Source organism: Panthera pardus, unplaced genomic scaffold (assembly GCF_024362965.1).
Source record: "Panthera pardus isolate Hobbes unplaced genomic scaffold, ASM2436296v1 HiC_scaffold_12, whole genome shotgun sequence".
NCBI lineage: Eukaryota > Metazoa > Chordata > Mammalia > Carnivora > Felidae > Panthera > Panthera pardus.
Genome location: NW_026526677.1, coordinates 12,320,029 through 12,392,117, shown reverse-complemented (window position 1 = coordinate 12,392,117; position 72,089 = coordinate 12,320,029). Strand labels below are relative to the sequence as shown.

At 38.8% G+C, this 72,089-nt stretch overlaps 4 protein-coding genes and 3 pseudogenes across 4 annotated transcripts; 5 read left to right on the top strand and 2 right to left on the bottom strand.

Moving 5' to 3' along the window:
- Positions 1–5,612: 5,612 nt before the first annotated feature.
- On the top strand, positions 5,613–6,563 carry LOC109246954 (olfactory receptor 5B2-like). Its single transcript, XM_019415318.2, has one exon. It carries the CDS (start codon positions 5,613–5,615, stop codon positions 6,561–6,563), a length of 951 nt encoding a protein of 316 aa, XP_019270863.2.
- Positions 6,564–13,137: 6,574 nt separating this feature from the next.
- LOC109246955 (olfactory receptor 5B3-like) lies at positions 13,138–13,939 on the bottom strand (annotated as a pseudogene).
- Positions 13,940–16,064: 2,125 nt separating this feature from the next.
- On the top strand, positions 16,065–20,145 carry LOC109246956 (olfactory receptor 5B3-like). The gene is made up of 2 exons (XM_019415319.2): positions 16,065–16,086; positions 19,205–20,145. Exons 1-2 carry the CDS (start codon positions 16,083–16,085, stop codon positions 20,143–20,145), a joined length of 945 nt encoding a protein of 314 aa, XP_019270864.2. The 5' UTR covers positions 16,065–16,082.
- Positions 20,146–32,075: 11,930 nt separating this feature from the next.
- On the top strand, positions 32,076–33,021 carry LOC109247012 (olfactory receptor 5B3-like). The gene is given in 3 exon segments (XM_053899198.1): positions 32,076–32,145; positions 32,148–32,963; positions 32,966–33,021. Coding segments are annotated over 3 exon segments (939 nt in total). The 5' UTR covers positions 32,076–32,078.
- An 11,380-nt stretch (positions 33,022–44,401) lies between these two features.
- LOC109246937 (olfactory receptor 5B2-like) lies at positions 44,402–44,984 on the top strand (annotated as a pseudogene).
- Positions 44,985–48,530: 3,546 nt separating this feature from the next.
- Positions 48,531–49,472, bottom strand: LOC109246957 (olfactory receptor 5B2-like). The gene has a single exon (XM_019415320.2). The coding sequence runs from the start codon at positions 49,467–49,469 to the stop codon at positions 48,531–48,533; it is 939 nt and encodes a 312-aa protein (XP_019270865.2). The 5' UTR covers positions 49,470–49,472.
- A 19,576-nt stretch (positions 49,473–69,048) lies between these two features.
- On the top strand, positions 69,049–69,938 carry LOC109246958 (olfactory receptor 5B2-like; annotated as a pseudogene).
- Positions 69,939–72,089: the final 2,151 nt, after the last annotated feature.

The following is a 72,089-nucleotide window of genomic DNA, read 5'->3' as shown; positions in this document are numbered from 1 at the left end:
GGGGATGTAAATTAGTGCACCCACTTCCAGGAACTGTAGCACTTCCTCAAAAAAATGTTTGCTGTGGCATTGCTTATAATAGCCAAGATCTGGAAGCAATCCAGGTGTCCACTGATAGAGTAATGGATAAAGATGAAGTGATATATATATATATATGTATATATATATACATATATATATATATATTATTTATCCATAAAAAAAGATGGGATCTCGCCATTGTGACAACATGGATTGACCTAGAGGGTATTACACTCAGTGAAATAAGTTAGTCAAAGAAAGACAAATACCATACAATTTCACTTATATGTGAAATCTAAAGAAACAAATGAACGAACAAACAAAAAAAGAAGCAGACCCATAAATACAAGAAACAAATAGACGGTTTCCAGAGGGAAGGGGTAGGCAGGGATGGGAAAAAGGGGTGAGGGGGAGTGGGAGATACAGGCTTCCAGTTATGGAATGTATAAAAGGTACAGCATAAGGAATAAAGTTACAGCATAGGGAATACAGTCAAAGGTGTTGTGATAGCATTGTATGGGGTCAGATGGTAGCTACACTGGTGGTGAGCACATAACATACAGACTTTTCTAGTCACTTGGTTGCATGCCTGAAACTAGTGTAACATCGTGTGTCAACTATTGTTCGGTGTAAAAAAGTATACTACAGTAAAACCTTGGATTGCAAGTAACTTGTTCTCCAAGTGTTCTGCAAGACGAACAAACCTTTCTAATAAATTTTAACTTGGTAAATGAACGACGTCTTGCAATATGAGTAGTACATGATGCCGAACATCACACACAACTGAGCCAATGATTCTTCTCTCTCTCTCTCTCTCTCTCTCTCTCTCTCGCCCGCCGCTGTGAGATTGTGGGTGATCGTCTCTCATGCTTGGATGCTGGGTCCCATGCTGTGGTGTTTGGCAAAAATTATTTATTTTTCAGAACTTTGGAAGGTGCCCCAAACTGGTGTAATTTTTGTCGCTTCAAAGCACCTATAGACAGTTCTTTGATTTTCCATACAAGAGTAAGCTTAGGAATGCTTTGCTTGGTTTTGGTCAGGCTGCTTGAAGGTATAGACCCTTTCCTCTGCTGTCTTATTGCCAGTTATATTAAATACAGTATATGACAAGAGTTTATTAATACTGTACTGTAGTCAACATCAGTTAATGATCGTGAAAGTCGTCCTATACAATAATCCTCCTCTCTCATGTCTCCCTCAGCCACGAAGGTTTTCAAAGGTAAGCACAGGTTAATTTCTTTATTTATCCTTATATTTTGTATTTTTAAAAATTATTTTGTATTATATTATGGTATTGCAATCAGTTTTATGTGAATATTTTTGGGTTGTAGAACTAATCATCTGAGTTTCCATTATTTCTTATGGGGAAATTTGCTTTGACAGACAACTGCTTTGGATTACAAGCATGTTTCTGGAACGAATTATGCTCACAAACCAAGGATTTACTGTATTTATGAACAAAATACAAAAAATAAATGAGCAGAGTAAGATTAGCAGGAAGAAGGAATAGAAAGTCCAAATCTACATCCCCTGATAGAAACACAGGTTTAGCAATTTAAGTAACAAAATACCCTTCTGAGAAGTCCCAAGTCCAGTTCAGTGTCTCATTTGTTGAATTCCTAACCTTCAGTAGTCTGAAATGTGATCTTGTATGGAAATAGGATTGTTGCAGATTTACTTACTTAAGATGAGGTCCCACTGGGGTAGAGTAGGCCCCAAATGTAATAGGACTCGTGCCCCTTTAAAAAATGGAATATTTAGACAGATGCAGGCACAAGGGGGGAACATCAAGTGAAGAGGAAGACAGAGGTCAGAATGGTCAGCAGACCAAGGAATGAAAACGAACACCAGCACATCACCCTGATGCTCGGGGACAGATATGAGACAAATTCTCCCTTACAGAATTCACAAGCAACCAACAGAACCAACCCCATCGACACATGGACCTCAGATTTCTAGTATCCAGAAATGTGAAACGATAGATTTCTGTTGTTAATGCCACCTTCTTTGTGGTACTTTTTTTTTTTTAAACGTTTATTTATTTTTGAGACAGAGAGAGAGAGACAGAGCATGAATGGGGGAGGGGCAGAGAAAGAGGGAGACACAGAATCTGAAACAGGCTCCAGGCTCTCAGCCATCAGCCCAGAGCCCGACACGGGGCTCGAACTCACGGACCGCGAGATCATGACCTGAGCTGAAGTCGGACGCTCAACCGACTGAGCCACCCAGGCGCCCCCTTTGTGGTACTTTTTAAAAGCAGTCTTAGGAAATTAATATAGGCAACAATATGGATGAATCTCAGATACATCTTACGTGAAGGAATCCAGACACAAGGGCTACACACACTAGGACTCAACTTACAGGACATTATTGCAAAGGCAAAATTACATGGACAAGCCGTTACGTGGTTTCCAGGGACAGCAGGTGGGACAAGGGGTGAAATATAAGAACATGTGACACAAAACCAGGTGTGCACCCTGATCAGATCCAGTTAGGTCCCCACAGGCTGTTTAATTGCTTCTCCCTAAGAAGGCGGATGAGAGCTACAGACGCCCTCCTGGGGGACATGCACGGAGAACTCCGTGTCTATCTCACTCCCTCCTGATTCCGTGAGATAGCCCCTGAAATCCCAGTAGGACTCAACATGACATCATTTCAGAGGGACCAGGCCATGTGCCACGCCCCTCTGGCCATCATTTATTCAGCTGACTGCTATCCTTGCTGGTACATGCAGACCTTCCTCCCTGACCTTGGACCTGAGAATTTGTTTCCAGCCTGCGATCATGGCCAGGGAAAACATCTCCACATGGAAATGATATTGATTGAGTTCCAGGTGAGAACCCCTCAGCAAGGTGTTTTCTAGAGCTTCCCTCCTTTGCTCATCACGACACAATTCTGTGAATTATGTAGGAGAGGTGATTTTATCCTTTATTTTACAAATAGGGAGAAAACAAGCAGCTGCTCCAAAAGCATAGTCAGAAGTAAGTGTGGATTTAGGACTTGGATCATGTTTGTGACTTCATGTTGGGATCTTTCCTCCAATTTTACCTGTCTTAGAAGTCTTGGAATTTTCACTAGTACCTGATAGAGAACATCTCCAACAGTATATATGCATTATTTCATAGCAAAAAGTCTGATTTCAGACTCACTATTCAGGATTGCCTGTCCCTTCTTTTCCGCCAGCGAGGTAAGCTTCTATGTTGCGTGTATTTTTTTTTTTTAGTAAGAAGTATAATTCATGCAAAATCCATGGGGCGCTCTACCTACTATGAGTTATTTGAGCACCAAAATAGATGATTTGAACATTATTCCTAAAGCAGTGAGCTGAGGCTGGGATTTTAGTATCAAAATTTCCATCAATGGGGAGTTTAGTGATATCTATGGAATAACATCAACTCCTTTCTTTAAAAAGATCAGCCAAACAAAAAAGTTAAGTGATGCCCTGATTCAGTAACTTTTAAATTCATCTTATTTACTATCTCTGTCCTGTCACTCAGAAGACAGTGAAATAACCTCTCTATAAACTACAAAGTGTTATAATTCAATTAACAAGATTAGTACTCCGCTGTAATCTCTCCAGCATTATCTGGTCCTTATTAATATTGCTAGCACATCTACAGAGGCCAATGATAAGGTCACTAAAGGCACAGGCTTTTGACTTGGTCACAGGGTCATTTGAATCTTGAATCTTCCTCATTCAAGCTATGTAATTGTAGAGCTTTACATAACCTCTCAAAAGATAAAGGGGGAATAACAATTACACTGACCTCACAACATCTCAGTGAATTTAAATGAAATGATACATTTTTACACATATATACAAACACATGCATAAATATATGTCCACATGCACGAATAGAAATATATATGCATATAGCTCTTACTGTTTGTAGAACATGTCCTATTCTGAGATGTTATGATTGTCAAAGCTTGACAGACACAACGACCTCAGGGTCTAGGTTTGGTGAGTAAGGATGTGACAGAATCAGGAGGGCATGGTAGAGAGTGATTAGTTGAGGACAGATGTCTTTCTAAAGGCTTCAAATTCAAAGTTAAAAGATTTAAGACACTGTTCCTACACAAGAACATATCACATAAATTAAAAACCAGGAGCGTCCCACCAAAACAGACCTGCAGGCTCAAGGCAGTCAAAAACTGGGACCTTTCAACCCTTGACCTTGGTGATCCAACTATGAGATAATAGTAATGGGAGGAAGAGTGAGTTTAAGAAAAGACACTCTTTTGACTCTTGCTAAAATATGGATTTTAAGAAAGAAATTAAGCAAAAGAATGGCTCATTTGGAATGACTAGAACAGAACTTGAGCTGGCAGAGGACAGACTGAGGAACACTGGAAGGAACAAAATAATCAGTGGACCAAGTGTGTGAGAAAAAGGAAACCAAGGAGAGGCTACAAGGCCTCAGAACTCATCCACACCTGAATCCCTCATATCACCACCCGCCTTTCCCAAACAGAAAGGTTATCATTCCATCCTAGAAATAATACTACAGTAACATTGGTCAGACCATGCTAAACATCCAACATTTTACCCCTTGTTTATAATGCATTATCTCATTTGTATCACTCAACAATATCTTGGAGTAGATCTCGTTACAATCTGCACTGTGTGTATGGAAGAAATCAGGTCCTGGTACTGAGGTTGGAATCAATGTTTCTTGGGTGGTAAATGATAGGGTTGATAGGCACCACTTCCTAGAGCCTCAGCTCTACACCTGACGTTGTGCCTTGCCCTCAGAATTGCTTCTTCTGGCTATACATTCCCTACTGCTCAAGTTACCCCACTACATCCATTATGCTTGTATATCTCGGTTACTTAAGTAGAAAGCCCCGAACACTGAGTTTGGAATAATGAAGTCAATGAGTATGTGTAAATTGAATTAAGTTCAATTTTACTTAAATTAAGACCAGTGGACTGAAGAACCAGTCGTGGGTGCAAAACTTGGCTTTGGCAGTAATAATTTTGTAAACTTAAATACATGATTTAATCTCTGTGCTTCACAAGTTAAATGGGGGTAATAAAGAACTAGCCAATCCCATAGGGTTGTTGAAAAACATGAATGAATACACACAAAGTGTCTAGAGTAGTTTCTGTCTAGAGCAACATACAGGTATAAACATTCAATGATCCATGGAACTGAAATGACAGATATATTTGATTCCAGACTTGCCATCTTGATCAAGACATTACTCTTCACATCTCAGTTTACAAATTTACAAAATTTAGAAAGTGAGACTTGATCCATGAAGATCCTTCAGTTTTAGCAATGTGTGACTGTATAGAGAATTCATGCACTACATTTCATTGTCAAGCTCACACTTGAGATCTGAATAATATGAAGAATTACTGCTGTAAAGAAATAATGCACATCTATCTATCATCTATCTACCTACCAATCTCTCATTGAGATATCTATCTAGATTATCTATCTATCTATCATCTATCATCTATCTTTCTGTGTATCTATCTTTCTATGTATCTGTTTCAATTTCACTTCACTTGCTTTTTTGTTTATGACTCTCTTCCTTTATTTTCATCACTACAGGGCATATTGTGGTTCCCAAACAACATTATGAAGAACAACACAGAAGGGGCTGAATTCATCCTGCTGGGACTAACCAATGATCCAAAGCTACAGATCCTTCTATTTATCATGTTCACCCTCATTTACCTCATCACGCTGTTTGGAAACATGGGGATGATTGTTTTGATTCTCTTAGACTCTCATCTCCACACTCCCATGTACTTTTTCCTCAGTAACCTGTCTCTGGTGGACTTCGGTTACTCTACAGCTGTCACTCCCAAAGTTATGGCTGGGCTCCTTAAGGGAGACAAAGTCATCTCCTACAATGCATGTGCTGCCCAGATGTTCTTTTTTGCAGCCTTTGCCACTGTGGAGAGTTACCTGTTGGCTTCAATGGCCTATGACCGCTATGCAGCAGTGTGCAAACCCCTCCATTACACCACCACCATGACGACAAGGGTGTGTGCATGTCTGGCGATAGGTTCCTACATCTATGGTTTCTTGAATGCCTCCATCCACATTCGGGACACGTTCAGTCTCTCATTTTGCAAGTCCAATCTGATCCATCACTTTTTCTGTGATGTTCCAGCTGTCATGGCTCTATCTTGCTCTGATAGACATGTCAGTGAACTGATTCTTATTGTGGTAGTAAGCTTCAACATCTTTTTTGCTGTCTTTGTTATCTTGACTTCCTACCTGCTCATATTTATCACCATCCTGAAGATGCACTCAACTCAGGGTTATCAGAAGGCTTTATCCACGTGCACTTCCCACCTCACTACAGTCTCCATCTTCTATGGGACAGCCATCTTTATGTACGCCCAGCCCACCTCCAGCCATTCCATGGACTCAGACAAAATCGCATCCATGTTCTACACTATGGTTATTCCCATGCTGAACCCCCTGGTCTATAGCTTAAGAAACAAGGAGGTTAAAACCGCTTTCAAGAAGGTGGGTGAGAAGGCAAAACTGTCTCTAGGCTTTCTACTAAAGTCATAGCATGCACAATGATCTGTGTAAATCCTCTCAGATTTCCAACATGCAGTTAGTCACATTTTAATGCCCCCCGCTCCACCTAAATTACTGAGGCAATACGATCTCTTGTTCAAAAGTCTATCATCTGGAAAAAGAAGTATATGTCCAAATACATGATATCCAAATGAGGATGGCCAATGGGAAACTTAAAATTTGGGGGCCCTGCTTGTAGTAAAACTTATTAATTCTATGTTCATTATTTTCCTTACCATATAACAATGCATCTCTATATGTAAACCATGGCACACAAAAATCCATGAATAGAAGCATATGGAAGAATCCCATATGTGCAGATGCACACAGGAGTGGGGAATTAGTTAAAGGAGTTAAATGTAGTGTGGCTAGTTTTTAATAGAAAAGTTAAAATAGTCAATTTAAATATTAGAATATGAATTTATGTCTGACGTTATTTATTTCTGTAGTTGAAATTTTTTCAGGAGTCCAAAATGGGGATTAAGAGTACACTTACCTTGAGGAGCACTGAGAAATGTATAAAATTGTCAAATCATTACATTGTACACTTGAAACTAATATAACACTGTATGTTAATTATACTTGAATAAGAAGAAAAATGACTGAAGGTGGCAAAACAAAGGTCCCAAGTGAAGTAAGACATGACATAAATTTTTAAATAAAAATATATACGTTTGTGGCACATTTTATTCAGAGCTACATGCATACGATATTTTAAAGGAATCAATACTTCTGTCTTTAGTGTTTGTTAGAAACAGATTTGTCACAGGGCAATTTTCAAAAGGAAAAAGGCCAGAAAAAGAAAAGTCGGTCTGTATATTACAAGAGATTTTTCCAATTTTTCTGTTTATCTCTTCTTATGTTTTGTAAAACAATAAAGGCACTGAGTAAGGATAATGTTATCTATCTTCCTGCTGAAAATACTACGAGATGGCTAATGACACTCAGGCAGGGATACTTTAGTTTCAGATGAGCTACGTCATGTCTTGCCCCTCTCCTATACCCTGCCTCCTCTCCCCTCACACTGAGTTCCCTGCTGTTCCTGGACAATCCAACCTCCCTCCTGCCTCAGGGCCTTTGTACTTGCTATACTTGCTGATGTTCAAAAAGCTTCCTCACTTCCCTCAGGTCTTTGTTTAAATATTAGCATACCACAGCCCTCCCACCTCCTATGGACACTGTTCTCAACTTGCTCTATTCTTCATAGTCCTGATCAGTACTCAACAATTTCTTTTTTTTTTTTGAAATATATGAAATTTATTGTCAAATTGGTTTCCATGCAACAATTTCTATTTATTTGTTTGTTAGCTTGTTTACTTGTTTACTGGTCCAGCTAGGACATACACCACACAAGACAGCGAATCTTCTTTATTAACAACGTTATCCCCAATACTTAAATTGTTCATAATAATTTCTCAATAAACATTTGTTAAATTAATGAATAAATTAATTAAGCTTTGAGCCCAGAAGTCAATGTATTTGAGCCACTGATAATTATAGATAATAATTCATTATGTAATTCTTTTTTAAATATAATTTATTGTCAAGTTGGCTAAAATACAGTGTATACAGTGTGCTCTTGGTTTTGGAGGGTAGATTCCCATGATATATCACTTACATACAACACCCAGTGCTCATTCCAAGCGCCCTCAGTGTCCATCATCCTTTTTCCCCTTTCCTCCTCCCACCCCATCAACCCTCAGTTTATTCTCTGTATTTAAGAGTCTCTTATAGTTTGCCTCACTCCCTCTCTGTTTGTAACTATTTTTTTCCCTTTCCCTTCCCCCATGGTCTTCTGTTAAGTTTCTCAAGTTCCACATATGAGTGAAAACATATGTTATCTGTCTTTCTCTGACTGACTTATTTCACTTAGCATAATACCTTCCAGTTCCATCCACGTTGCTACAAATGGCCAGATTTCATTCTTTCTCATTGCCAAGTAGTATTCCATTGTATATACGTCCCACATCTTCTTTATCCATTCATTAGTTGATGGACGTTTAGGTTCTTTCCATAATTTGGCTATTGTTGAAAGTGCTGCTATAAACATTGGGGTACAAGTGCCTCTATGAATCAGCACTCCTATATCCTTTGGATAATTTCTTAGTTGTACAATTGCTGGGTCATAGGGTAGTTCTATTTTTAATTTTTTGAGGAAACTCCACACTGTTTTCCAGAGGGCTGCACCAGTTTGCATTCCCACCAGCAGTGCAAGAGGGTTCCCGTTTCTCCACACCCTTGCCAGCATCTGTTGTTTCCTGAATTGTTAATTTAAGCTTGGTAATGCATTATGTAATTCTTTAAAAAAGAATTTGAGAGCATTTTAGGATATGTGCTTGCTTTTTTTTCTATATTCTCTCACTCACTATTTGCATTTCACTCTTTTGCACAAATAACATTTTGAAAACCACATTATCAAGTAGATCATATAAAACTATTTTAATTCTTTTTTATTAGGAATTTCTCATTAAATGAAAATGCATGAAATAAATTGTTTTTAATAAATTATAATAACACAAAATATGAGTCTGCAAAGTTTCCTAACTGTTCAATTTGCAAAATTCCTTCATAAATAATGATTATTCAATCAACTCCAATGATTCTAAACATCCATAGAAAATGTAAGCATGACAATATTTTACAATTAACATAACCTACCTCAATATGCTAATATAATCTATGGTCAGTGCATATTTTATTTTAATTAGAAGTGAGCTGAATTTTATAACAAAGCCTTCCAAAGGAATTTTTACCCATCTTCCTTTCCCATCTCTATAATTTTAAAAGCATCCAACTTCTCAAGATTTGCAAAACGGTGCATAAATGTCCTAAGAGGGATATGTTGACATTAGTGGGGTCTGTGCGGGGCAACACAAGTATCTGCTCTGAAGTCTATGAAAATAGTTTCTCTTCTGGAACCATTTCTTTAAAAAAAATTTTTTTTAAACATTTATTTAATTTTGAGAGACAGAGAGAGACAGAGTATGAGCAGGGGAGGGGCAGAGAGAGAGGGAGACAAAGAATTTCAAGCAGGCTGCAGGCTCTGAGCTGTCAGCACAGAGCCCCACGCGGGGCCCCAACTCACAAATCGCGAGATCATGACCTGAGCCGAAGTCGGACGCTCAACCGACTGAGCCACCCAGGTGCCCCATCGGAACCATTTCTTAATAATTACTTTAAACATATCTGAAATTTGAAAACGATTTTAGATTTTCAAAATATTAGCTGGGGTATTATATAATACATGTCCTTTATACCTCTCACCCAGTTTCCCCTGTTGTTAACATCTTATTTTATCATAATACATTAGTCAAAACTAAGAAACCAACATTGATACAGTTCTGTTATCTAAACTTAAAAAATTCATTGAGATTATTATTTTTCAACTCATGTCATTTTGCTCTTACAGATTCAGAATACAGCACTGAATATATTGTCCCATTTCCTTAATCTCCTTTGATTGGTGACAGTGTCTCAGTCCTTCTTGGATTTTCACGACCTTAACAGCTCAGAAGTAGAAGGTCTTCCAATTTTTGTTTTTTAGAAGGTTTTCCAATCGGTGTTTGTCTGATTTTTTCGTGTGTGTGGTCAGGATTATAGGTTTTCAGAAAAATAAGAATTGCCATTGTCATCACACCTTATCAGGGGACACATATTACCGTGACTTGTCACTGGGGATAGTAGCCTTAATCACCAAAACAAGATATGTTTTCCAGGTTCTTCAGTATAATGCTATCGTTTTCCACCAGCAAGTTCTATACTTTAGAATCATGTCACTAAGTTCAGGCCACAATGTGGATTGTCCACCTCTTAGGGGAAGTCTCAACATGTAATTTAGAATTTTTCTACAGGAAAAAAATTTTTTTGTTTGTTTATTATTTACATCTATGTGGAGTTACATATACCTGCTTTGTGCTTTGGGGTACAATTTGTACTTTATTATTTATTTTATTGTTCAGATCGCTCCATCTTTGGTCATTGAGGGCACTTCCAGTTTTACTCTTGGTTCCTTGTGAGATGCTCAATCCTTCTGTTTTCTGAACTCCTCCTTACTTTCTGGAACTGTAAGGCACTCTGGGCTCCTGTTGTGCTATTCTGGTCCCAACCCAGTCATCAGCCCTTTCTCCAAAGAGCCCAGTTCACTCTCCATTGGAACTCAAATGACCCCAAACCCTCCAGCCTTCTTTCCTATAACTGGTAAATGAAATAACAGGAGGCTGAGGACCTTCCTAAATGGTTTTTGAAGCATCTGTGAGTAGAGACTGTGTGCACATAACTTCTCTTTTAGTCTCTCAGTTCCTGTTCCAAGTCCTTGCCCTTGTCTCACTTGTTCCTCACTTCAAGCACCACACCACTTCTTGTGCCTCCTCTCTCCCTGTCTCTACACTGTTTTTCCCAGGGTGACATAAACCACCCACTCTCCTTAATTCTTCCAGAGAACAAAATACACAGTAACCTGGTACTCGGACAAAATGGACAGGAAGTGAAGCCCAGAATGATGAATTGATGCAAAGTAAGAATTTGATATAACTTATCCTCAGGTTCATGAAGCATCATCTACTGTCAAACATCTCTTCCCAGCCAGCTCTCTCCTAAAACCCTCTGTTCCCACCATGTTGTTAGGTTCCACCCATCTTCTCTCTTCTCAAAGTTTAAAGTCTCAAGACCCTGTCTTTCTAGATGCTCTGGGAAAAGACAACATGCATTTCCTCCATCATTCAGGTTGGGAAAATACTTAGAAACTATGTAAAGCAAAGAATAATCATGGAATAGATTGTTGAGTAAACATTTATGAGATTTGTAACCCCACCATCCCACCAAAACCACTCAAAGTCATCCACCAACTTCATATCACTATGACATATTGCCAGTTCTAAGTGTTGATATTGCTTGACCTACCAACAGCTTTGACACAGCCGTTCCCTCTTGATGCTTTTCTCACCACTAGGTTCCCAGGACACCTTCACTGGCTCCTCATCTTGGTGATATTTTATTAAGAAAGTTCCAGATGCCAGTCCTTGAAAACATTTAGCTTCTCTCTACCTACATTCTCTTACCTATGTTCTCATTCTCATGCTGAAAACTCTAAATTTATACGATTCCAGTCCTAAACCTTCGCTGTGGTATCTGAGAGGCATCTCAAGTCTTGTATGCCCCAAGTGAAATTCATGCCCTCTTCTCACCCAAACTTCTTGCTTTCATGCCTGTCACACCTCACATAGTAGTCCTTCTAATGCTTAGGTAGCTAGGCTACCATTTTCCTCCCACTCCACATCCAGTACACCATCATATCATGTCATCTCATTATTTTAAACATAATAAAAACAACCCGGCCAGCTTAGATCAATATAAAATACCTTATATGATTTGGAAGAAACAAAAAAAGCCATCAAACAAATAAAATATTAATTTCATAGACTTATTTTAAATTATGAAAAAAGTAAGAGTCGATAAAAGATAAAAAGCTATCTTAGATGGTGTGGTCAAGAAAAGGGCTCTTAATAAAGCAATGTGAGGTCTAGGAAAAGACCTTACACTAAGGGCAAACACAAGCCAGAGACCCAATTTTGGAGACAAGGCTAGCCATTCAGATTCAGGTACAAGTTGTGTGGTGGGATGCTGGTTTTCCTCAAAAAACTTTCTTTTCTTCTTCAAAAGTATGGGAATTTCAGCTAAGTACATTAACTTTCAGCTAAAGATTAAATTTTGAAGTTAGCTTTCCAGGTCATTTTTGTGGCCTTATGACTGAATTCTTGCCAATGGAATGTACTCAGAAGTAGTGCATACAGCTACTATATCACTTTCTTGAAAAGAAATTGTTTTTCCTTCAATCCATCTCTTCCTCTTTTCCTGCAGATAGAATAGTTATGATGAGGAAAGACTTTCAATATTCTGGGAGATGGCAGATAGAGACTATGTGGACTGAACCTGGCCCCAGAATGAACAAGACACGTCATGTCCAGATAATTCATATATATCCTGCTGGATTCGCATCCACTAGTTGAGAATAAGTTGCTCTTGTATTTAAGCCACTGTAGTTTGGCTTTCTTTGTTACAGTACTTTAGCCTAATTTCTAATTGTGGTAGGTTAACTCTGGGCACAAATCCTTTGCAGCTGTTTTCTTCAAGAGGTGGAGTCTTTCTTCATGCTTGCATTGGGGCCAACCTTTTGATACCACTAATTAGTATATGATAGAGGAAACGTGTGTTAGGAGTCTGTGTTTTGAGAACCATTCTGTTTTATTTTTACAATGAGAATATTATGTAAGAAAGCTGGTCCATCCTCTGGAGGATGAAAGAAAGGTCCATCCTTCTGTGGAGAAGAGGTAGGGCATAACCAGAATCAACAGTTAGAAACGTAAGGCCATCTTGAACCTTTCAGCCCAGCTGACTGTGCAGAAGACGTGAATGAGCCTGTGTGGAAGCAGCAAAGGAACTGCCCTGCCAACCACAGAATTATGAGAAATAATAAACTGTTGTTTTAAGTCACTAGGCATTGTGATATTTTGCTACACAACAATAGAGAACTGGTTATCTATTCAGTTTTATAATCTCTCTAATTAATCTATGGGCTGAACGGAATCTTCATCTTCTTAGTGGATTTCCTGAAAGCATTATTCACCTCTTTATTCCTTAGACTGTAGACAGTAGGGCTCAACATGAGGACTCTAATTACATAGAACACAGGTGCCATTTGGTCATTGTCTGTAGAATCACTAGAACTGGGTTGTAAGTACACGAACGTGACAGTTCCATAGAAGAGGGTGACTGCAGTGAGGTGTGAGGCACAGGTGGAGAAGGCTTTCTTCTGTCCGTCGGCTGAGCGCATCCTCAGGAGGGCAATGAATATGAACAGATAGGAGGTCAAGATTACTATCAGGGCAAAACAAACTTAGAAATCTACTAAGATAAAAAGCACGATCTCATTTATGTAGTCCTCACAACAGGAAGGAGCCTAGATTGGGGAGATATCACAGAAAAAGTGATGGACCACATTGGAATGGCAGAAGAGGCAGAAGGTGAATCCAGGGTGGGTGACCCCAGGCATAGCAGCCTACTGCCATTTGAGCACACAAGCTGGTGGTCACAGCGGTGGTATAATGTAAGGGCTTACGTACCGCTGCAGGCCGATCGTAAGCCAAGACCGCTAGCAAGAAACAGTCTACACTGGCAAAAGCCACACAGAAGAACACATGAGCAACACAGTCACCAGAGGAGTTGACTTTATCCTCTGTGAGAAACCCAGCCTTGGTAGTAACAGTTAGGAAGTAAACGGGGTCCACCAGAGAGAGGTTACATACAAACAAAAAGCTGAAACAGGCCCATAAATCCAGAGAACACACCGGTGGTTGCCTGCGGGGACACATGGGGGGGAAGGGCAAAGTGAGCAAAGGGGAAATGGGAGATACAGACTTCCACTTAGGAAATGAATAAACCAGGAGAAGGAAGCTACAACGTAGGGAATACAGTCAGTGGTATTGTAAACAGTGTTACAAGGGTGGCGTGGTGATGGATGGGAGCTAGAGTTGTGGCAGAGCATAATGTCAAATCACAGTCAAATCACAATATTGTAGGTCTGAAACCAGTGTATCATTGGGTACCACCTATGCTTCAATAAAAAATAAAACGAGTGTTTCTTCATTGAAAGAAAAAAACGTTAGGTAAAGGTTTAGATCATGTCTCTTGTTTGTTTTTGTTTTGAGTAGTTATTTAAATTCCAGTTAGTTCACCTACAGTGTGATATTAGTTTCAGGAGTAGAATTTAGTGATTCGTCACTTGTATAGAACATCCAGGGCTCATCCCAACACGTGCCCTCCTTAATACCCATCACCCATTCAGCCCATCCCTCACCCACCTCCCTCCGGCAGCCCCCGGTTGTTCTCTATCGTTAAGAATCTGTTTTATGGTTTGCGTCTCTCTTTTTTTCCCCTATGTTCATATATTTTGTTTCTTAAGTTCCACATATAAATGAAATCATATGGTATTTGTCTTTCTCTGACTTATTTTGCTTAGCCTAATACACTCCAGCTCCATCCACATCATTGAAAATGGCAAGATTTCATTCTTTTTGACGCGGCTGAGTAATGTCCTATTGTATATATGTGCCACATCTTCTTTATCCGTTCACCAGTCGATGGACATTTGGGCTCTTTTCATAGTTTGGCTATTGTTGATAAGGCTGCTGTAAACATTGGTGTGCCTGTGGCCCTTCGAGTCCGTATTTTTGTAATCTTTGGGTAAATGGCTAGTAGTGCAATTGCTGAATCATTGGGTAGTTCTATTTTTTAACTTTTCGAGGAAACCCCCTACTGTTTTGCAGAGCGGCTGCGCCAGTTTGCCTCCCACCAACAGTGTAAGAGGGTTTCCCTTTCTCTGCATCCTCTCTAACACCTGTTGTTTTCTGTGTCGTCACTTTTAGCCATTCTGACAGGTGTGAGGTGGTAGCTCATTGTGGTTTTGATTTGCGTTTCCCTGATGAAAAGTGATGTTGAACATCTTTTCTTGTGTCTGTTGGCCATCTATGGGTCTTCTTTGGAAAAATGCCTATTCATAGATCGTCTTTATTCATAATCACCAAACACTAGAACCAACACAGATGTACCTCAGTTGAAGAGAGGGATAAACAATCGGTAATGACCATACAGTTAAATACTACTCTACAGTAAAAAATATTGCCCTTTGTCACAGGTAGCAACAGAGATGGGTCTCAAGTGCTAAGTGAAAGATTATAGACTCAAAGAGTACATAGTTTAGAATTACAGTTAGGATACTCTTAGCAAGGCAAATTTATTTAGACAAAACGGTTTATAGGTTGCCTGGGACAGTGGGTAGGAGAATGGGTTTACCAAAAGCAGTTCTTATGAATTTCTTTAGGTGCTAGTGCTCACTTGTCGTAAATTTGACAGAATCTTACAACTACCCACTGGGATTATGGATATTATTGCATGAAAAATAATACATAATTATAAACTGACAAAAATAATAAGGACTAACAAGTAATACAAAAATATGTGTGTTCAGTGAAAATTACCAGCATGGCCCCCACAGGCAGTAATTACTTCTGTCCTGGGAAAGTGGGATGAGGTGCCAGAAATGTTCTCCCAGAGGAAATTCCCAGAAGTCCCTGTGTCTCTATAATTCTTTCCATGTCCCCATGCATTAGCCAATGAAATCCCAAGATGACTCCACATGACATCATTGTAGAGGCACCAGTCTGCATGCTGAACCCATTTGGTGATCATTTATTCATGTGAATGTTAAACTTGCTAGTGCACAGAAGTCTTATCGTGGAATTCTCTATCAGCCTGCAACCACGTTCAGGGGAAACACCCCAAGAGAAAAATCACATCGATTGACTTTAAAAATGATAATTTCTTACTCAAATGCTTTACAGACCCTCCCTGCTTGTTATTTACAGACATAAGTCTGAATTATGTCAGAGGGAATCATATCATCTTTATTTTACAAATAAGGAGGAAGTCAGTGATTCTTCTAAGGACACAGAAGGAATGCATGGTAGGTTCAGAAATTAACCACGTTAATGTTCCTTCCTCCCTTTTTCCCTGCCTCGGAGACCTTGGAGCCTTATGACCATGTCCTGAGAGAGCTCCTGTAGTAGGATTTATGCATTATTCTACGGCTGAGATTCTGATTCAGACCCACTACGCAACATTGGCTCTTCCTGCTCACGGTAAGCATCCATATTCCGTAAACATTTTTAATGAGAAGTGTAATCCATGCAAAGCAGTAGGGCAGCTCTGCTTACTTCGAGTTATTCGAGAACAGAAATCGATGTTTTCAATGTTTTTCCAAACTACGGAGGTGAGACTGGCGTATACATGTCAAAATTTCCTTCAGAAGGGAGTTTATTGATACTTAAGGAACATCGTCCTGCTTTGCTAAAGATATGAACAAAAGAGCCACAGATGATTCTCTAATTGATCGAGTGGTGATTTCATCCTGGTCACTCAATGCTGGCCTCTCATTGGACACAAACAAGCAAGAGCAAGAGTGAAATAACCTTTAAACTACAAAATCCCTCCTATGAACTAACAAGATCCCCTATAATTTCCCTATAACTTTTCCCTATAATTTCAAGCTTATCGTCAGCAGTACAACCACAGATGTTGACAGCGAATGGCTAAAAGCAGAGCCTTTTGATTACACAGAAAGTGGATTTAACTCTTGAATCTTGGCTCTTTCCCATGCTAGCTGTGTATTTTAGAGCATCGCGTAACTTCTCAAATCCTCACGCTCCACAATGGTGAAGGAGGCATAATAATACTAGCTCCTGTATGGACACACATTTGACATATAAAGCCTTTATTATTGCTTATAGAATGTAGTACAGGCTCCAAGTAGGTACGTGTGTTGAGGTTGGCAAACAATGTCCACATGACACAGGCTTGTACAGGGAAATTGCCAAAGTTTAGAAGGAAGATGTTAATAGTTAGCAGAGGAGAGACGCCCTTTCAAGGCTTCAAAGTCAAGTGAACAGATTTACAGTACTGTTCTTATGGAAGAACAGATTCAAATGAAATATTTTACAACGTGGTACTTGCCACCAAAACAGAGCTGCAGGTTGAAGAGAGACCACAAACAAGGAACCACTAACCCTTGATCTCTGATTCTGCTATGAGATGGCAGGCATGAGAGACGGAGTGACAGCCACAGGGACTCTCATCCAAGGTACTGTATGGATCTCAAGGAAGAGATGAGGCACGAGAAGGTTCGCATGGAACTGTTGGGGCAGCCAATCACATGGATGAAGGAAAGACAGACAGAAACCCTGGAGATCGCAGAAAATCTTCGAGGTCCTCATGTGTGAGAAAAGGCAAATTGAAGAGACTTCTTACATCATGCGCGCCTGATTTCACTGTATTTTTAGGCATTACCTCATTTAATTCTCATAAGGATTAATGCTCCTAATTCTTATAATGTGGTCTCATTATTGTCTTATTTGTTTGCAGGTGGAAATAGGAGGCTCAGGTAAGTTGGGATTCGTGAGTCAGTAAGTGTTACAAGGGCTGATATGCACCTCATCCTAGAGCCCAAGGTCCATGCGATTCTGTGCCTTCCCCTCAGGTTGCCTCTGCTGGCTGTCCTGGCCCTTCGGGCTGCAGGTAGACCACCTCATGCACTATGCATGTGTCTCTTGATACTTCACTGGGGAACCTCAAACAATGCATTTGGACGAATGGAGACAATGAGCAATTGCACTGAGTTCAATTCAACTTGATTTAAACATGATTTAGACTATCACCTCAAGAATAGTGTGGGTTCAAAAGTTGGTTGGGGTCCAAAGCACGGCTTGTCAATTAATACTCATTTTAAATATAAAAAGTTACTCAACCTCTGTGCATCATAATTTACTTTCTTTCCACTTGTTTTAAGATTTTTTTTAAAAATAGTCTCTACACCCAGGGGCTCAAACTTACTGCCCTGAGAGAAAGAGTCACAGGCTCTACTGACTGAGCCAGCCAGACACCCCTCTGTGTGTCATAAGTCAAATGCAAGGAATAACAAATAAAACTCATAATGTTCTTGAGAAGATGTAACGAATACACAGAACTCTTGTACTTACAATGGCGTTATGTCCCAATTGCTGATATGCCAATAAACCCAGTGCACATTGAAAATATCATAAGATGAAAATTCACTGGGGCGCCTGGAAGGCTCGGTTGTAAGACCATGAGATTCCTGATCTCGGGATTGTGAGTTCCCATGTTGGGTGTGGAGATGACTTAAATAGATAAAACTAAAAAGATGGGATCACACAACACTCAGTCCTTTAAAAAAAAGAGAGAAAATTCATTTACTACATATGACCCACTGAACATTATAGCTTAGCCTTTTCTACCTTAAACATGTTCCTGGCACTTACATTAGTGCACCAATGGGCAAAAATGATCTCACACAAAGCCTATTTAATAATGAAGCATTGAATATCTCTTGTAATTTATTGAATACGGTACTGAAAGTGAAACACGGAATGCCTGTGTCGGTACAGGATGGTTGGAAATGCATCAGTTGTTGACCCTCATGATTGCCTGGCCGACCTGGAGCTTGGCTCACTGCCCCTACTCTGCGCCAGGAGAGAAGATTGTACCAGGTATCGCTAACCTGGAAAAATAACCATCTGAAGTATGGTTTCTATCGCACGTGTGTCACTGTTGCACCATTGTAAAGTGGAAAAATCATTAAATCGAATCATCGTAGGTTGGGGACCGTCTGTACCTCTACAGGGTCTGCAGCAGTTCCTGGTGGGTGAGTCATGGGCAAGTACCTGCTTTCACTAGGCTTGGGGGAAGTGAACGGCCAGACATTCCTTCTGGACGAGCCATCTTGATCAAGTTATTTAATTCTCTACGTCTCAGTTTACAGATTTCTAAAACTTCAGAATTGAAGAGATGCTCCATACTTCAGATTCAACAGTTTGCAAATCTACACATCATTAATGTGCTGACTTTTGTTGTCAAGCTAATTTTTTTTTATCTGGAGAAACTTGATATACAAGCTACTGCTCTAATGAAATAACACATACTGTATGTATACACTTTTCAATATAAGTCTCTTGGTTTATCACTCATTTCTTTCTTCTCATTGCCATAGCGTTTGTGGTTCTCAACACTGATGGATAACAGGACAGAAGTGACGCAGTTCATCTTGCTGGGACTAACCAGTGATCCAGAACTGCAGGTTCCCCTCTTTATCGTGTTCACCCTCATCTACCTCATCACTCTGGTTGGAAACCTGGGGATAATACTGTTGATTCTATTGGACTCTCGTCTCCACACTCCCATGTACTTTTTCCTCAGTAACCTGTCTCTGGTGGACCTTTGTTACTCTACAGCTGTCACTCCCAAGGTCATGGCTGGATTACTTATAAGAGACAAGGTCATCTCCTACAATGCATGTGCTGCTCAGATGTTCTTTTTTGCAGCCTTTGCCACTGTGGAGAGTTACCTGTTGGCTTCCATGGCCTATGACCGCTATGCAGCAGTGTGCAGACCCCTCCATTACACCACCACCATGACGACAGGTGTGTGTGCGCGTCTGGCCATAGGTTCCTACACCTGTGGTTTCCTGAATGCCTCTATCCACACTGGAGACACGTTCAGTCTCTCCTTTTGTATGTCCAATGTGATTCATCATTTTTTTTGTGATGTTCCTGCAGTCATGGTTCTTTCTTGCTCTGATAGACGTGTCAGTGAGCTGGTTCTTGTTTATGTAGTGAGCTTCAACAGCTTTTTTGCTCTCATGGTCATCTTGATTTCCTACATATTCATACTTATCACCATCCTAAAGATGCACTCATCTACAGGATATCAGAAGGCTTTATCTACCTGTGCTTCTCACCTCTCTGCAGTCTCCATCTTCTATGGGACAGTCATTTTTATGTACTTACAGCCCAGTTCCAGCCATTCCATGGACACAGACAAAATGGCATCTGTGTTCTACACCATGGTCATCCCCATGCTGAACCCTGTGGTCTATAGCCTGAAGAACAAAGAGGTTAAGAGTGCACTCAGGAAGGTCATTTCAGAGACAAAATTATCTTTAAGATTGTGATTTTTAACATTGTACAATGTAAATGAATCTAGTTTTGTTAAGACCACAGTAAAATTAAGAGTCTGAAATTGTATCCTTACTTATTCAATACCTCTTGTCCTGAAAAAAGAAAATATATATACAGAAATACAATACTGAACAAGAATGGTTAAGATGACTTGGGGCCTCCTTGTCAAAAACGTAGTAAAGATATCGGTTTATTCACTTACTCTACATGCATTTTTTTCCCTACCACATTAATGCAGAAACACATAAAATAGGGGCACAAATGAGACCGTGAACAGAAGTGCATGCATGTGCCCATGAGGATACACACACATTGGAGTAGGAAATTTCCCAGAATTAAATGGAATGTTGCTAGGTTTTAATAATAATGATTTAAAATTTTAATTTATGTATTAGAATAGAAATTTATGTCCAATATTTTTCACCTCTTTATTTGAATTATGCTCTAAGACTCCTAGGAAGCTTTATTATTTTGGTATTTGTAAGACTGTGCTTGAATATACTAATATTCTCATGCTACTATGTGGGGGCAGTGTAGTATAACACAAACATTCACTTCTATGTTTATGGTGAGGCTTCTCCTATTGAAAACATTTCTAATTATTATTTTGAATAATTATTTAATTTTAGAACTATTTCAGAGTTACAGAAAATTTTCAAAACAGTGTAGAATGTTCAGTATAACTCTGTGACAGTCCGGATAATGGCCTGCAAAGACATTCACAACCTAATTCCTAGAACCTTCCAAAAGTTACCTTATATGCTCTAAAAGGACTGTGCATATGTGGTTAACTGAAGGATTTTATCCCAGATTTTCTGTGTGGACCATAGAGGAAATGCCATGTATACATAGGGAGTCAGAGAGATGTGACCACAGGTAAAAGAGGAGTAGACAATGTGACCTTGAAAACAGATTGAAGTAATGTGACCACAAACCGTGGATGACAGTGGTCCCCAGAAAATGGGAGACGCAAGAAATAGATTTTGTCTTAGAGCCTATGGAGGGAGCATGGCTCTTCTAATACACTGACTTTTGTCCAGGAAAACTGGTTTTGGATTTCTGGATTCTAGACTGTGAAAGAATGAATACATATTACTTAAGCCTCCAAGTTTGCGGTCATTTGTTATAGCAACCATAGGCAACTAATACAGCTCTTGGCTGGTTTCCCCTACAATGTAATCTCATATTACCTGGCAAATTTGTAAAACTAGGAAACCAAGCGTGACACCGTATTATTTTTGAAACTTCAGACTTTAATTCAGATTTCGTTAGTAGCATCCTTTTCCTCTTCTTATATTTGGCTGTCATACCTCGTTAGTCTCTTCTGGTCTATGACAAACTCTCTGTCCCTGTTTTCGATGGTCTTGACAGCTTTGAAGAGTACTCATCAGGTATATCATAAAATGTCCTTCAGTAGTGATTTTCTGATGTTTTCTCATGATGAGATTGGGATTATAGTTTTCATAGAGTACTACCACTAAGGTGAAATGTTCTTCTCATCACATCGTATCAAGGGTGCATGCTATCAAGATGATTTATCCCTGATAACATTAACCTTGATCATATGTCATCCATGAAGATCGCAAGGTTTCTCCTTTGTGGAGTTACTTTTCCTCCCTTTTTCTAAGGTCTACTTTAAAGAAATAAGTCACAAAGTTCAGCTCACACTCCAGGTGTTGGAGCAGTAAGCTCCACATACTGGAGAGGGCAATATTTAAATAACTTATTTGAAGTTCTTCTGTTAACAATATTTGCGGGGTCCCTGGGTGGCTCAGTCGGTTGGGCATCCGACTTCAGCTCAGGTCATGATCTCATGGTCTGTGAGTTTGAGCCCCTCGTCAGGCTTTGTGCTGACAGCTCAGAGCCTGGAGCCTGTTTCGGATTCTGTGTTTCCCTCTCTCTCTGGCCCTCCCCCAATCATGCTCTGTCTCTCTCTGTCTCAAAACTGAATAAACATTTTTTAAAAATTAAAAAAAAACAATATTTGCTTCTTTTCCCTCAATTATTTACTTGCCCAATCATTTATTTATCTGAATGTGTTCTCATTTATTGGCTTTGTATGTTACATAACAACCAATACAAGGTTACTTATTTTTGTTCAAATTGTTCCACTTTCACCATCCAAGACTCTTTCAGTTAACTCCTGTGTCCCTTTGACATCGGTTCATTCTTTTGTGTTTTGAGCACGTCCTAACTTTATGGTATTACATGATGCTCTGGGCTCATCTTGTATTTTCTCTGCCCCTAACACAGAATTGACGATTTCTATTAAGACCCCTTAATTATTTTACTAGAGAATGGTATTTAAAAGCCAAGACTTGGATGCTGAGTGTGCTTGCTGATACTGGAGTTCCACTTCTTCTAGGTCTTTTTGTTGACAGAAGTAGGCAGCATATTAGTCTGTATCCATTCATAATTATACTATTTCCCCTACCTATCATTCGTATCTATATTAAACTGAACATTAGTGCATACTGATGCCTCTGATTCTAATCTGTTTATCTAACATTCCCCCTGTATTATCTATAATTTCCATTTATAATAGTGAGAAACTTGGGTCTCAACAATCTCATTCATCCATTTATTTGTGTGACAAATTAACAAGTAGAGCAGTTCCATAATTGTTAGCCCATCCCCCCCATGAGAAACATATACTTTACTAAATGCACATATACAATAGTAAGTAAAGTACAACATTTTAAAATAGTTTCCTTTATTTTTAGCCTTGCAGTTTCTGATCAACACACTGATTTCCAGCTTTACTTAAGTTAATGCATTTCTTTCCTTGTCTCCCTTCAGTGAAGTTAACTCATACATTTGTAGTACATTTAGATTTTTTTTTCACAGTCTATATTCACTTCTGGGATTCTCCTGTGCTCCTGGCTGATTCTCCTGATTTACATATATTAAATTTTACCTTTGCTATGTACAGTTCTATGGGTTTTAACAAGTACAGAGTCATGTGTTCATCAGCTCAGTACCCTAAAGAATATATTATCATCCTAAAATTTCCATTTCCATTCCTTTTATAGACAGCCACTCTTACTCCTCCAACCCTTGGAAATCACTGAGCTTTTTTGTTTTCCAACCCTATGTTATATGGATGGAATCACACAATATGGAGGCTTTGGGAAGGAAGAAATAAATATTGTCTTTGTTCACAGGTGATATGATTGTCTATGCAGAAAAATCTGAAATAATAGACAAATAAAAAACCCTCTTGGTACTAATTGATTATAGCAGGGTTGTATGCTGCCAGGTTAATACCCAAAATTCTATCACTTTCCTATATACTGACAAGGAACAAGTGGAAGTTGAAATAAAAAATACAAAACCTTTTCTATTAGCACCCCAAAAAGGATATACTTAGTTATAAATCTCAGAAAATATATGCATAATCTAATGAAGAAAACTACAAAACTCTGATGTTGTTGAGTAAATCCAAAGAATAACTAAGTAAATGGAGAGATATTCCATTTTCATGGATAAGAAGACGCAACGTTGTCAAGATGTCATTTCTCCCAATATTATCTATAGATTCATTGCAATCTCAAACAAAATCCCAGGAAGTTATTTTGTGAATATCAACAAATTGATTCTAATGTTTATAGAGAAAGGTAAGAGACCCAGAGGAGCTAACACAATATTAAAGGGAAAGAACAAAATTAGAAATTGACACTACTGAACCTCAAGACTTACTATAAAATTTTAATAATCAAGATGATGAGGTATTACAGCTTTATTTACAATAGCCAAATTATGGAAACAACCCAAATGTTCATTGACTGATGAGTGGTTAACAACAAAGTGGTATATATATTTTTTTGTTTGTTTGTTTGTTTTGTTTTGTTTTTGGTTTTGTTTTCAGCCATAGAAAAGAATGAAAACTTCCCACTTGCAACAACATGTATGGAGTTAAAAAGTATTATGCTAAGTGAAATAAATCAGTCAGAGAAAAACAAATATATGCTTTTACTCTTATGTGCAATTTAAGAAACAAAACAAATGAGCAAAGGGAAAAAAGATAGAGAAACAAACCAAGAAACAGACACTTAAGTACAGAGAACAAACTGATGGTTACCAGAGATGAGGTTGGGGGGAGAGTGGGTGAAACAGGTGTTGGGGATTAAGAGTACACTTATCATGATAAAAAAAAAAAAAAGACAGTGAGGTATAGGCAAAAGAATAGACCAATAGATCAGTGGAACAAAATAGAGAGCCCAGAAATAGACTTACATAAATATATTCAACTAATTTGTAATAAGGGAGCAAAGGCAATCCAATGAAGAGCAAAGATAACGTTTTCAACAAATGATGCTAGAATAACTGGATATCCTCATGGAAAAACGTGAATCTACACACAAATCTTACCTCCTACACAAAAATTAACTCAAAATGGATCATAGACCTGAATATAAAATACAAAATTATAAAACTCCTGAAAGGCAACAGAAGAAAGCCTAGATGACCTTGGGTTTGGCAATGACTTTTTAGAGATGACACCAAAGGCACGATCCATGAACGAAAACAATTGAGTACCTGGACTTCATAAAAATTAAAAACTTCTGCTTATGAAAGATATCTTCAAGAGAATGACAAGGCAAACCACAGACTGGAGGAAATATTGGCAAAAACCACATCTGATAAAAGATTGTTACCCACACAAAGAACTTTTAAAACTTAACAATAAGTAAAAAAAAAAACAAAAAAACAAAAAAAACACAACCTGATTAAAAGACAAAGACCGTAACAAACACCTTACCAAACAAGACATACAGAAGACAAATAAGCATATGGAAAGATGATCCACAGCATATGTCATGAGGGAATATAACTTAAAACAAGAAAAAAATCTGTAACTATGTTTAATGATGGAGGTTCACTAGATTGTTAGTGATGCTCATTTTACAATGTATGCAGAGATCGAATCATTAGGTTCTATGCCTAAAGCTAAAGTTGTATGTGAATTATGCCTCATTAAAAAAAAATCAGTGAAATACCACCACACACCTATCAGAATGGCCCGAATCTGGAACCTTGACAATACCAAATACTGGAGAGGATATAGAGCAACAGGAACTCTTATTCACTGCTGGTGGGAAAGCAAAATGGTACAGCTACTTTGGAAGACTCTTTGTCAGTTTCTTACAACACTAAACATATGAGGCACCTGGGTAGCTCAGTCGGTTAAGTGTCCGACTTCAGCTCAGGTCATTATATCACAGTTTGTGAATTCGAGCCCTGCATCGGGCTCTCTGTTGTCAGCACAGAGTCCGCTTTGGATCCTCTGTCCCCTCCCTCCCCACCCCCCACCCCCGCACCTCCCACACTCTCTCTCTTGCTCTCTGTCTCTCAAAAATAAAAAATAAATATTTTAAAAAACAGTAAACATACTTTTACCATATTATCTTGCAATTTCTCTTTGTTCTTTAGTCAAAAGAGCTGAAAACTTCCATCTACTCAAAATCTGCACATAGATACTTATAGCTGCTTTATTCATAATGGGTAAGTCTTGAAATGATGAAGATGTCCTTCATTGGATGAATGGTTATTAAACTGGTACACCCAGACAAAGAAATATTAGTCAGTGTGCCTGGGTGGCTCAGTCAGTTAAGTGTCCAGCTTTTGATTTCAGCTCATGTCGTGATCTCACAGTTTGGGAGTTCTACCCCACATCAGTCTCCTCTCTCTCTCTCTCTCTCTCTGTGCCATTCCTGTGAGGTGTCTATCTTTCTCTCCAAAATAAATAAATAAACTTAAAAATATATATATGGAAGCAAAGAAAAATGAAAGAAAAAAAGGCAGCCCAAACCCTTTGGGATGCGGCAAAGGCAATCCTAAGAGGAAAGTGCATTGCAATTCAGTCCTATCTCCAGAAGTAAGAAAGGTCTCAAATGTACAACCTAACCTAAAGGAGCTAGAAAAGGAGCAGCAAATAATAATAAGGGAAGGGAAATAATAAAGATTAGATCAGAATTAGAGCAGAAATAAATGATATAGAAACAAACAAACAAAAAACCCAGTAGAACAGATCGATGAAACTAAGTGCTGCTTCTCTGAAAGAATAAACAAAACCGATAAACCCTTTTGTCAGACTTATCAAAAAGACAAGGGAGAGGACCCAAATAGATAAAATTATGAATGAAAGAGAACATATCACAACCAACACCACAGAAATATAAACAATTGTAAGAGAGTACTATGAAAAATTATATGCTGACAAACTGGGAAATCTGAAAGAAATGGACAAATTCCTAGAAATTCATGCACTACCAAAACTGAAACAGTAAGAAATAGAAGTTTTGAATAGGCCCATAACCAGCAAAGAAATTGAATCAGTAATCTAAAATCTCCCAACAAACTAGAGACCTGGGTTAGATGGCTTCCCAGGGGAATTCAACTAGACATTTAAAGAAGTGCTAATACCTATTCTCCTCAAATTGTTCCAAAAAATAGAAATGAGAGGAAAGCTTCCAAACTCATTCTACAAAGCCAACATTACCTTGATTCCAAGACCAAAGGAGAATTACAGGCCAATATCTCTGATGAACACGGATGCAAAAATTCTCAACCAGATACTAGCAAATCAATTTCAACAGTATATTAAAAGAATTATTCTCCACAATCAAGTGGGATTTATGCCTGGGATGCAGGTCTGGTTCAATATTTGCAAATCAATCAATGTGATACGCCACATTAATAAAAGAAAGGATAAGAACCACATGATCCTCTCAATAGATGCAGAAAAAGCATTTGACAAAATACAGCATCCATTCTTGATAAAAACTCTCAACAAAGTAGGGACGAAGGTACATACCTCAACATCATAAAGGCCGTATATGAAAGGTCCACAGCTAATATCATCCTGATGGGGAAAAACTGAAAGCTTTCCCCCTAAGGTCAGGAGAATGACAAGGATGTCCACTCTCACCCCTGTTGTTCAACATAGTACTGGAAGTCCTAGCCTCAGCAATCAGACAACAAAAAGAGATAAAAGGCATATAAATTGGCAAAGAAGTCTAACTTTCACTCTTCACGGATGATATGATACTCTACATGGAAAACTGGAAAGACTCGACCAGAAAACTGCTAGAACTGATATGGGAATTCAGCAAAGTCGCAGGATGACTGACAGACGGGAGAAGATATTTGCAAGTGACATTTCAGATAAAGGGTTAGTATCCAAAATCTATAAAGACCTTATCAAACTCAACACCCAAAAAACAAATAATCCAGTGAAGAAATGGGCAAAAGACATGAATAGACACTTCTCCAAAGAAGACATCCAGATGGCTAACTGACACATGCAAAAATGCCCAACTTCACTCCTTATCAGGGAAATACAAATCAAAACCAAAATGAGATATCACCTCACACCTGTCAGAATGGCTAAAATTAACAACTCAGGCAACAATAGATGTTGGTGAGGATGCAGAAAAAGACCCTTCTGCATTGCTGGTGGGAATACAAACTGGTGCAACTACTCTGGAAAACAGTTATGGATGATCCTCAAGAAATTAAAAATAGAACTACCCTATGCCCCGGCAATTGCACTAGTAGGTTTTTATCCAAAGAATACAAAACCGCTGATTTGAAGGGGCACATGCACCCCAATGTTTTTCTCAAATATGTATTTATTTACTTATTTTGGGGCAAGTGCAAGTGGGGGGGGGCAGAGAGAGGAAGACAGAGGATCTGAAGTGGGCTCTGCACTGACAGGCTGACAGCAGTGAGCCAGATGTGGGGCTCAAACTCATGAACCACGAGATCATGACCTGAACCAAAGCAGGGTGCTCAACCAACTGAGCCACCCAGCTGCCCCCTGCACCCCAATGTTTATAGCCGAGCTATGATGATAGCTAAATTATGGAAAAAGCCCAAATGTCCATTGACTGACAAGTGAACAAAGAAGATGTGGTGTATATATACTGTGGAATGCTAGTTAGCAATCTAAAGGAATGAAATCTTACAATTGACAACAATGTGGATGGAACTAGAGTGTATTATACTAAGCAAAATAAGTCAGTCAGGGAAACACAAATATCAAATGAATTTACTCATATGTGGAATTTAAGAAATAAAACAGATGAACATGGGAGAAGGGAATGAAAAATAAGATAAAAACAGAGAGGGAGGCAAACCAGAAGAGACTCTTAAATGCAGAGAACAAACTGAGGGTTTCTGGAGGGCAGATGAGTAGGGTTACGGGCTAACTGGGTGATGGGCATTAAGGAGGGCACTTGTTGGGATGAGCACTCGGTGTTATATGTAAGTATGAATCATTGGGTTCTACTCCTCAAACCAATACTACATTGTATGTTAACTAACTTGAATTTAAATAAATAAATCTTTAAAAAGATACAAGTGTCAGATTCATTTTTTTCCCACAGTAAGTGTTGGCCTGTACAGCGGTGAGGAGCACCAAGGGTATGTGGGCAGAGCACCATCAGCACTGACTACAGAAGGGTAAATTGGAGAAGAGCAACCCATCTTCCTACAGGTTTGAACCAAACTTTCAAATTGACCACCCAGAATTAAGGCAGAATTTAATCTCCATCTCTTTGACCCATGTGCCATATTGGTTCCTTGTAAACTCAAGAAGGAAAAAACCTGGATGCTATTTATCAATATTTACAATTTCTAAGACTTAGTTGTCGCATCTCAAAAACAGAAAGGCGAAAAACATAATACAAAATGTGGCAGATAAAAAACAAAAGTAATTTTCAGAAATGGGGATAAAAGGTACATCAGAGGGAATGTAGTTGATGGTATTGTAATAGTTGTATGGTGACACATTGTAGCTACACTTGTGGTGAGCATAGTATAATGTGTAGGGTTGTTAATCATTATGTTGTATACCTGAAACTAATTAACATTGTCTATCAATTATACTTCAATAAAAAAATACATGTCAAACATCAAAAATCAAAATAATTATAAATGGATTAGACAAAGCTACTCTTGACGTGTGTAAAAGGCACTTGAATTTTTTAAATGGGGTAGAGGAAGAAAAGGCAGCAAGACTGCCAATAAACGTATATACTACTCAACATATCAAATTATGTCCCTACACACAGTTCAGTTGTTTCCTCCTTAGTAAGTACAATGAAAAGAAGTGATTGCCCTCATGGGGATTCGGTTCCCCCAAGAGTTCCATCCCTGTATAATTTTCTACTTGTTCTTGTTCATTAGATGCTGGAATCCCATCATGATTCTGCCAGCCCTTATTCAAAAGGACCAGATTCTGAGCACAGCCTACCTGGTCATAATTTATTGAACTGAAAGCTACAACTGTTGGTGATACCAGCTTCTGCCCCAACTGGGTAGTTTCAGTGAGTCTGCAATGACAGACAGGGAGAACACCCTGAAATAAAAACAAGATTGATTCATGTTGAAAAGTTAAGCCTTTACTAAGGTCTTTCATGCACCCACCCTCACTTGCTGGTCACAGATACAATTCTGTAAAGCATGTGGGAGAGATCACTTTATTATCTCTTTATCACAAAGAAGGAAACTGAGATGAGCAGAAGGTAAATAATTTCCACGTACCCAGAGAAATCCATGGTAGATGCAATTGTTAAATGCAGGCTTCCTAGGAGACTCATGTTAATGCTCCTTTCTGCATGTCTTCATGCTTCAGGAAACTTGGAATGTCTTACCAGAACATGAGACAGAATTTCTCCTACATTATTTATAACATTCTTCTAGGGCTGAATTCCTGATTGCAGACTCACAATTCAGAACTGTCTTTCCCTTCTTTTCAAGAGCAAGGTAAGCTTCTAGATTCAATATACATTTGCAGTGAAATATGTGATTGATGCAGAAACAGCAGGGTGGCTACACCTTCTGTGAGTTATTGATCTCTTATCTGGTTGCTTGGATACTATTTCTGAACATTGGCATAAGTGTAGGAGTCAAAGGCAAAACATTGTCATCAGCATTGTAATTTCTTAAGAGGATAGCAAAAAACTGTGATAGATGGTATTCTGATTGAGTAGGTGGTAATGTGTTGACTTGTCACTGAAGGGATAACTAACCAGACAAGGTGAAATGTTACTTCTTTAGACTCCAGAAAGATCATCAGGAAGCTACCAAAACCCTTACACACTCTTCACTATTATTTCCCTACAACTTACTCTGTTACTATTTGTTCATCTAGAAAATCTGACAAGGCAGTGATGAAAGCTACAGGCATTAAGATCAGTTAGACATGGGTCTGTATCTTAAATATCTCATACTAGCTGTAGAATTTTAAGAAGACACATAACTTCTCGAATCTTCCATTTTCTTAAATGTAAAGTTATAGGTATATGGTGTATGAGTATGCCTACACAATTATATCCCTTCCTCTTATTCTATTTCTATTTTCCTATCATCATCATCATCATCATCATCAGTATAATCTATTATCCATATATTTGTCTCTTGATCTATGAGATACACTACATGTAAGCAGGAAATTTAAGCTGTTACAAACCTCAGGAGAACTATTAGTCATCATAGACCACAGATATAGGTGTGATATCATGACAATCTATTATATTACTATGTGGATGAGGTATCAACAAACACAAATACTTTAAGGTGAAGATCTGTAAAAGAATATGTTTCGGAGTCACGAGGAAGATGGTAGAGAATAGTGGTTACCAAAGAATGAATGTCTTTCACAAAGCTTCAACTAAAAATACAAAGATTTGTGCTTCCTCATGAATAGATCTACAGATTAGTATTAACCCCCGTGCCACGAATTTTCACCCTTCAGTGTCTGTGATCCAGCTAAGTGTTGATAGGAATAATGGTAAGAATGAGTCTAAGTTAAAGGGGAGTACTCCACCACAAGGTAAAACGTGGATCTCAAGAAAGACATTAAGAAAAAGAAAACTTGAAGATCCCCAGGTTCTCACACAAAATGATTGACCCAGCCATGAGCACGGAGTGAGAAATGTGGGGGAAACAAAATATTTTCATAGACAGAATGTGCAAAAATGGCAAATCAAAGGTTAAGGCCACCAGATTTTAAAACCCAGCCCCGACATCTGCCACTTGACTTTCCTAAATCAACATGGAGATGATTGTTCTATGCTAATATTATAGCTAGTACTCATCAGGCTTGAGCACCCACATTGTGCTAACTCTGTTTATACATCATTTCTTTTAACTCTTACGATAATCCCTTGAGGCGGTTACCAATGCCATTTTGCTGGTGGACAGAGATTTAGAGAAGTTAAGTTAGGACAAATGTCTCCCAGTAAATGGTAGGGGTGATATGTGATTGCACACACATGCTTCTCAGAGTCGAATACTTTACATCCAATGCTATACCTTCTGTTCAGAATTGGCTTTGTTGACTGTACATGCTTCTAATGCTGTATTTAGTCCACTGTGTCTACTATGTATTTATTTGTGAATTATGCAACTTCAGCTCAGGTCATGATCTCGTGGTTTGTGAGTTCGAGCCCCAGGTCAGGTTTGCTGCTGTCAGCACAGAGCCCACTTTGGATCCTCTGTCCCCCTCTCTCTGTCCCTCCCCCACTTGCTCTTTCTCATTCTCTCTCAAAATTGAATAAACATTAAACATTTTTTTAAAAGATATGAAATAGGAGATTCCAGGCATATGAACTTTGACAACTCGTTAGCCTTTCCTGTAACTTAGTTTACTCATCTATAAAATCTAGAAGTTGGAGATGATCTGTAAGGACCCATCCTATCCAAAAGTGTATTAGTCTAGAGATAAGTTATCACTAAATTGTGTTGCCATGCCCATGCTTTAGAAATGAAGAATATTGAAGAACAAAAATATTGCTCTAATAAAAAAAATGCTTGTACATTTCGATTATTGTGCAACTGGTTTTTGTTCATCACTGTGTTCCTTTACTTTTCTTTGCCACAGAGCCACAGAGCATCTTGTGATATGCAAATCACATCCATGAAGAATAATACAGAGGTGAAAGGATTTGTCCTGCTGGGACTAACCAATAACACGGAGCTGCAAATTCTCTCTTTCTAACGTTCATCCTCATCTACCTTGTCACTCTGATTGGGAAGCTGGGGGTGATCGCGCTGATCCTGTTTGACTCTCGTCTCCACATTCCCATGTACTTCTTTCTCAGTAACCTGTCCCTGGTAGACTTTTGTTACTCCTCAACAATCACTCCTAAAGTCATGGCTGGATTACTTATAGGAGACAAGGTCATCTCCTACAATGCGTGTGCCGCCCAGATGTTCTTTTTTGTTCTCTTTGCGACGGTGGAAAGTTACCTCTTAGCTTCAATGGCCTATGACCACTATGCAGCAGTGTGCAAACCCCTGCATTACACCACCACCATGACAACGAGTGTGTGTGCTCGTCTGGCCATAGGCTCCTATGTCTTTGCTTTTCTGACTGCTGCTATTGACATTGGAGACACATTCTATCTCTCTTTCTGTATGTCCAATGTAGTCCATCACTTTTTCTGTGATATTCCAGCAGTCATGACCCTGACTTGCTCAGATAAAGACACTAATGAGATGATTCTTGTTCTTATTTCAAGCTTTAATATCTTTTTTGCAGTTCTAGTTATCTTGATTTCCTACATGTTCATATTTATTACCGTTTTGAAGATACAGTCAGGTGAGGGATACCAAAAGGCTTTATCTACCTGTGCCTCTCATCTTGTTGCAGTTTCCATATTTTATGGGACAGTCATCATCATGTATGTACAGCCAAGTTCAAGTCATTCCATGGATACAGACAAAATCGCATCTGTGTTCTATACTATGGTCATCCCCATGCTGAACCCTGTGGTCAACAGCTTGAGGAACAAAGCGGTCAAGATGCTATCAAGAAGGTTGTTGAGAGGGCAAAATATTCTCTAGGTTTAGTCTTTTAGTGATGTAGAATCCACAAAAGTTACTTTATCCCACTTAGATCTACTCTATGCCATAACTCAATGTTCATGGCCATATAGGGTATTAAAACATAAAATTTACTCTAATATTATTTATTTCTTTAATTTTGTAACAGATCCAGGTATCCAAAATACAGAAAAAATATGATAATTCTTTTTAACCAAAGCAGTTTATGAAGAAAACTTCTTTGTTAGTATTGCATTGGACATAGTTTTTTTTTTTTTTTCCTTGATGTACTTCAGAAATGGTAAGAAAAAATAATGGAAAAGAAAAAAAAAAAACATTTAAGATATTGGACCAGGTATTGAGGAAAACAGTGGATAATGGAGTTTCCTCCTGGAAAAAAAAATCAGGGTCTCACGGAGAAATAAATCCCATCACCAGGATCAGGGGCCTTGGTAATGTCAATTCCATAAGGTTTCTAAACTGAAATCCTATTTGTCTTCCATTACTGTATGTTCTGAATGGAGGCTTCTTTTCCCCCGGTTATCTTTACTCAGACCCAACATTATTTATTGGGTATGAATGTGGAACAAGCTAAGTTTTCTTTTTAGTGCATAAGTTGCTAGGCAACAAGGAGCCACACATGGACTGGATGGAGAAAATGAATGAACTTCTTGGACATTGTGTTTCTATATTGGTTGGTTGGGATTAGGTTATCTCCCTAGTGGAGGTGAATAATAAATTTCCTGTGTGGAAGGAAGTATAAGATGGATATTTGATGATCATAAGCATTACAGTGGAAAAGACTGGTTAGTTATTTTTCCAAACTATTTCCTTTTTACTCCTGGAAAAATGCATAGGCTTTATTCCTCTGCCTTCATACAATTAGTAGTGACCATGTGCTTGTGTTCTTAACTACAGAATGTGAGTACAGGTCATATATGCTAATTCCAAGTTTGGACTATGAAACTTCCCAGGTTGTGTCCTGTTCATTCTTTTTCTTTGTTACCAGTTGGATGGAGAGGATTCAGACCACAAGAATGACAAAACCACTAATGGAAAGAATCTAGGTCAATTGAATCTCTGTTCCCCCAGAACAACTAATGGAACAATATGCAAGCACGAAAGACGTCTATGGTCATGTCACTGCTGTTTGCAGTTTGCTTGCTAGGCAGCTAGTATTATTGACCCTAACAGATTCAGAGAGCTTCCCATAAGATCATCTGGACGATGTTGTGGGGGTGGGGAGGATTTATGCTGGGAAAACTATCAAATTTCTCCAGCATATCCTGATTCTACAATGATTTCTTTTGAAAACTCACCAGCCTCCAAATCATAACCAAAATGGCTAACGCCAACTTAGCACACGTTTCGGAGAGAGAACAAATCCAATGTGAATTCCGTTCCAAACCAAACTTTGTGATGTAGGGCAAGTTATGTAAGTGTTCTGAGTTTCTAATGGGGAAACTACTGCCTCTCCCACAGACTTCTATTAAACGGGCTCTGAATGAGCCAGACTGTAGCACAGTGCTTGGAACAGAGTAGCTGCTCAAAACATGTCAGCATCATTTCCCTTCTGCTCCTTTTCTTATCTCTCTTTCAATCATCTATAATGCCAACCTTCTCCATAGAACTACTAAAACAGTTACGAATTATATTGCTTTGTTTTTATAGGTTTAGTTGTAGCACTGAATTGCAAGACTTTTGAGCCCACAGATGTTATCTCACCTAGATATGTATTCTCAGAGTCTAGACTAATGTTTATTCCACAGAGCTCAAGAGTAGCTAATGAAATGTGATTCTGTATAGGAACAAATTTACATGGGAAAAAAAGGGCACCAATATTTATCTCTATCATCTTCTTCATAACAGTGGTCAAAATATTGTTTATTCATTTTTATGTGTTTACTCATTTTATTTGTTTTCTCTATTAGAATAAAAGTTCTATGCAGCCGGGAACAATTTCTGATTTGTTCACTAACAAAGACTCTTGAGAGTTCAGAGCTGAGGCTCAGTAAAAGATTTTAAGGAATGAACAACTGCATGAGAAGAGGAACTGACACCGAACAGAAAAACTCATCATCTGTTTGTAAAAACAGAACACAGACAACAAAGCATGCTAGCTCATGCTGCAGGAACACGTTAAATTGAAAACCCAGTGGTTGAACACAGCAAAGATAATAAAGATTTTATGTTAGTTTCCTATGGTTGCTGTAACAAATGACCACACTCTGGGGCCTTAAAACCACACACATTTGTTTTCTCTCAGTTCTGAAGGCCAGTTGTTGGAAATCAGTTTCACTGGGATGAAACAAAGATCTCAGTCTTGGGAGTCTCTAGGGGAGACTCCGTCCCTGGTGTATTTCATCTGCAGGTGACCGCCAGCATTCCTCAGTGGTATTTCCATCAGTTTCTGCCTTTGTGATCACATTATTTTCTCCTCCTATTGTCTGTTTAATTTCCCTCTGCCTGGCCTTTTTTAACGTATGTGAGATTAGCATAACAAAATCTAGTGTTTTAAGTTGTGCAACTCAGTAGTATTTAGCACATTAACAATATTCTGCAACCATCACCTGGATTTAATTACAAAAGAATTTTTTTTTTATTTGCAAAGAAGATCCTGTACCCATGAAGGATCCCTGTCCCCAGGAACCAATAACCTATGAATTTACCTATTATGGATATCTCATGTAAATAGAATCATATGGTAAGTGATCTTTTATGTCTGACTTCTTTTTTAAATTTTTCTTATGTTTTTACTTATTTTTGAGAGAGAGAGAGAGAGAGAGAGAGAGAGAGAGAGAGATCATGAGTGGGAGAGGGGCAGAGAGAGAGGGAAACACAGAATCTGAAGCAGGCTCCAGGCTCTGAGCTGTCAGGACAAAGGCCGTCAATACAGAGCCCGACGTGGGGCTTGAAACCAGGAACTGTGAGTTCATGACCTGAGCCAAAGTAGGCCGCTTAACTGACTGAGCCACCCAGGCACCCCAAAGAACATCAAACTGTTTTTCATAAATGTTCCATTTTTCATTCCCACCAGTAATGTACAAGGGTTCCCGTTTATCCACATTCTAGCCACAATTTGTTAGTTTTCACCATCCTAATGGGTGTGAAATGGTATCTCATGGTTTTGATTTATTTTTCCCTAATGCCTCATGATTTTGAGCATACTTCCATGTGCTTATTGATTTTGAGTAAATCGTCTTTGGAGAAATGTCTGTTCAAGTACTTTACCCATTTTTCAACGAGTCTATGGGTTTCTCTGTTGTGTGAGTTGTAAGAGTCCTTTATATAGCCTGCATATTACACCTTTATCAGAAATGTGATTTGCAAATATTTTTCTCCCATTCTTAAGCTTTTCTTTTCATTTTCTTGAAAGTGTACTTTGATATACAAAAATTTGTAATTTGGAAGAAGTTCAACTCATCTCTTTTTTCTTTTGTTGCTTGTGTTTTTGATGTAATACATAAGAAACCATTGCCCAATCCAAGGTCTGGAATTTTCTCACATTTTCTAATGGTTTTATGTTGTTAACGCTCATATTTCAGTCATCAACCATTTTGTGTTGAGTTTCATATATGCTGTGAGAAGTTGTTCAACTTCAGTCTTGCATGTGGATAACCAGCTGTCCCAGCCCATTTGTTGAAGATTTCTTTTCCCATTGAATGAACTTGACACCTTTGTTAAAAATCAATTAGCAATAGATATATGGGTTTATATCTTGTCTTTCAATTCTATTCAGTTGATCTATGTCTCCGTCCTTGAGGCAGTATCAAATTGTTTTGATTAATTTAGATTTGTATTTGTTTTGAAATCCAGAAGGGTGAGTCCTCCCACTTTGTTCTTTCTTCTCAATATTGTTTTGGCTGTTGATGGTCCCTTAAAATTCCATTTGAATTTTCATAATAGCCTTTCTCTTTGTGTTCATTAGAAGTATGACAGGGATTGCATCAAAGCTATAGATCACTTTGGAAAGCATTGCCAGTAAACTGTATCATATCACCCAATTCATGAACACAGAATGTCTTTCCATTTATTTAGGGCTCCTTGAATTTTAGCAATTCATTTCATAGTTTCAGTGTACAACAGTTTCACCCTTGGTTAAATTTCTTTTTATTTTAACATAAGGATGCTATTGTAAGTGGAATTTTGTCCTTAATTTTCTTCTGGTATTATTTATTGCTAGTGTATGTAAGCACAACTTATTCTTGTTTAGTGAATAAGTTTATTGACTAATAATTTCTTGTACATTTTTTAGGATTTTCTCTATGTGAGATCATGACATCTGAAAATTACATGGTTTTACTTCTTCCTTTCCAATTCATTTATCATGTAATTCTTTTATTCTTATGTAATTGCTTTAGATAGAACTTTCAGTACAACTTTTAATACAAGTGGTGAAAGCAGGCATACCTGTCTAGTATGTGATCTTACAGGGAAAGATTTCACTGTTTCACATTTGCACAAGATGTTAGCAGTGGGTTTTTCATTAATTCTCTTTATAATTTTGAGGACATTCACTTCTATTATTAGATTTCTGGTTGTTTTTATGGTGATGGCATTGGATATTTTTGTCAAATACTTTTTCTGAATTAATAAATCAGATAATTATGTGGTTTTTTCCCTCTGTTCTATTAAAGTGATTAACTACCTTGACTGATTTCAGTTTTTTCCAGTTTATTTAGATACAATTGACATATTATATTATATAAGTTTATAGTGTACAACATAATTATTGGGCATGATTGCCACAATAATTTTGGTTAACAACCACCACCTTAAATAGTTACAAATTTCTTTTTGTGTGATGAGAACTTTGAAGTTCTAATGTCTTAGAAACCTTCAAATCTTCAATATAGTATTGTTAATTGTAGTTATCATAGTGAAAATGACATCCCTAGTACTTATTTATCTTATAACTGGATATTTGTACCTTTGACAACCTTCATGGATTCATCTGACTTCCCCAACCTCCACCTCTGGAACCACCAATCTATTATGTTTCTATGAGTTCCGTTTTCTTGGATTCCACATATAAATCAGATATACAGTATTTGTTTTTCTCTATGTGACATATTTCACTTAACATCATGCCCTCCAGTTTCATGCATGTTGTTGCAAATGGCAGGATTTCTTTTCTTTTTTATGGCTGAATACTATTCCACTGAGTAAATATATACTACATTTTCTTTATCCATTCATCCATCATAGGACACTTAGGTTGTTTCCATGACCCCATTTTTTGGCTGTTGTAAATAATACTGAGTGAGCATGGCGATGCAGACATCTCTATGAGGCAGTGAATCCATTTCCTCTCAGTATATACCCAGAGTGGGAATTATTGGATCATGTGATAGTTTTATTTTTAATTTTTTGAGAAACTTCCACAGTGTTTTCCACTGTGGCTGTACCAATACATTACCAGCAATAGTGCACAAGTGTTCCCTTTTTGTTTAGGTCCTCATCAATATTTGTCATCTCTTTTCTTTTTCGTAATAGCCATCCTGACAGGTGTGAAGTGATATCTAATGAGTTTTTTATTTGCATTTTCTTTATATTAGTTGTGTTGACCACACTTTTGTGTACCTACTGACCATTCTAATGTTTTCTTTAGAAAAATGTTGTCTAGCTCCTTTACCATCTTTTAATTGGAAAATTATATTTTTTTCCTATTGAGTTGTATGAGTTCTTTATATATTTTGGATACCAACTCATTATCAGATATGTAGTTTGCAAATGGTTTGTCCCATTCTATAGGCTCCTTTTTCATTTTGTTGATTCTTTTATTATGCAGAAAAACAAGGACAAGAAAAACATTTCAGATGCCAGAGAGATAAACATACAAAGTAATAATAATATTGATATCAATTTTCTCATCAGAAAGAAACAAAAGTTAGCAAACAGTGGACTAATAGCTTCAAAACTCCAAGGGAAAAATATGAGTCCAGATTTTTATACCTAGATGAACTATGATTTGAGTTTAATGGCAAAATCAGACATTGGTATATATACAAAAATATATGTGCAGTTGTATAGTGAAAGCATTTCAGCAGTATTTATCTTGATTAAGGAATTTGGAAAATGGAATAGAACATATTTTGTTCTTTTTGCTTTCTCTTTTGAACTGGCTTATCTGCATGACAGATACCTTCTGTCCTCTCCTGCTCTGTTTATGTGGTAAAGACAATGCAATAGCATTCGTAAGAAATACCTATAATCTTGAGATGCATATGAGATTAACTTCCCCAGAAGAAGATCCACAATCAGTGATTTAAGTTCAAATAGTTTATTTGGGAGTTAATAGCAGAAAGCACTGATAAAGTAGTAGGAAAGTGAGTCAAGGATGGATGAAAGAAGAGACCTTCATTAGTCAATAGGTGATACCTGTGGAAGAGGCTTGATCTACTAGAAACCACTGGAAGACTGTAAACAGCTTACATCAGAGTTATACTACATGAAAGATGAGGAATCGAGTATTTATCACTCTGTTTCTGTGTCAGTTATTGATCACTGACACTAGAAAAATTAAATGTTCCCCACACAGGCTGAACATGCTTTTGCAGTAAAAGCCTTTAGTCTAAGAGATGTTGATTTTTTTCATAATAAGGATTGGCCTGAACATAGATGATGAGTGCCAAGGGGATGTGGATAGAGCACCAATAATAGTTGCCAGAAAAGAGTAATTTAGGTTAGAAAAAAGGTCTCTCTGCCTACAGATCAGAATCAAATTTTTGAATTAAGTTGTTAGTAATAAGTCCGTTTTACTCTCCATATTTCTGACCTATGTGTCATACTGTCAGTTTGTTGTAAGCACAAGAAGGAAAAACAAGGATTTTATTTATCAATCTCTAAAAATCCAGTAGCCTTAAATTAACTATCAGAAATAAAAAAACAGAAAAGAGAAAAGTGAAATGAGCATAATCATAGCAGACAGAAAAGAAAATGTTTTTAGAATATATTACAAGTATAAATAATACGAAAACATAAATGCATTGAACCCACTACTCATGTACTGAATAACAACTTAATAAAGTTGAGGGAAGAAAAAAATCACCACAAATGCACTATTTGTTACTCAACAGAAGAAACTATATGTTGTGTTTAATTGCTTCTTCCCTAGATAGAAGTGATTGCCCTCATACGGGCCTGTCCCCTAGGAATTTCACACCTACAAATTTTCTCCTGGTTCCCATTAATTAGGATCTGAAATCATATCATGACTCCACATGACAATATTGTAAAAGGAACCAGACCCTGATTTGGTCACTATTTAGCAAAATGAATGCTAATGTTTTTTAGTACACACACCAGTCTTTCCCCAAACTGAGTGTTGGCAGTGACCCTGCAACCACAGTCAGGGGAAGCACCCTAAGATAATAATTATGTTATTTTATGTTGAAAGGACAACCCTTACTAAGGTCTTTGTAGACCCATCTCCATTTACTATTTACAGACAAAATTCCGTGAAGTTGTGGGAGAAATAATTTTATCATTATCTATACACAAATAAGGAATCTGAGCTCAGGGTAAGGTAAATGACTCCTATAAACACAGAAAAATCCATGGTAGATGTAGGACTTGAACTTAGGCTTCCTAGCTCCATGTTCATGATCCTTCTTCATCTCTCCATGTACCTTGGAACATTTGACCGATACTTGAGATATGCTCCAAAATTGTTTATACATTCTTCTAGGTCTGAATTTCTGATTTCAGATTCACAGTTCAGGATCGTCGTATCTTTCCTTTCAAGAACAAGATAGGCTTCTCTATTTAATATATACTTTTACTGAAAACCGTAATTGATGCCGAAGCAGCATGGCAGCTACCTCTTCCATGAGTATCTAGTTATTTGGACAATTTTTCTGAAACATTGGCTTAAGTATAGGATTCAAATGCAAAAAGATTTTAGTCAGCAGAGAGTATAGTATGTATAAAATGTCATGCTGCTTTCCCTAAAAGGACAGCAAAAATCCATTGTTTTGTGCTGGTTGCAGGCTATTGATAACCAAATGTTGTGGCTGGATGGACCCTTGTGGTTCTTCAAATGATTGCAAGATGTGCTCAGCAGTAACCTTCAGGAAACTATAAAAAACAAGGTTTATTACTCACAAGTCCTAGAAATCACATGGCACACCTGGGGCCACACAGCAGGGTCACAGACAATGAGAGAGCAGACCTGGGTTCTGCTTTTATTGTGGTTGAGGGTAGAAACCTGGGTTTCCTGGATTCACTCACTCTTCTATAATTTTTTTAAAGTTTATTTATTTATTTTCAGAGACAGAGCATGTGAGCAGGAGAGGAGCAGGGAGAGAGGGAGGGGGAGAATCCCTCGCAGACTCTGCACTGCCAGCACAAAGCCCGATGTGGGGCTCAAACCCATGAACCTGAGATCATAACCTGAGCCAAAGTCAACAGCCGGACGCTTAACTGACTGAGGCACCTAGACACCTCTCCACGTTCACTCTTTTAAACTATGAGAGAGGGAATTTAGAGCATGGGAAGAGAAAAATACAATTATTTTTCCAATTCCAACTGGTAGCTTATCTAAATCAACCAAGATGTTTAAAACAAGGAGCCAGGGAGGTGGTGAAGGCTGGCTCTTTATCTAGTGGCTGGCAATGTGCTTATTGAGATAGCTGTCTTTGAAGTGGATGCCTCAAAGCCTAAATCAGGCCCTTGCATTACAAAAAAAGAAAGACCAACTGTCAGAGCTTACAGTACCCTGATGATAGATGATACTCTCATTGAGGAGGTGGTAAATTCCTCCTGTTTACTATGTGTTTACTTGTTCTTTAAGGGATAGCTAACCAAACAGGGTGAAATGATACTTCTTTAGATTCTAGAAGGATCTTTACGAAGCTACCAAGATTCCTAGTCCATTTTCACTATCACTTTCCCACAACCTACCCTCTCATGACTTGCTCATCTGGAAAATCTGACAAGTGCGGTGACTAAAGCCATAGATATTGGGATAAGTTAGACATGGGTTTGAATCTGAATCGATCCCATGCTAGATGTACAATAAGAGGAAAGCATACAACCTCTTGAATTCTCTATTTTCTTAACTGTAACTGGTATTTGTGTGTGTGTGTGTGTGTGTGTGTGTGTGCTCGTGAGTATACATACTCTCTCTTCCTCTACCCTCTGATATATATCTGTCTGCCTAACTATATCTATCCATCCACCCATTCATTCCTCCTTCCATTCGTTATCCATCTATCTTCTATCTTTCTGTCTGTGGTGTCTGTCTGCCTGCCTTTTTGTCTGTTGTCTTTTCTGATTTCTCTCTATGTATGAGATAAACTAGCACCTTAGCACTGTGTTATGGCTGTCGCTATACCCTGGAAATCTGATTTGGAAATGGATTTATTCCAGATATGTGACCTTGGACAAGGTAATGACTCTTTCTGCTCTTCTGCTGATCATTATACTTAATCAGAAAATTGGCCACGAGATACGTGAAGGTCCCTCAGATTCAACGATCTTTAACTTTCTAGACAATTTACCTGTTATATATTATTTTAATCCCCATTGTGGCAGTCAAAATAATGCTCCCCAGTACGTCCACATCCTCATCCTGGAATTTGGGATTATGTTCTTTTACATAGTAAAAAGTATTGTGTATGTACTAAGTTAAGGATTTTGAGATAACAATTTTATACTGGATTATCTACATGGGCCCAGTAAGAACATTCCAGTCATCACAAAACATAACAAATGCTAAACAAGAAATTATGGCTTATACTATTGTCGAGTTGTGGGTTTGCAAGCAAAAATATTATAAACTCCAGACATGGCAATGTGAGGAGGGCCCAAGAGGAAGATGGTGGATATTCCTCCAAAGACTTCAAATATAAACAAAAAGATTTAAAACACTGAGCTTCCTCAAATACAATCTACAGACTAGGGTCAACCCCGCAAGACATGGGTTTTCGATCTTCATTATTTACGACCCAGCTACAGCTGACAATAATGACAATAAGAATGAGTCTAAGATAAAATAGGAATCTTTTGACCCAAGCTAAAATGTGGATTGAAAGGAAGGAATTAAGCAAAAGAGATCTGTGTAAGTGTTCTCACACAGAATGGGTGAGAAAGCCACCTCTACGAGAGACGTAGGACAGAGTGAGAAGTACTGGAAGAAACAAAAGATCTGAGTAGACATAGCGCGTGACAAAATACAAATCAGAGTAAATCTGTCAGCTGTCAAAACCCACTTGCACGTTGAAGCCCCACACGTTGCCACCAAACTTCCTAAGCCGACAGATACCCATTGTTCCATCTTAATTGTAATATTATGGATAGAACTCATCAGGATGGTGCTGATATCGTGTGAACCCATATCGTGTGAACTGTTTGTCCTGATTATTTCATCTAACACTCACAGGAGCACAGAGGTAGGTTCCAATACCACCTTCACTTTACTGGTGGATAAAATGAGGCTCGGGAAACTTGGTTTAGGGCCAACGTCTCCCAGGTGGTAAGTGGGAGTTCTTCTGTGTGAATGCATGTATACACATGAGCCCAGAACCCAATATTTTACACCCAATTCTGTATCTTCTCTTGCCTTTGTTTATTGTATGTGTCTCTAATATTGCATTAATCTCCCTGCATATATACACGTGTATTTGTGGATTGCTCTACTGTGCAACCCCAAGCATTAAGCTTGGAAGAATGGACACCATGATTAACTGTATATTGAATGAGATTAAAATAAATTCAAATTCATTGATGACATTTAGCTGAGGAGCCATTCTGCATGTGTCTAAACATGACTCTGTCAATAACCATGTAAACTTGAACACTCAATCTCTTTGTTGCCAAAATACCTGTGATATATATGGATAAAACAACCAATCAATGAGGATTGAATACACATAAACACTATTGAAGTGGAAGTTATTAGTGGACCCAAAAGGTCTGATTTGGGAGTTCAGTCCATTTCTGGCATGTGACCTTGGACAGCTCTTTACCACTTCCTGTGACTCAATGTACTCATATACAAAAATAAGAAGTCGGGAAGATGATCTGTGATAAACCTTCCTGTACAAAAGTTTATTCTTGTACGGATAAGTTATCACTAAATTGCATTGTCATTCCCATGCTAAGAAATGGACAATATTCAAAAATAAGTTACAGTTCTAATAAAATGATGTTTATGCATTTCAATTTCTGTGCAACTTATCTTTGTTGATCGTTCTGTTCGTAAATCTCTTGTTGCCGCAGAGCAGTTCATGATTCTCAAATCACATCCATGAAGAATAATACAGAGATGACTCATTTCATCCACCTGGGACTAACCAATAACCCAGTACTGCAGGTTCCTCTCTTTGTGTTAACCCTCGTTTAACTCATCACTCTGACTGGGATCTGGGGATGATCATATTGATCCTGTTGGACTCTTGTCTCCACACTCCCATGTACTTTTTCCTCAGTAACCTGCCTCTGGTGGACTTTTGTTACCCCTCCACAGTCACTCCCAAGGTCATGGCTAGGCTCCTATGGAAGACAAGGTCCTCTGTGATGCGTGTGCTGCCCAGATGTTCTTTTTTGCAGTCTTTCCTACTGTGTAAAATGACCTCTTGGCCTCAATGGCCTATGACCCCTATACAGCAGTGTACAAACCCTCCATTACATCACCACCTTGATAACAGGTGTGTGTGCTTTTCTGGCCACAACTACTACATCTGTAGTTTTATGAATACTTCTTTTGACGTTGGAGGCATGTTCTATTTTCTGTCTGTAAGTGCGCCCTCTGATCCATCACTTTTTCTGTGCTATTCCTGTAGCCATGACTCTCTCTTGCTCTGATAGACACGTCGATGAGTTGACTCTTATCTTTGTAGTAAGCTTCAACCTCCTTTTTGCTCTCCTGGTTTTCTTGATTTCTTAGCTGTTCATATTTATCACTATCCTGAAGATCCCCTCAACGGAGGGACACCTGAAGGCTGTATCCACCTGTGCTTCTCACCTCACTACAGTCTCGGTCTTCTTTTTTTAAAGTTTATTTATTTTGAGAGAGAATGAGAGAGAGTGAGAGTGCGCGCGCATGAGTGGGGGAGGGGCAGAGAGAGAGGGAGAGAGAGAATCTCAAACAGGCTCCAAGCTGTCCGCACAGAGCCTGATACAGGGCACGATCCCACAGACCACAAGATCATGACCTGAGTCAAAATCAAGAGCTGGTCGCTTAACCAACTGAGCCACCCAGGCGCCCCTACCATCCCCATCTTCTGTGGGATGGTCACCTTTCATGTACTCCCAGCCCACCGTCCAATCACTCTATGGACACAGACAAAATCACATCTGCACTCTATACTATGGTCATCCGCTCCTGTCAGATCTTCTCCCAGCATTAACTCACAGTTTGCAGCCCACACTGTAAGTTACTGCTGTGATACTTTCCTCTTCAAAACTGTCACTAAAAAAGACGATAGTATGTCCAGTTGCTTCAGTTGTATAATATCTGGATGAGAATAGCCCTGAGGACATTAAATATTTAATGATGATGCATGCCGTGAACCCTATTAATTATATGTGATTTTTTCATAGGTTCGCATTTTTTCCACCATACGCCAATGCAAGTGTGTCCGTAAAACGTGGCTCAAACCCGTGAAGTGCATGTAAGGGTCCCCTGTGTGTACATATACATAAGAGCAGGAAATCTGTTGAAGGAGGTACCTAGAGCATGGCTAGTTTTTAACTTAAAAGGTAAAATAATTGTGGATCAGAATATAAATTGTTGTCTAACATGTTTTTATTTCTCTAGTTTAAAAAACATTCTAAAGGTCCAAAATGAAGAAAAACATTAAAGGAAAGAAAAAGAAAAGCTTTTGAATAAAGATATTTGGTTTTTCTTGGCATATTTTTTTCAGAGCGATATGATATCCTAAAGGTGCTAATATTTATGTCTTGAATAAGTCGTTTGGTACAAAAAAGTATGATCGTGTGGTAACTTAAAAAAAATTTTTTTATGTTTTTATTTATTTTTGAGACAGAGAGAGACAGAGCATGAGCAGGGGAGGGGCAGAGAGGGAGAGGGAGCCACAGAATCTGAGGCAGGCTCCAGGCTCTGAGCTGTCAGCACAGAGCCCGACACGGGGCTTGAACTCACAGACTGTGAGATCATGACCTGAGCTGAAGTCGGTTCATAAAGCATCATCTACTGTCAAACATCTCCCAGTCAACTCTCTCCTAAAACCTTGGCTTCCCACCATCTTGTTAAGCTCCGTCCATCTTCTGTCTTCTCAAATTTGAGAGGTCAAAGGCCTATCTGTCTAGCTGTTCTGGGAAAAGACAATATGCATTTACTCCATCATACAGGTTGGGACAATACTTAGAAACCATGTAAAGCAAAGAAAAATCATGGACTAGATTGTAGAGTACACCGTTATGAGATTTGTCACCCCACCATCCAACCAAAACCACTCAAAGTCATCCACCAACTTCATATCACTATGACGTATTGCCAGTTCTAAGTCTTGACATTGTTTAATCTACCAGCAGATTTGACACGTCTGTTCCCTACTGATGCATTTCTCATCACTTAGTTTCCAGGACACCACTCACCTTTGTTGGCTCCTCATCTCTTTGGCCTTTCATTGAGAAAGTTCCAGGTGTCGGTCCTTGAAACACTTTGTTTCTCTCAACCTACATTCTCTTACCTATGTTCTCATTCTTACTGCCTAAATGCCATCCACATGATAAAAACTCAAATTTATATCTCCGTTCCAGTGCTAAGCCTTTCTGGTGACATCTGAGAGGCATCTCAAGCTTTCTATGCCCCAAGTGAAATTCATGCTCTCTTCTCATCCAAACCTCCTGCTATCACACTTTCCATACCTTACATAGTAGTCATCCTATCTTTCTAGTTGCTTAGGCAGCTAGGCTACCATTTTTCTCACCCTCCACATCCAACACATCATCATATCATGCCATCTCATTATTTCAAACATAATACAAACAATCTGGCCAATTTGGAAGAATATGATACAATGTATGATTTGGAGGAAACAAAAGAGGCAATTAAACAAATAGAATATAATTTCAGAGATTTATTTTTATTTTTATTTTTTTAATATATGAAATTTACTGTCAAATTGGTTTCCATACAACACCCAGTGCTCATCCCAAAAGGTGCCCTCCTCAATACCCATCACCCACCCTCCCCTCCTTCCCACCCCCCATCAACCCTCAGTTTGTTCTCAGTTTTTAACAGTCAGAGATTTATTTAAATCTATGGAGAGGACGAGAGCAGATAATAGATAAAAAACTATTTTAGATGGTATGGTCAAGAAAGGGACTCTTAAGGGAGCGCCTGGGTGGCTCAGTCGGTTGAGCATCTGACTTTGTCTCAGGTCATGATCTCATAGTCTGCGAGTTCAAGCCCCGCGTCAGGCTCTGTGCTAACAGCTTAGAGCCTGGAGCCTGTTTCAGATTCTGTGTCTCCCTCTCTCTCTGACCCTCCCCCATTCATGCTCTGTCTCTCTCTGTCTCAAAAATAAATAAAACGTTAAAAAAATATATTTTTTAAAAAAGAAAGGGACTCTTAAAGAAGATAAAACTAGCCATTCAGATTCAGGTACAGGTGCATGGTGGAATGTTGGTTTTCCTCAAAAAACATTTTTCTTCTTCCAGAGTATTGGGATTTCAGCTAAGCACATTAAGTTTCAGCTAGAGATTAAATTTTGAAGTTGGCTTCGCTGGTCGTTTTTGTGGCCTCATGACTGAATCGTTGCAAATGGAATGTACTCAGAAATAATGCAGGCACCTACTATATCACTTTCTTGAAAATAAATTATTTTTCCTTCAACTTATATCTTCCCCCTTTCCTGCAGATAAAATAGTTGTGATGAGGGCAGACTTTGAACACTCTAGAAGACAGTAGGGTTATGTGGACTGAACTTGGCCCCAGATGAGCCAGACGCAACATGTCCAGATGATTCATTTTCAACCTGCTACATTAGCTTCCAAATAACTTACTATTTGAGAATAAATTCCTATTGTATTTAAGCCACTAAATTTTGATGTAACAGTTTAACCTAATTTCTAGTTGTGGTAGATTAACTCTGGGCACAAATTCTTTGCAGCTGTTTTCTTCAAGAGGTGGAGTCTTTCTTCATGCTTGCATTGGGGCCAACCTTGACATCATTGATTAGGATAATGTGGTAGAGAAAATGAGTGAGTTAGGAGTCTGAACTTTAAGAAGTCATTGAGCTTTATTTTTACACTGAAAATATTATGTAAGAAAGCTGGTCCATCCTGCTTTCACATCCTGAAAGAGCGTGAGGAGAAGAAAGTAACCAGAATCAACAGTTAGAAACGTTTGAGTAAGGTCATCTTTGAACATTTCAGCTCAGCTGACCACCCAGAAGACCTGTAACTTCACGAATGAGCCTGTGTGAAAGCAGCAAAGAACTGCCTCACCAACTACAGCATTATGAGACATAATAATAAACTGTTGTTTTAAGCCACTAGGCATTATAATATTTTGCTACACAACAATAGATAACTGATTAACTATTCAATTTTTATAATCTTTCTAATTAGTCTATGGGTTGAACAGAATCTTCATTTTCTTAGTGACTTTCCTGAAAGCATTATTTACCTCTTTATTCCTTAGACTGTAGACAATAGGGTTCAACATGGGGACTATTATTGTATAGAACACAGATGCCATTTGGTCATTGTCCATAGAATGACTAGAACTGGGTTGTAAGTACATGAACGTGACAGCTCCATAGAAGAGGGTGACTGCAGTGAGGTGTGAGGCACAGGTGGAGAAGGCTTTCTTCCGTCCCTTGGCTGAGCACATCCTCAGGATGGCAATGAATATTAACAGATAGGAGGTCAAGATTACTATCAGGGCAAAACAGACATTGAAAGCTGCTAAGATAAAGAGCACAGTCTCATTTATGTAGATATCAGAGCAAGAAAGCGCCAGGATTGGAGGGATATCACAGAAAAAGTGATGGACCACATTGGAATGGCAGAAGGAGAGGCTGAAGGTGAATCCAGTGTGGATGGCAGATTCAATAAAACCCCAGACATAGCAGCCTACTTCCATTTGAGCACACAAGCTGGTGGTCACAGTGGTGGTATAATGTAAGGGCTTACATACCGCTGCATGCCGATCATAAGCCATGACAGCTAGCAGGAAACAGTCTACACTAGCAAAACCCACAAAGAAGAACATCTGAGCAGCACATCCACCATAGGAGATGATTTTATCCCCTGTTAGAAACCCAGCCATCACCTTGGGAGTAACAGCTGAGGAGTAAACACAGTCTACCAGAGAGAGGTTACTGAGAAAAATATACATGGGAGTGTGGAGACGGGAGTCCAACAGAATCAACATGATCATCCCAAGATTTCCAATGAGAGTGGTGAGATAAATGAGAGTAAATGTTATGAAGAGAAAGATTTGCAGTTCTGGGTTGTCGGTCAGTCCCAAGAGTCTAAACTCATTCACCTTGGTGCCGTTCTCCATGGATACTATTTTGACATTGTGGTTCACCTATGAAAACAAGAAGGCAGGATGGATAAAATACTTATGCATGGAAAATGGCTCACAGCTCCCCCATGTCACCCAAATGACATGAGCAGACCATGATACCATTACCAGTGCAGACTTCCCAGCAACCACAAGACTGGCATATTCCGACCTCCACCTTTCAATATGTAAGGGTACACACATATTCATCAGCTCTTGACCCCCACTGAGATATTCCAAATAACCAGTCAGTTATCTTCAAAATGGCCATTGCTTATTTTCATGTGGGTTGAAGGCTTTTGTGACCCTCATTCTACCCCTTGGAAAAGCAACATCAATGTTTCTGAGCTTCATGTTCTTCATCTGAAAAAGTTTAGTGGGCATGGTGTTTCCAACTTGTACTATATTACAAGACTCTTTTAAAATGGTAGTTTGAAAACAATGCAAGTATTTCAAGAGGCAGCATATTGGGCTGGTGAAGAACGTGGTCTCTGGGGTGACCTGTCTTGTATTCAAATCCTGGCATTTCCACTTGCCAGCCGGGTAACCCAGGGCAAGTCATGGCCTTTCCGTGCATCAGTTTCAAACAAGAGTGACAATAACAGTACTTCACAAGGCTGTTTGGACAATTGAACAAGTTGACATGGTTGAATTACCCAAAATACCGCCTAATAGTTAGTGTGCAATACATCATAAGTTTTACCATTATTAAATAAATAATAATATTATTAGCAATATGTATATAAGATTGTTGAAAAAATAACAGAACTATTGGAATCACACTACTAAAGAAACATGTGGGTGAGTGACCTCATATCTTAAATTCAAATCTATTTAAACAAACATACCATTTTTTTTAAATATTAAAAACAGGGGTACCTGGGTGGCTCAGTCTGTTAAGCGTCCGACTTCAGCTCAGGTCATGATCTCGTGGTTCGTGAGTTCGAGCCCCGCATCAGGCTCTGTGCTGACAGCTTGGAGCCTGGAGCCTGCTTCAGATTCTGTGTCTCATTCTCTCTCTGGCCCTTCCCCTCTCAAGCTCTGTCTCTCTCTCTCTCTCTCTCTCAAAATAAATAAACATTAAAAAATTTAAATATTAAAAACAAAAAACTGGAGGCTGACCATGAGGAATGATAAGAGGTACAAATGTTGAGATGCCATCTTTCATGGCGTGACTTCTGCAAGAGGAATCTACTGAAGGTTGTACCAATTATTTCAGCCAACTGGATAATTTCATCATAAAACAGGCTCCACAATGCTCAGAATCCAAGCTATCTATCTGGCCAACCCTGATAAAGTCTTCGACAAAGAATCCCTTAATGCCAGAATTATTCAGCCCTGGCTCTTCTTCCCTCACACTCCACATGTAGACCATGAGCACAACTGGTTATCTCTACCTTCAAAATATATCCCTAATTCATGTGCTTGTCACCGTCTCCCATGTACCTGCTCTAGGCCACACCATCATTTAGCTCACGCATGCTAAGAACTCAGGCCCACAGTGGATCACTGGGAAAGGTAGGAAGAGGAAATCTGAGGTGAGATGCAGATGTAGGAGATGAAAGGCAATGAGAGCCAAGAAGTAGATACTAAAGGATGCTGAAATTTTGTCTTTTCAATTAGATAGCAAATGTGTCCTGTAGGCCATGTCTTTTTAATGCTAACAACAATAATGTCAGCAATAATGAGTAGCCAGGCACTACCACTACTTGCCCACAAAAGTCTAAAACCTTCGATCAAGGGTCTCTGAATAGCCTGTGCAAAGTTGCACATAAGACTGTGTTTTAAGAGCACAGGACTAGGTACCACATACGTGCATAGTTAACTGCCTCAATAAACAGTTCATTCCGAGATTCACTCATTCATCCTTGTATTCATTTATTAATCTTTTCACCTATCCCCTCAACAAACACGTACTGAGTGTCCACCAGTGTCTAAGTGCTCTCCTAAAAGCAGGGATGTTAAATGATGAGAAAAATACCATCCGCTACTATTTGGCAAAAATCGCCATTTTCCTAATCACTGAAGGTTGTTGTAACATCTAGCTTCCAGATGAGCAGCCTGGAAGTGTGAGAATATTAAAACCTGGGATGTTAAACTCTGAAAAATCCATGGGAAGGTGTTGTCCTTGTAACTTTACGTAGCAAGTCTTCTAATACCACAATCTAAGCAGACCAAAGAATGGAGCTAAATATTTACCTTGCCCTTCAAGGAAGGTGACACAACTTCACTTATGATCTTCACATTGCTAGTGCCACTCAAAAAGAAAGAAAGCATCTTGTTGATCTCCTTTCTTAATGTCTGGTCACAAAGATTGAAGTTCTCTAGAGGCAGGGAGATATATAAAGAACAGGTAATTATGAGGGGGGTGCATTACAAAATATTCTCCAACCTGTCACACAGGGAGGCTGCCATGAGGAAAAATAGGAAAAGTCTCTGAACAGACTCTACCAAGTACTGAGCAACTCCAAGAAAGAATCATCATACCCACTGTAGACAACATTTTAGCTTGGGGGTTATCCCTGCTCATTGTTGCAGGCTCAGAGTGATATGACCGAGAAGTAAGGCCACTTAGTTTACTTGGACAATCTTTGACATTCAGATTCATAAAAAGAGCACCAAAGAGCCTTTGGCACATAGACGGTTCCCTCTAAAATGGTGTTGGGATGCCTGGGTAGCTCAGTGGGTTGAGCAGCCAACTCTTGATTTTGGCTCAGGTCATGATCTCACCGTTGTAGGATCGAGCCCCACATTGGGCTCAGCAGCGAGTGTGGAGCCAGCTTGGGATTCTCTCTCCCCTTCTCTCTCTGTCCCTCCCCTGAACGTACTCTCTCTCTCTCTCTCTCTCTCTCAAAATAAATAAAAAAGCTTTTAAAATAAAATAAAATGATGCCAATAGAGCAATGTTGGGATGTTAGAAGTCAATGATGGAGAACGAGAAGGATTTATACATACATGAAATTCTCAGGAGAATAGGTACCCAAGGGAGAAAACACAGCCTCTGACTCAATTCATGTGGATAAGAAGCAATTAGAGACCCAGCCTACTTTGTTAAGGCATATGTATTTACATTACTTGGGATTGTTTCTTTTTGATAGTGTAAACATCTTCAGAAGAGAATTCAGAAGTAACTTTCCTGATGGCAATCAGACAGATTCACGAGAGAGGTCATGGAAACCAGGGTGGGGCCTTACAGGGCTGGTGTTGTCCCAGAGCCACACAACTTCCTAAAATTCATGTGAGGAGGATTACAGGTTATATAATCCTCTGCACTTCAGTTCCGTCATTTATAAAATGGAGACAATGGGGGCGCCTGGGTGACTCCGTCGGTTGAGCATCCAACTTAGGCTCAGGTCATGATCTCACAGTTGATGAGTTGGAGCCACGTATCAGCTCACTGCTGTCAGCGCAGAACCCACTTTGGATCCTCTGTCCCCCTCTCTCTCTGCCCCTCCCCCATTCATACACACACTCTCTCTCTCTCAAAAGTAAATAAATATTTAAAAAACAAAAATAAAAATATAAAAAATAATGGAGATAATAGTGCCTACTTCGTACACTTGTTATGAGAAGCATATAAATTAATATTTACATGTTTTAAAAACAAAGCCTGGTACATAGTAAACCGTCACCAAACACTATAAAAAATAATTGCAAAGTCTTACTTTTTTGTGAGGGAGCCTCCATTCATTTCTGAAAGTATCCGTTGTCTCTAAAAGACATAATTTATCCCTTACAGGCCTTAGGAGTCACTGTGAGTTCATTCCAAAGACACTACCACAGCGGGATTGAAGTGTGTGTAAATAATTAGGAAACTGAGAAGTCAGACATAGAGGAATTCAAATAGTTGCTTAAACTGACAAAGCAGGGTAACAAAGAATTCATCTGTAGCATATTCAATTTGGCTACTGACTTCAGACAAAGTTGAATAACCTGGGACTCAACAAAAAAATACCAGATCTCTTTCTACATAGAAACTATAACATGGCCACTGGAAGCTGAGATATGATATTTTCCTGGATGCCCTTTACCCAAAACCTTCCTATTTTTTGGTAACTGCCCACAATGTGAAACGTGGTGGGAAACTATACAGCACTATGTTCACGAGACTTTCTAGAGAAGACTCCAAAGGGTGGTATGCGTGCAAATCCTGGTTCTGCCCGAATTTTCCTGGAACTTGGGCAAGTTAAGTAAGGTTCCTAAGCATCAGTGTCCTCATAAGTAATATGAGAATAACACTAGTACCTATTTATCAAGTTGCTGTGAGGTTTAAATTTGTTAAGATAAGCCAAGCACTAAGAGCACTGCCAATGTACTCAGAAGCTGTATATTTGAGAGCTGTTATTGTTATTGCACTTACCATGCTTACAGCTCAGCCAGTAGCAAAAGAACTTATTTCAGCCAAAGGGATCCAATGAATAATGTACAGAAAGAAGTTAGGATAGTTAGAATTTATTTACAGTAGGTGTTGTGGCATGTGACATTAGCAAGGGCTCAACAGTTGTGATAATGGCAGCCATCAGGAGTAGTGTCTAGGGCAGAAAGGGTGGATGCACGAGAGGAACTATGTTCACGAAACTGTTCCAGGGGTCTTCTCTTGCCTGTGTTTCCTGCATTCTGGATTTCTATGTTTAACACTGATTTTCTTGACTTAAATTATCCATTACTCCCCTTGGTTTTGTGAGCACACCTTTATTCTTCTAATAAATCTTTCTAATACTTAAGTGAACCAGAGTTGATTTCTATTGTGTACATCCAAGATCATCTCTCTCCCCCACATACGACCCATATCTATGTGATAGGCCAGGATGGTCACTGTGGAGGGAGTCTAACAAGGAAAAGCAGATAGCCACTACCACTTTTGTTCAAGCCCCTGAGTTGTATTGTCTTACCTTTTAACTCCCAACTGGACCATGACTAGACCCCTTGACACAACATGGCAAACATCAAGAATCTTAAATTACAGATGTTATATGTTAACTAATGGGGAAAGCTGACATGCTTCTTTGTCTCCCTTACTCTTATTATCTTGGCCTACTTACTCAACAGTGTTGTATCAACTTCGTTCTAGCAGAGGAATATTCCAACTCATTTGGCTGGAAGTGAAAATAAAAATAAATGCCATGAAGGAGGAGCATATTTGGATCAGTTCTCAGGTTTGCCAACTCAGCAAAATGTAAACACAACTTATAATAGGTTATTTTACCAGCAAATGACAAAAAATATAAGCGGAGGTAGGGAGAGTACCCTAATCCTAACACCAGATAAATTCATTACCAGCAAGGAACGCTACAAACAAACATTTCTCATGAACATAGATACAAAATTCCTTAACAAAATATTACCAAGCTGAATCCAGCAGTGTATAAAAAGAATTATACACAATGACTAAGTGGTGATTACTTCAGGTATGCAAGGCTGAGCCAACATTTGAAAATCAATCGATGTAATCAACCGTATCAATATGCCAATGAATAAAATTAAACATGATCATATCAATTGCTGCAGAAAAAGCAGCTGACAAAATCCAACATCCATTCATGATGAAAATTGTCAGTGAACTAGGAATAAAGAAAAACAAATCACGCATAGCAAGTGGGAAAGACTGGAAAGAACCAAATTAGAGTCAGACATATTTAGCTTCTTACAGGTATAAATGGATATAGATATGTAAATAAACCTAAATTCGTATGTGTGTATATATCCTGGTTTTGTCTTCTAAGATTACCTAGAAGAGATATCTCAGTAGCAATGAGCCTACCCAGCTCCTGGATCTTATTTTCTAAATATTATTCTCTAATAAATGGAAGCAGGGCTCTTTGGAGAAATAACTGATTCTATGACTGGATCAGGGTCAATGCAAGAGGAATCTTGTAATGCTCCAACACAAAGAGGTATTCAAAACTAAAAGGATGGGGGCATGTCAAAAGGAAAGAAGACAAATGGGAGAGCTCCTAGTGACCAAACAGGGAACAATTTGAGCAAAAAAAAAAATAACATAACATTGAATTATAACCCAAAGTATACAATAAAGATGTGATCCCATACTGACATACACAAATGATTGTAATAAATGATAAAAGAGAGACAGATTTTCCCTTCAAAGAGTTTGAAAGAATTTATTTATATATTCCCCTCTACTCCTGGAGGTGAACTTTAGCCCCCCACTGGCTGGGGTCTAAAGTAGTCTTCGTGACTTACAAGAAATAGAATATAAAAAAAGGAGAAAGTGGCTTCACGCTGGCAACGTGACAAAACTCTCTTGGCCAAGTGATTGAAGGTAATAAATGGCAGTGTGCCAAGTCATGGTGTGAACACATAGCCCTGACGTAACATGATGAAAGGGAAATCCCTATTTTGACGTAAAATCCATATTCCTTACCTAACCATGACCCAAAACACCCAAAACCAAACAACTGCACATTGAAAGCCACTCTACAAATTATCTGACTAGTACCCCTCAAAACAGTCCAAGTCATGAGAGGTGAGGGAAGACTGAGACGCTGTCACAGGCCAGAGGAAGCTAAGGAGCCATGACAACTCAATTCAATGTCGATCCTGAATCACAGCCTGGAAGAGAAAAGGACGTTACTGGAAAAAACAAAAATGGTAAAACCCAAGTAAAATCTGAAGTTTAGATAACAGTGATGCCCAAGTTGGCCTCTTAGTTTTGATAAAAAGTACCAGGCTAAAGCAAGACATTAATAGGTGAAACTAAAGCAGGAATATATGGGGTATACAGGAACTGACAGGAATATGTCTAAGTTTTTGAAAATTTAGAATATTCTAGAATTCAAAAAAAATTTCAAAGTAAAAAAAATAATAAAATGGTTGCAGCAGGAGACACATTACTGTTTTCATAGCCCTCAAAGCCAGACGGGAATGTATATTAGTATCCCACTATTATCTGCATGATTACCTTAAGGCATTCAAGCACAGTTTTATAAATCTTGAGATGTTGAATGCTTCCGATTACATAGAGATGGAAAGAGAAGACACAGATGCAAATACCCTTGGGTAACTTTGTTATAGCTAACTGGAGAACCAAAATCAAATCATTACATTTCACACTGGGATATGGAATGCAGGTTATGTTTACATTCAAAATAGATGTTTACAATCATTGGAGTTAATTGTACATTCAGCATATGTGAAGTAATTTTCCAAATCAAATCAGATATTAAAATTTTAATAGTTTCTTATTTTAGGTGTTTTTACAGTTTACTAAATAGAATTTGTTTTATTGTGTTACCTGCCACTTAACAAGACAATTCCTAAGGGAAAAATATGGGACGGTTTCGGATGGCAATGGGTTCCAAAACATCCTTTCATCCAAAATTGGGAGTCCAAGCACTGAGTGAGATTATAGGTAAAAATATTCCACACAGCAGGAAAGCAGCCATGTCTCTTGAAGCGTTCTAAATGATACTTAGAATGATTATTTATTTGTGATGTGATATAATTATCAGTGGCTCAAAGATCCAACATATTGACATAATGTACTCACAACAGAATTAGTTCATCCATTTCACAAAAATATCTTGAGCCAGACACATTAATAGGTACTGGGGATAGAGCTGTGAACATAGCAGATGAAACCAGAACTCTTGGGGAGTTTACAGTTTAGTTAGCAGATATAGATGAACAGGCAAACAGATAAAAATTAGTGTTAATAAGAACTATGAAGAAGAGAGCAGGCTGAGGTGAGGTCCATGAGGAGCCAAGTGGCCGTTTTATAAAGGGAGTCATACCCATGGGATAGGTAACATTTAAGGAGAGGCCTGAAGGAAGCAAGGGAATCTTCCAAGCAAAGGAAACAGCAAGCACAAAGGTCCTGAAGTAGGAGCATGCGTGGAGTTGTTAAGGAGTAACAAGAAAATCAGTGTTAATGATGTGGAGTCCATGAGTGGGAGAGTGATACCAGATGGTACAGATCAACTAAAGTATAAATGAATGAGGGACCATAACCATTTCAAAGCATTTACAGACAGAGAAGGTGTGATTTGTTATTCTTAGTGCATCATTTTTATTACATGTGAGGAGTTGGTAGTCATATACACATAAGTGGAACAAGACCTGTATTATCTCTTCAGTGTTCTTCTCCACTGATCAATTTATCTTTTTGAAAATTATCATATGAACATGCTGTTTCTACATAATGACTCGGTCAAGGTGAAAATATCAATTCATTTACATGCTATACTTATGTAGCTTTCCATAAAATGTAATGTCTTAAAAAATACATACCTTCATTTGAAAAAATACTATAGTACTTTTTTCTGCATTTGGGACTCTTAGAACAATTTTTCAAGCCAACAAATAATATGATTTGACATAAATTTATATGCTGATACCTCAATTGATTTTTTAGATTATTTTTTTCATCAAACATTAGCCACACTATATATACTTCTTTGACAAATTTCCTCCTCCCACATGCATGTGTGTAAATGGAACTCTTGTGTTACTTTTATTCACAGGCTTGTGTACACCCCCATTCTCATGTAGGTTTATGTTGCATGTAGGTTTATATAACGCACATGGAACATATGAATGAATCAAATGTGATTAACCATAAGATGCCGAGGAATAAACCTAACCAAAGAGGTAAAAGATCTGTACACTGAAAACTACAGAAAGCTTATGAAAGAAATTGAAGAAGACACAAAGAAATGGAAAAGCATTCCATGCTTATGGATTGGAAGAAGAAATATTGTTAAAATGTCTATATTACTCAAAGAAATCTGCACATTTAATGCAATCCCCATCAAATATCACCAGCATATTTCACAGATCTAGAACAAACAATTCTAAAAATTGTATGGAACCATGAAAGACCCTGAATAGCCAAAGCAATCCGGAAAAAGAAAAGCAAAGCTGAAGGCATCACAATTCCAGACTTCAAGTTATACTGCAAAGCTGTAGTCATCAAGACATGATGGTACTAGCACATAAACAGACACATTGATCAATGGAACAGATAGAAAATCCAGAAATGGACCCACAAGTACATGGTCAACTCATCTTTAACAAAGCAGGAAAGAATATCCAGTGGAAAAAAAGTCTCTTCAACAAATGGTGTTGGGAAAACTGGACAGCAACATGCAGAAGAATGAAAGTAGACCGCTTTCTTACACCATTCACAAAAATAAATTCAAAATGGGTGAAAGACCTAAATGTGAGACAGGAAGCCATCAAAATCCTGGAGGAGAATACAGGCAGCAACCTCTTTGACATTGGCTGTAGCATCTCCTTATTAGACACATCGCCAGAGGCAAGGACACAAAAACAAATGTGAACTCTTGGGACCTCATCAAGATAAAAAGCTTCTGCACAGTGGAGGAAACAATCAACAAAACTAAAAGGCAGCCTACAGAATGGGAAAGGATATTTGCAGATGACATATCTGTTTAATACTTATTTTCATTTATTTATTTTTTACTTTCGGTTTCATTGATTTTCATTTTTTTTCTGTTTTGTAACTTTTATTTATTTATGTATTTATTTATGTATTTATTTATTTATTTTAATGTAATTTATTGCCGAATTGGCTAACATACAGTGTGTAAAACGTGCTCTTGGTTTTTGGGGTAGATTCCCGTGGTTCATCACTGACATACAACATCCAGTGCCCATCCCAACAAGTGCCCTCTTCAGTGCCCATCATTCATTTTCCCTTCTCCTCCACCACCCCCCTATCAACCCTCAGTTTCTTCTCTGTATTTAAGAGTCTCATGGTTTGCTTCCTTCCCTCTCTGAAACTATTTTTCCCCCTTTCCTTCCCCCATGGTCTTCTGTTAAGTTTCTCAAGATCCACATATGAGTGAAAACATTTGATATCTTTCTCTGGCTGACTTACTTCACTTAGCATAATACCTTCCAGTTCCATCCACATTGCTGCAAATGGCATGATTCATCCTTTCTCGTTGCCAAGTAGTATTCCATTGTATATATAAACCATAAGAGACCCTGAACAGCCAAAGTACTATTGAAAAAGAAAAAATACTGATTTGTAAATGACGTCTTCCAAATATCTAAGTTCACTGTGAGCTCTTACAGTTAAGCTATTACATTCATGTTAACAATATTTACTCTTTAATCAAAAATATACTTTTGAAGAGATGCAGACATCATTCTAGGAAATAAAGTACTGTGTGGCCCCTGACAGGGAACACTGTGCCAGGAGGATCTAAGAAGGTTAAACTAGCAGGGAGGGTGGGAGGATGGGGGCGCCTGGATGGGTCAGTAGGTTAAGCATCAAACCTTGGTTCAGGCCATGATCATATGGTTCATGAATTCAAACCCTGCATCAGGCTGTCTGCTGTCAGCACAGAGCCTGCTTCAGATCCTCTGTCTCCATCTCTCTCTGCCCCTCCTCTGCTCACGCTCTTTCTCTCTCTCCCTCTTTCAAAAGTAAATAAATATTTACTTTAAAAAAAAAAGGAACTTAAGCCAGGTTATTGTGGATCCTACATCATTAAAACACTAACACTGGAGGCAGTTTTGTCTTGTCTGTGTCTATGGGATGCCTGGAGGTTGACTGTAAGTTATGTGAAGATGACTGTCCTGTAGAAGATGACACTGCAGGGGTGCCTGGGTGGCTCAGTTGGCTAAGTGTGGGCCTTCAGCTCAGGTCATGATCTCACAGTTTGGGAGTTCAAGTCCTGCATTAGGCTCTCTGCTGTCAGTGGGGAGCTCGCTTCATATCCCTCTCTCTGCCCCTCCTGTCACACGTGCTCTTTCTCAGTCTCTCTCTCTTCCTGTCTGTCTTTCTCTCTCTTTCTAAAAAAAATAAATAAACAATTAGTATCCAAAATCTATAAAGAACTTATCAAACTCAACACCCAAAAATCAAGTAATCCAGTGAAGAAATAGGAAAAAGACAGGAACAGACATTTGCAAAAGAAGACATTCCAATGGCTAACAGACACATGAAAAGATGCTCAGCATCACTCATCACCAGGGAAATACAAATCAAAACCACAATGAGCTACCACCTCACACCTGTTAGAATGGCTAAAATTAATAACGCAGGAAACAACAGATGTCGGTGAGGATGTGGAGAAAGAGGAATACTTTTGCACTGTTGGTGGGAATGCAAACTGGTGCAGCCACTCTGGAAAACAGTATGGAGGTTCCTCAAAACTTAAAGATCGAGCTACCCTATGACCCAGCAATTGCACTACAAGGCATTAATCCACAGGGTACAGGTGTGCTGTTTCAAAGCGGCACATGCACCCCCCAATGTTTATAGCAACGCCATCAACAGTAGCCAAAGTATGGAAAGAGCCCAAATGTCCATCGACTGATGAATGCCTAAAGAAGATGTGGCATATAGGTACAATGGAACACTACTCAGCCATCAAAAAGAATGAAATCTTGCCATTTATAACAATTTGGATGGATTAGAGTGTATTATGCTGAGTGAAATAAGTCCATCATAAAAAGACAAATATCATATGACTTCACTCATATGTGGGATTTAAGAAACAAAACAGATGAACACACGGGAAGAGAAGGAAAATAAGATAAAAACAGAGAGGGAGGCAAACCATAAGAGACTCTCAAATACAGAGAACAAACTGATGGTTGCTGGAGGCATATTGGCTAGGGCAATGGGTTAAATGGGTGATGGGCTTTAAGGAGGGCACTTGTTGAGATGAGCACTAGGTGTTATATGTAAGTGATGAATCACTAAATTCTACTCCTGAAACCATTATTACGCTATACGTTAACTACCTTGGATTTAAATAAAATAATAAATAAATAAATAAATAAATAAATAAATAAATAAAATTTAAAAATAAAGTAAAAAATATAAATGAAAAGAAGATGACGCTGCAGAGATGAGGGAAGCGCAGGTGGAAAAGGTGTGCTGGCGCCCCCTAGAGGAGAGCATACTCAAAACGGTGCTAATTCTGAGCCGGCAGAAAAAACGAGGTAACCAGAACAAAAAAAGACATCGAAGCCTTGCCTGCGCAGAAGCAAGAACCAGCTCACTGGTCGGTTTATGAAAGCAACAGGGGGCCATGACTGCTTGCTTTCTCAGAAGAAGTGATGAGCCATATCAGACTCACAAAAAGAAAGATTTAGGGTGAATTCTGGCCTTCAGGAAACCCACAGACTTCCGCAGTCTGTGGCCAGATGACCAAGCACGTGGACTGTCCTGGCGGGGTACAACGTGGAGGTTTACACACTGCTGCCCAGCCGCCACAGGACATCGATGGCCCGTCAGCTCCTCACCACCGTCCTTTGTTCCAGTGACAACTGAAAAATTGTCTTTTATTTCACCGACATCGGACCGGTTCTGAGAATACAGAACTAAATGTGATAGCACCTTTGTCCTCAAAGAGTTCACAGTTAAATAGTGCAGCTATGCTTATAAATGTAAACGTATATCTATATAATATATAACATATTAAATATACATAACAAGTATTAATATTTATAAAAATATATAACTGGATATATTCCAATTTATTAATAGTTAATGATGCAGCTGATAAATATGTTTATATATTAAATATATACTTAATACGTGTTTGGGTAGATAAAGAAGGATGACAATACAGAAAAGGAAGAGGAAGAAGGAGCAGGAAGAGGAAGAGAAGAAAAAGAACATATTTATTGAATAGCTATTCTCTGTCATGCGCTGTGCTAAGTGCTCTCTGCTCTCTCACCCAGCAAAATAGGCATTATTTACCTTCAGGAGCAGCTCAGAGGATTTTAGTAAGTTTTCTTAGATCAGCAAATTTGGTTGGAACAGGCTTTTTTCTTTTTCTCCAACACTTATGCTAATGTTAATTGTCCTAGCCACGGTAGTTATGTTTAGAAGCTGAGTGGGGATTAATGTTAAATATTTGTGGAACTAAATTGTATTGTAGACATTTGACAGTATTTCTTGTCATATGTCCCCCTTCTTCTCGCCAAACAGCCTGCAGATTGTCTTATGGGAATCTTTTTATATTGGTTGGTATAAATAACGCCGCTGCTATACGAGGAAACTGCAGAACTCACAGTGACTTAAACATAGAGATTTTTCTTGCTCGTATTCTGTTCAGTTAGTTGTTCTATGGGATCTTATACAGTGATTCAGCAATCCAGCTCTTTCCATTTAATGGCTCCACACCCGTATGGCCTGGATCCTCTATCCAGCAGGTGATGATGGAAGAGAGAATAAGCAGACGGTCACCTGGGAGGTTTCTCGGACCAGACTTGGAATTGACACATGTGACTTATGCTCACTTTCATTGACAAGAATACAATGACGTGACCTCAACTAATTGCATGCGGGTTGAGAAATTAGTACAGTTATGTGCTCAAGAGGAAAAAGAAAATGGTTTGGCACAGAAAGAACAAGTTTCTCCCACTGTAATGTTTACGATCATCAAATATCCATTTCACTCCCTCCGCCCCCATGGAACATGTTACTACTGTCGCTAGGGAGACATCCTAAATTCCAACTAATCCCTATAAAGTTTCTTTTTTTTAAATTTTTTTTTTTACCGTTTATTTATTTTTGAGACAGAGAGAGACAGAGCATGAACGGGGGAGGGTCAGAGAGAGAGGGAGACACAGCATGTGAAACAGGCTCCAGGCTCTGAGCAGTCAGCACAGAGCCCGACGCGGGGCTCGAACTCACGGACCGCGAGATCGTGACCTGAGCCGAAGCCGGAAGCTCAACCGACTGAGCCACCCAGGCGCCCCTAAAGTTTCAATATCCAAATCAAAGGGGTTAAATGGTGCCCTCCATTCAGTCCGAAGATGGTTCCTTGTGGTCCAGGAACGTATGAACTAAAAAAACAAACAGACAAAAAACAAACAGCTTATCCCACATCATACTCAATGTATGATATACAAACAGAATGAAGAGAAGTGGAAAAAAATTCTCTTCTATGAAAGTAAAGAATGGAGATACAGGGGTCACTTTGGAAATCTTGCTGAGTTACCATTATGAAGGCCCCTCAAACTTGACCATGGAGATATTTCTTTATGAGATTCTGTTTTTCTTTCTGGGAGAACTCCATTTTCCATTGTTTTTCCTGGCCCCTAGTCCTGTTAGATGTGTGGGGCTTTCCCCCTCATCCATTATTCCTTAAGATCTTTTCTGAAGTGTATCAAAGACAAAATGAAATCAGAGACAAAATTAACAGAGGCTGGTTTTGTTTTGTTTTGTTTTGCTTTGCTTTAGCAAGGGAAGCTATCTGCTATTACTTGTGTTTTAGCAGGGGTTTAAAGATGTTGTAAAGGAGAGTAAATGTTATAGATTAAAAAGAAGAAACACTGAGATGGTATAAAATTGACAAGCATTTTATTAAGATGGGATTTTTAGAAGAGACTTTCTAATTGGTTTTCAAGAACTTTTGATGGGTCTTAGTTAGTTGCAGGGTTCAACTGAAAAGTTCTGGGACATTTCAAAAAAGAAAGGACTGTTCAACGCTAGGGACATGGGATATTAGTGTCTGGCCATGTCCAGGAACAAGTGGGTTTATATTGAGTGCTGTTTTGTGTAATGTTTTTATGTGACGCTGATGGCCACATCAGGCAGTTTTAAGTGCGTGTTAGGGATTATGAGATCTTTGAGGTATATTCAGCTTTTGCAGCTTATTTCCACACACACAATTTTAAATTTCTAGAGTTGTTTTAATGCTCAGCCAAAGAATGTTAAAATCACGGCTCACAGCTTTCTTGCCAATGCGATTCCCTCAATAACTTGATAATGTGTTTTCAATTTCTACTACTGGATCCAATATTGGTCACCATCTCCAATGGTATCCAATGGTTCACCATAATGGTAAAACAATAACCATTAAAAAAATGTTTAATGTTTGTTTATTTTTGAGAGAGAGAGAGAGCAAGAGCAAGCAGGGGAGGGGCAGAGAGGGAGGGAGACACAGAGTCCAAAGCAGTCTCCAGGCTCTGAGCTGTCAGAGCCCAATGTGTCACTCCAACTCACAGACCATGAGATCACGACCTGAGCTGAAGTCACGCTTAACCGACTGAGCCACCCAGGTGCCCCAAACAATAGCCCTTTTTATTTCTTTATGTGGTATCATGGATAGGATACTGTAACAGGACATCAGAAGGTAAAGCTAGTGAAATCTGAATAAGGTATGGGATTCAGTTAATAGCAATGTGTGAATGTTGGATTTGTACTGACACGTGTACCAAGGTACTGTAAGATGATAACTCTGGGGTAAACTGGGCGAAGGGTGTATGGGAACACTTACCCTGTCTTTGCACTTTTTCTGTAAGCCCGAAAGTATTCCAAAAGCGTTTATCAAAAGTACTTTTTAATTTTTCAAAATTTTTATTAAAAAATTTTTATATTCAAGTAAGTTAACATACAGTGTAATATTAGTTTCAGGTGTACAATGTAGTGATTCAACACTTTCGTACAACACCCAATGTTCATCACAACAAGTGCATTCCTAAATCCCCATGACCTATTTGACCCATCCTCCCACCCACCTCCCCTCTGGTAGCCATCAGTTTGTTCTCTATAATCAAGAGTCTGGCTCTTGGTTTGCCTCTCTCTCTCTCTCTCTTTTTTTTTTTCCCTTTGCTCATTTTTTCTTAAATTCCACATATGAGTTAAATCGTATGGTATTTGTATTTGTCTTTCTCTGGCTGCCTTATTTTGCTTAGCACTGTACTCTCTAGCTCTATCCGTGTGATTGCAAATGGCAAGAAGCCATCCTTTTTGATGGCTGAGTAGTATTCCAGTGTGTGTGTGTGTGTGTGTGTGTGTGTGTGTGTACTACACCTTCTTTATCCATTCATCAGTGGATGGACACTTCGGCTGTTTCCACAATTTGGCTATTATAGATTGTGCTGCTATAAACATCGGGGTGCATGTATCAAAAATGGGCAAAAGATTTTAACAGACTTTTCACAAAAGAGGATAATTAGAATGGCAAATAAGCACATAAAAAGATGCTCAACAGCATTAGTTGTTAGAAAAATGCAAACTAAAACAATAAGGAGATACACTACAAACTTATTAGAATAACTAATGCCAAAAAAAGCCCACCTCTAAATATAGCATACCACCAAGGATGTGAAGCAGTTGGAACTCTCATACATTGCTGATGGGAATACAAAGTAGTACGCCATTGTCGAAAACAGGTTGGCAACTGTCACATGACCTAGAAATCTCACTTCTAACAATCTACGCAAGTGAAATAAAAGCACATGGCCACATAAAATCCTGTATGTGAATGTATATAGGATCTTTATTTGTATTAGCTAAAACTGGAAACAACCCAAGTTTCCCTCAACTGAAGAATGGATAAACGATCTGAATACATAGAATACATCTTAGTAATAAGAAGGAACCAATTACAGAACAAGTACAACTCCATAAATTTCAAATGCATTATGCTAAGGGAGAGAAGCATGACTCAAGAGATAACCTACTGCATGATTCTTTTTTTATGACATTCTTACAAGCAAAAACTATAGGGACTGAAAACAAATTAGTGGTTGCTAGGAGGTGGAAAAAGGCGTCAATTACAAAGAGTTGTAGGAAATTTAGGGGGGGTAATAAACTGTTCTATATCCTGATGTGATGGTGGTTATAGGGCCAATTACATTGGTACAAACACTTAGAACAATACACTGAAAAGTGTGGATATAACTGTATGTAAATTATACCTCAATTAGAAGAAGGAAAAAAAAAAGACAAATAATCCAAATAGGTAGGTGTCCTTACTCAACAGACACTTCAGCTCCCCGCTGACAGTTTAATTGCTTCTTTCCTAAATAAGTGAGGGGAACTGTGGCTATTCCCATAGGGCTCATGCTCCCCTGAGAACTCTGCGTCCCTGTAACTTTCTCCTGGTTCCCACTCATTAGCCTTGGGAATCCCCAAATCAGTCCATTTAACATCATTTTACAGGACCCATCTGGGTGCAGAACCCTTCTGCTCCTCTGTTTATTCATCCGAATCTTAGTTGTTCCTGGTACAGATGCCATCTTCCTCCAAAAAGAATTTTCTTCGGAGCTGCCCAAAAAACCCACTCTGAAATAAGAACTATACTGATTCAGGTTAATATGAGAATCCCCTTACCAAGTTGGTTTATAGACCTTCCCTCATTTGTTCTTCACAGACAGAATTCTGTAAGGTGGGCGGGAGATGCAATTTTATTATTTCCACTTCACAAATCAGGAAACTGAATTTGACAGGGGTAAATGACTCTTCCAAGGATCATAAAGAATACATAGGAGAAGTAGGACCTGAACTGTCTTCCTAGCTCCACGTCAGTGATTTTTTTCCTTCATTCCTCCGTGCTTCAGAGACCTTGAAGCCTTTTCACCAGTACCGGAGAGAGCCTCTTCAGTAGGATATACTCATTCTACTCTGGTTGAGGTTCTGGTATCAGAGACACAATTTATGGCTGCCTTTCCCTTCTTGTCAAGGAGCAAGGTAAGGTTCTACATATTCTATACATTTTTAGTGAGACGTGTAATTCATGCAAAAACAGTAGGGAGGCTGTGTGTACTGTGACTTACTTTGGCAAAGTAATGGATGCTGTGAATGTTTCTTCTGAAACAGTGAGGTAGAGCTGGTCTTAAATATCCAAATGTATGTCATCATTCAACAAATAGGCAGTTTAGTAATACTTAGGAGGCAACATAGTGTTTTCCTAAAGAGGATAAAAGCAACAGCAATAAGAAACAGAGGCTAGATTATGCTCTGATTGATTAGGTAGTAATTTCATTCTGCTTCCTAACCGTAGGTCTGTTACGGAAGGAAAGGTAAGTATAATGGGGTGAAATGAAACTTCTTTAGACTCCAAGAGGATCAGCATGAATTATAAAGCTCCTTACTCTATTTCAACCTTCTTTTCCTCTTATCTTCCCCATATTACTACTAGCTCACTTAAACGCCAGAAAGTCTGGTGGCTGAAGGCACAGGTTTACAATCTGTCTGATCTGGATACGAATCTTGAGTTTATTTCTTGCTACGTATGTGTAGACGTCTGTAAAGTCACATGACCTCTCCAACCCTCAATTCCTTAACCACAAAATGTGGGTGATAATACTCTGTATCTTATAACATCATAGGGTAAACTTGTGGGATGCTATAACTTTTAAAATTATTGTTGCCAATTTATAAGTTATCCTTATAAAGCTGTAGCATAAAGATTACACTACCTACCGTATAAAGTTGTGAGGAGGAAGAAAGAATGCACACACACATACACACACACACACACACACACACACACACACACACACACGGAATGCTCTTAGTGGAGGTTATAGAACACAGTACATGCTAAAAAGAATTTATGTTTGCCAAAGGTGAGCAAACACAAATGTCCTTAGGAACTGGGTTGTGAAAGGGGAAGTCATGAAGCCCTTCAGTCAGTAGAGAAGAGTAGTTACCAATGAGTGAAAGCTGTGGCATAGGCTGCACTCAATTTAAATAAGAAAAGTTACAGAATGGAGCTCACCTCAAAGGCAGATCTGGAAGCCATAATAAAACCCATGGACATGACATTTCAACCCTGGATTTTTGTCATCCAAGCTTAGAGGGCCTGAGTAATGAGAGTAAGAATGAGTTCCGAACATAAGAAAACTGTTCCAACCCAAAGTAAAATATGGATCTCAATGAAAAAACTGAGTGAATGGCTTGTGCAGCCAATGATATGGTCAGAGGAAAGGCAGAGTGAGACACACGGGGCGATCAGAAGAACTGAGTGGGCATAGTATGTGAGGAAAGACAAATCAGAGAGTGAGGCTATCAGGCTTTAAAACTAATCCGTAACCTAGAGACTAAATATTGCTTCCCACCTTTACCAAGGCAAGATAGAGATCAGGATTTCATCCTACGAATCACATCAGAGCTAACTCTACTTAACCGTTTTTCATGATTATTTTATGAACTCTCACAATTGCCTCTTCGCATTACATCTTCAGTTTTAGAGATGAAAAGAATGAGGCTCAAAGAACTTAGGTTAGGAAAGTGTCTCCCAGATAGTGTGTGTTAGGGTACAATCTGAACCATATGCACCTCTTCCCAGAGCTTGAGTCTTCCACCCAGTGCATTTCCTTCTCTTCAGGATTGCCTTCCTGGTGGTGCATGTCTGCAGCCACAGTTCTACTTTCCCTGTATGCCCCTATGACCCCATTGGAAGTCCCGCATCTAAGAATAGTATCGTAGCCATTTCGTTACTCCGAACAACCCATTAAGATGGGTCCGATGGATTCGAGGGCTGACTGTGAATAGAATTAACTCAATTCAATTCAAGTTCCAGTTACTGTCATGGGATTTTGGAATTAGTCTGCCTGGGATGATGCTTGACTCTGCCAGTTAACATTTGGGTAAACTTGGACAAATTACACAACCTTGTTGAGCCTAAGTTACCTCATAAAAGAAATGAGCATGAAGGCTAATTGTTTTGTCTTGTGTGCGCTTCAGGTTTGAAGAACACAAGATTGCCATCATTGAAACAATCCGCAGAGCCATTTACACATTTCCACCTCACTCTACTCTCTTTTCCATTTAACACTCTGTTCCTTTACTTCTCATCACTACAGGGCATCCTGTGATTCCCCACCGACGTTCATGGGGCACAACACAGAAGTGACTGAGTTCATCCTTCTAGGATGTACAGATGCTCCAGAATGTCTTTATGATATTCCCCCTCGTCTACCTCTTCACTCTAGTTGGAAATCGGGGGCGGGGGGTACTGTGCTGATTCTGTTGGGCTCTTGTCTCCACACTCTCATGTGCTTTTTCCTCAGTGACCTGTCTCTCAGGAATTTTTGTTACAGACCCAAGATCATGGCAGGATTTCTTATAGGAAACAAGGTCATCTCCTACAATGCATGTGCTGCTCAGATGTCCTTTTTTTGCAGTCTTCGCCACTGTGGGAAGTTACCTCTTGGCTTCAATGGCCTATGACCGCTATGCCGCAGTGTGCAAATCCCTGCCATCACATCACCACCATGACTACTCACTGATGTGAGTGCTTGTCTGGCCACAGGCTGCTATGTCTGTGGTGTTCTAAATGCCTCTGTAAATATTGGAGATACCTCCAGTCTCTCTTTCCATATGTCCAATGTGGTTCGTCATTTTTTTCTGCAATATTTCAGCAGTCAACAGTTCTGTCTTGCGCTGATAAGTACATCAGTGAGTTGGTGTTTGTCTATATAACTGGCTTCCTTTTTTTTCTCTCATGGTTATCTTTATTTTCTATCTGTTTATATTTATCACCATCTTGAAGATGCAATCAGTTCTGGGGTATCAAAAGGCTTTGTCCACCTACGTTTCCCACCTCTCTAGTGTCCATCTTCAATGGTACAGTCACCTTCATGCATATACAGCCCAGCTCCAGGAATCCTATGGACACACACAAAAAAGCATTTATTATATGTATCTCCAAATTAAAACATAAACTCCATGTAAGCAGTAGCTTTGTCTGCTTTGTTCATAACTCTACCCTCCATAGCTAAATGAGGTTCTGGATCATAGGAAATATCAGTAAATATTTGTTAAATGAATGAACGATAAATGAAGCTTTAAGTTCAATCATATCAATATATTGGATACTTGGATCATGAATATTTATAATTCATCATTCATGAAATAAACCATCTACATAGAATTATAGAACATTTAGAGTCATGACTAGTGTTCTTTTTTGCTGAAATATTTTTATTTACATTCTCACTCAGTGCTTTTAATCCCCATTTATGGTTACAATGATTTTCTGGAAACGACACTGTCATTCCATAGGAACGACATCTCGCTGATTAGCAAATAGCACATCAAATAGATTCTATTTAGTAAATCATAAAAGGACATAAAGTACAAAACTATTTTAAAGTTTAATATCTCATCCAGTTTGGAAAATCACTTTATACACACTGGCTATGCAGTCAATTCCAATGATTCTAACTATCCATAGAGAATGGAAACATAATAGTACTTACGGATAGTAAGCCCAATCTACATTCAATATCCTAGCATCACAGTGTTCTTGTGTTTTATTTTGATCCTTAGGAGAGATCAATTCTATAACAAAATTCCCTGTGGGAATGTGCATTGTTTCCTTTTCTGCCTCGACACATTTGGAGGTACTCATACTCACAGTATGCGTAAGACTGTACTTGAATGTGCTAAGATGGTCATGCTGACACTTAGCATGGGAAGGGTGTTAGAACATAAACATTTCCTTCTGGCTCTAGATCTGTGATGATGGTGATGTATCTTCTGCTGGAACCATTTAAGAAAAATTACTTTTATCTGATAAAGGGCTAGCATCCAAAATCTATAAAGAACCTATCAAACTCAACACCCAAAAAATAAATAATCCAGTCAAGACGTCGAACAGAAGACATGAACAGACATTTTTCCAAAGAAGACATCCAGATGGCCAACAGACACATGAAAATATGTTCAACATCACTCATCAACAGGGAAATGCAAAAAACCACAATGAGGCAGAAACCAACTGCCAGCAGAGTTGCGGTGGACCTTCTACAGATTTCACCAGTTCTACCCCACAGGTATTTGTGTTCATATATGCCAGCTGCCTAAATCCTTCCCTCTTCCCTCTTCCCTCTACTCCTGCCCTGCGCTCAAGTCTGGGATCCACATCAGCAGCCAGCCCAGGTCTGTGCATCTGCAAGAGTGAGAGACACCAGACTAGACCCCTGCGGCCGACCCCCACTGCCATGCACCTGTACCTCAGAAAGGATCTCCATGCTCTTGGTTCCCCTCCTAGCAGGAGAGAATGTTTACCTCTTACTCAATGTTTGTTAGTGTTGCTGTGGATATTACTGCCCTTCTTTACTGTGCTGACACAGCCTTTATTTTACACAGAAACATTGTCCCTAGTTCTCAGAGACGGCACCCTTTGTGGCGATCCTGACCTACACTAGGTATAGTATACCCCTTGTGATCTCATCCCAGGACATTGTCCTGATCCACTCCCATGAGTAGAGGGTTTTATTCTCTTTTCTTATATCAGTTCCCATGAATTTTATCAGCATCTAAGGACAGCAGTGACTTAAGCTGTTATTCTGTGGAAAGGTAAGGAAGAGGAATCTGGGTGGACTTTTTTCTGTGATGGCTGCTTTCCTTTCTCCTGGGCCAGCCCCAAGAGAGCAGTGCTCTCAGAAATCTCACCCTGCCCCCAGTCCTTCTTGTAAACACTGAGAGAGGTCTGTAGAGCAGAGCATGTACATGAGTGCAAATCTTTAGTTATTAATTTTAAATTTTTGATGGATCCTTCTATCAGTAACCATAGAACCTAAGAGCATCTGTCACAGGTAGGCTAGCACTCTCATCCCATCTCTTTGCCTATCTTTTATTATATTTGGCGTTAGATAGCTGCCTTGTGAGCTCAGCTCTCTAATGAGTTTAATAAAAAGCATAAAATTGCAGAAAGCCTGGTTATTTTTTGTAAGGATGGTACTAATGCTGATTCCAGATTGATGCATTCTAGGTCAGTGCTCAAAATTCACTTCTTGATAATGTAGGACATCTTTAAGAATAATCAAAACTTGGCATTACCTTCCTTAGTAATTCTACATGGTCACCAATACAGAAAGAACAATAAATCCTTCAAGAAATCCTTCAATAAAGACTTCAAGAAGTCT

Excerpts from the sequence above, each read along its gene's own strand:
- LOC109246954 (XM_019415318.2), top strand. The coding sequence starts at position 5,613 with ATGAAGAACAACACAGAAGGGGCTGAATTCATCCTGCTGGGACTAACC.
- LOC109246957 (XM_019415320.2), bottom strand. The coding sequence starts at position 49,469 with ATGGAGAACGGCACCAAGGTGAATGAGTTTAGACTCTTGGGACTGACC.